General features: G+C 33.1%; 3 protein-coding genes across 3 annotated transcripts in view; all 3 read right to left on the bottom strand.

Moving 5' to 3' along the window:
• The window catches only part of LOC128157714 (prostaglandin reductase 1-like), a 7,961-nt gene extending 4,342 nt beyond the window's left edge, over nucleotides 1-3,619 (bottom strand). The window contains exons 1-4 of the mRNA XM_052820317.1: nucleotides 3,464-3,619; nucleotides 1,466-1,511; nucleotides 1,006-1,065; nucleotides 591-758 (exon numbers count right to left, since the gene is read on the bottom strand). Of these exons, the coding sequence (XP_052676277.1) occupies nucleotides 591-758; nucleotides 1,006-1,065; nucleotides 1,466-1,511; nucleotides 3,464-3,572 (383 nt within the window). The 5' untranslated portion in view covers nucleotides 3,573-3,619. The remainder of the gene's footprint in view (nucleotides 1-590; nucleotides 759-1,005; nucleotides 1,066-1,465; nucleotides 1,512-3,463) is intronic.
• A 3,089-nt stretch (nucleotides 3,620-6,708) lies between these two features.
• LOC128161028 (uncharacterized) lies at nucleotides 6,709-58,808 on the bottom strand. The gene is made up of 8 exons (XM_052824290.1): nucleotides 58,791-58,808; nucleotides 56,976-57,257; nucleotides 56,634-56,727; nucleotides 55,984-56,166; nucleotides 55,171-55,292; nucleotides 50,360-50,456; nucleotides 7,884-8,045; nucleotides 6,709-6,944 (listed from the first exon to the last, which is right to left on the bottom strand). Exons 1-8 carry the CDS (start codon nucleotides 58,806-58,808, stop codon nucleotides 6,709-6,711), a joined length of 1,194 nt encoding a protein of 397 aa, XP_052680250.1.
• Nucleotides 37,035-43,801, bottom strand: LOC128159906 (prostaglandin reductase 1-like). Its single transcript, XM_052823130.1, has 9 exons — nucleotides 43,640-43,801; nucleotides 42,769-42,814; nucleotides 42,344-42,403; nucleotides 41,900-42,067; nucleotides 41,429-41,546; nucleotides 40,979-41,137; nucleotides 39,609-39,714; nucleotides 39,103-39,221; nucleotides 37,035-37,239 (listed from the first exon to the last, which is right to left on the bottom strand). The coding sequence occupies exons 1-9, from the start codon at nucleotides 43,746-43,748 to the stop codon at nucleotides 37,129-37,131; spliced, it is 996 nt and encodes a 331-aa protein (XP_052679090.1). The 5' UTR covers nucleotides 43,749-43,801; the 3' UTR covers nucleotides 37,035-37,128.
• Nucleotides 58,809-72,089: the final 13,281 nt, after the last annotated feature.

The following is a 72,089-nucleotide window of genomic DNA, read 5'->3' on the forward strand; positions in this document are numbered from 1 at the left end:
TTTTTCAGGGAATTTTGTAAATGTTTTTATTTAAATCAGTTGCGGTTTCTCTTTTAATAAAATCTTTAGACGTCAAAGCTTGTTTTCTTTTAAGGTCAATTGCACAGAGACCGAAAGCAAGTCTTAAGGATCCATCTACCCTCACTACGCCAAGCAACCACAAAAACAAAGAAAATCACTCATAACAATCTGGTGGAGAATCCGGGTAGGATCCATCTACCCTCACTACGCCAAGCAACCACAAAAACAAGAAAATCACTCATAACATATGCACTGAATTTTATTTAAACACGTACATGTATCAATTCAACATATAAGAATGAAAATAATCCTAAATGTTTAAGCATCAATTTTGAGACGTACTTGCTTTCATATTTACTACAAAAATCGTATGCACCTTCAAAAAATTGAGATATCTAACAAACAAGTGTACCACGTCACTTGTATACTAAGATTTGTTTGGAAGGCTGGATTTGTCTTTGCTGCAAATTGCATTGATTATATGGCAAGACACGGTGAGAAGAAATCGATGTATTTTTAATGTTGTTATGATTATATCAATTGTAGAATTAAATAATTACTCTTTTTACCCAGGCATACCCATGGCTCCCAGCATGAGAGACAAGGGGAGGTCACCCATTTCTGCTGAGCGGGAGATCTCTTTCTCGGCGTCTTTTACCAAAGTGTGCGTGCGCCATCCTGCACGCATGCGTACGATCGAACCCACGGGGTATTTGGCGTTCTTGCTGACAATTACCCTACCAAAAAATGTCATAAGAGCTGAAAATCCCACACATCTATTTTACGATCAAATAGTTACTTGAAAGTTACTTTTATTTTCTTTCTTTTTTTTAAACTTTAACATACCATTGCCACTCTATGTAAAGCTTTTCTTATTTTTCTGATAGAAAGTAAGATTTAATTCAATGCATGGTTTTTCTGTGATATAACTACTTGCTTGTCTGATTTATTGCTAGAAGTATTTTGATCACACATTTTGCATACTTTGCGATTTGCTCTCCGAAAAGTGTATTGCCTACAGCATTTCCGGTCTCAGCTCCAACTCTGTAAAAAATTTAAGTAAATAAAATAAGTAAAAGAAACATATAGTTCCAGAAGATATTATGTTATTAGCAAACTATATTCAGTGTTCTACACAAGACAATAGTTTAATGTATTACTAAGAGATGCCGTGAAATCTAGTTATGAAAAAGTTTGAACTCTACTGAAACTGTAACATGACTGACTGTTTAAAGATTTTGATATTGCAAATAAATAATACTATACTAAAACTCCTGTGTAAAACCATAAAAAAAATCACTATAATGTGTTGTAAAAACAAAAAAACCCTAAATACATTTATATATTTTTACACATATTGGTTAATCTTTTGGCTTGATGACAACATATTAATATCAAATACACACCACGAGGAACGATGTCAGTTTAACGTTAAGAAAATCACCTCATGTATGGATCAACAGTCAAATAAACTGCTTCGCACAACAGCTCTGAAATAAAAGGTATAAATAATAATTAATTAAATCAGCCTGCACCTACTCTGTCTGTCTGTCTGTCTGTCTGTCACTGTCTCTCTCTCTCTCTCTTTGTGACTCCCTCTCACTGTTCCTGTCTGTCTGTATCTCTCTCTCAAGTTTAAGAGTCCAATAATTTTAAGAAACACAATATTATGCATTAATAGTACTACCTGATTTTGCGTTATCGTTAAAGCTTCTTCTAAATTGTTATTATTCTATTTATTTCAACTTTGAGCAATAAGCTCATCAGCAGTAAACACAAGTACATGTATTAACATATGCGAGACACGCAAAATGCAAAGCCAGTAGGCTTCAGAGTCTCTGCAGAGCGTGCACTCTCGCTATGGAGAACAACATACAACTTTTATATATGTTTACATCATATAAAATATTTTCTTTCATTTCTGGCAATGTTTTTATACCTTCCAGACTCAATTGCTAATGAATGAGATTCGAATCTATACTTTGTAATGCATCTTCTAAATTTCTTAGGTATAGGTTTGAGTATAAATAGGACTGCATGCAAAAATTATCTATCAAATGTGAAAAATATAACATTTTGGAGAGTTATTGATAACAGCATACAATTCCTGACAATAAACATCTATTATTCTTTTCTTTATAATTGGAAAATGTTTTTGGAACACAAGGTATTCTTGGTGTTCCCATAATTCACCAAGACCAATACTATACAATTCTGATCTACAAAATGCGGCCCAATTGGAGCATGACCTTTTGGCTTGACAGTCTATGGTAATGGTAGTCTAAGGCAATTCTGACTAGATTATGTTTAATAGATACACATAAACATATTAATTAAAGCAATAAAGGAAATCAAACCAACCGAAAAAAGAAAAAAAAGAAGAGAATAATGAGAGACTTGGTCGTTAACACGATATACATACTTAACGTCTTAAATGTTCGATTATATGTATTTGCAAATAAATTCTGTAAACGAACTATATATTTGTACTTTGTATTTTAAATCACAGGGGCCAAGCCCGTTTTAACATTAATTTCAATGTAACCATAAATAAAGAAAGGGGTCGAACTCTGACCCAGATAAAAAACTACCAGCTCGCTTCAAAAGCCTAATAAATCAATTATTTTTTACAACACTTGCAATATGCATGTATTTTCCAGAAAAATAATGTCTAAGATACACTCATGCCGAATTTCAAGTTGATGGGTCTTAAAATAGCGGAGATATACGTCATTATTCTCTCGAATTCGCCAGTTTATTTTTACTCGGACATTTACCGGTCCAGGGCTCACGATGGGATTTTGCCTCTGACAACAGCAGTATTGCAACAAGTCGAGAAACATTCGCACTAATCTTTTTAAATCTCACATCAAGCGCACGCTACTTACATCCTTAAATTCCGATAAAATTCCGTAAATACTCTCCAAACTGAACTTTTATTCTGCAGCCACATTGACTTAAATAGTTTTAACTGTTTTAAATAGCGCTTTTGGGGCAATCTGGCTTTCGCTTTATCAAAAACATCGCTAAATGCCATGCATATATGTATCAGAATAGTCAATTCCAGCAACACGCTAATATAAATCCCCGCCAATTAACTGGTTCAAAAACTAATTTCCGCCAAATATCATGCACGCAAATTACAATACGTTTACATTATACTACATGCTTTTTTATAACAGCTATATCAACAGAATACGAAAGGTATTCCCTTCTCAAAAACTGCACAATTATAATGAACAATCCATTGCGATTTTTACGATTCAAGTTTTTTTTTATGGTATCACCTTATGAATAGCGAGTGTGGGCACTTAGGTTGATTTAGGACAAGCGTTATCGTTTTGTTTGCTCAGCCCGATTGTCAACATTTAGAACATGCACGTGTCTGAAAATCGATAGATAATTGTTAACAAACTTGTCAATTCAGTGGAAATAAACCTACCTCCATCATTCAATTTTTCTGGAATATCTTCCTTAACAAGCTTGAAGTTATCAGGGGTGACTTTTCCGATGAATGGTTTCGCCAACGTCCACTTCTTGCATAGAACCATCTTTTTTCTGTTGTCGGTGGTATGTAAAGCAGATATACTTGGGCACGACGCACAGAAATCACAGCAAGATTAAGATAACCGCTATATCAAACCGACCACCTTTAAATAACAAACCTGCTCAGGTGACATTCCGTAGTGGCTTTAGATATCCTGGGGCATTTCTTAGGACAATGGAATATTACTGTTTACTGAAACTTTAGACGGAAATGCTAGGAGTTTTTGAGGATACTGGAAGATTTATGATGAGGACTGGGTCATTACATGTTTAATTGTAAAAATCTATTATTTGTAGAGGAGAAATAAGCCCAGACATCGTTAAAAGAATTAAAAATAATATATACTCATTTACATGAATATAGAGAAATTGTTTAAAATAACTCAAATTTAATGTAGGATAGATCATTATATAACACTCATTTAATAAGTTAGAATACAAAGCAATGGAAGGAAGAAAAGTTTGACTTGGTTGTATATTAACTACTAAACATATCATACTTTTACAAGAGTGAAATTTAAAAAAAATTCTGTCAAATAAAATTCCACGCACTTGCTGAAATGCCCAGTGAAAAAAATTCGATTCCTTCCGATCGAATTCATCAATTTTATAACAGCATTTCAAATTAAAATATGCAAAAAAAAAATAAAATAAAAAGAAGAGTGACGGAGGAGGCAGAAGGGATTGATTTGAGAAGAAAGGGGGAGGGGGCATGATTTGTTACCTTTTGACAGTGATCCTTTTTTGTTATTCTTATATAGGAACATCGTCATGTTTCGTTTTTTAGTGGTATTCTAAAACATTGACAATGAAAGTGGACATTCTTACAACCCTTCAACCTTCCTCATTGATTATTTCGGTTTCACAAATTTAAGGTTGGTTTAGTTTGTTTATATTGTTGCATCCTATCTTCCTGGTAGTTTGTTTATATTGTTGCATCCTATCTTCCTGCTCTGGACTTTCAAAAAAGTGATACATAATTGCTGAAATTTATCTTTTTTATAATATGTCATGATAATGTGTGAGGATTTTTCATTTTGAACCCCCCCCCCAAAAAAAAACAAGTTTAGTCAGATCTGAAAGTTTACTCGTCCCTTATCAGACTAATAGATTATATGTACAGGAGATAGCGGACTTCGGACTGTCGAACTGAAAAGCAGGAATGCGTATCGTGTATCCACCCGCGATGTCAACCTAGTATTTGTAGAGATGGAATTTGAAAAAAAAAATAAAACCGATATATAAATGGCTAAACATCATGTTTTAAAAAAATGTTCAACATTAACTTAATATTAATGTGCATATAAGACTATATGATAAAATAAATAGATTTACAGTAACAGACGAATAAATGAGAGATCGTAATCGTCTTTTCCTTCAGTTGAACTCAATTTAAAAAGATTTTTGGAAACAAATAAAAAAAATTATATAAAAATCGAAATAGATTTTTAGTAGGAACCATTTCAAAATTATGTTTGTAATACTTCTCTTCTTCAATTGAACATTATGGGGAAAACGTTTTTGTGAGTAAAAAATAATAAAAAAAAAATAATTATGCAATAGATTTTCTATATAATTTGATATATGATAATTTTTATGATCAAATACTTCAAATCTTAAGCACAGGAACGGTTCATCTCTATTTTCAATACGGGCATTGAATTAGATCAGAATGTAAATGATTTGTTCACTGGCTCAATCTTTGTTAACTAATTAGTATAAAGATGGTTATAAATACCTTAAGCTACACGTTATATGAAACTCACTACAGTACTGTGACATCACCCAAAAAAAATTCGCGCAATGCCATGTAAAATAATGTTGAAAAACGTATTTTGGCATATTTTAATTATAGCAAGGGTAGTCTTTACTTGCACTACATAAAGTGGGTATTGATGACGTACACAGAACAGCTACATATAGCGACATAAGCGATTTTCATTGAGTTTTAATGATTGTGACGTGATATTGAAAATTCGATGTTCATAGCAATCACTCATCGTAGGTTCCCAGTATATCTGTGAAGAGCGATCGAGTCCAAGTAGCGTAGTAGACAATGCACTCGCTTGTCACCGCTACGACCCGAGTTCGATCCTCGTGATCGACGGTGGTTGTATGTGATAGGGTATGGCGGTCACCCGCTTGACACGTGGGTTCTCTCCGGGTACTCCGGCTTCTTCCCACAACAATGACCCCCTCGCGCTAACATGCGAGGCCGTGCCAACGAGAGATATATTAATATAAGTTGTAGAGCTTGCTTATCAATCGTTGTAAAATAAATAAAGTTCAGTTAGAGCGAGCCTTAATGATAAAGAACTTAAGAACTACACTTTTAAAACAAGTCATGTACCGTACCGTAAAAAAATTGAATGAACTGTACCGTGTTCTCAAAACGAACCCTACTGTAATCCCCCCTCCAAATAAACCGTACCGTTTAAATAATGTATTGTTCAATTCAAAAACATACCGCGCTATGCAAAAAGCATGCAATGAGGAGCTGTGAAAGCATGACCCGTCAAATCTTCCGTACAATAGTAGAAATCCATAGTTGTGTCTTTCCCCCTTTTAATGAGTTTATGCCCAAATTATCTGCAGCCGTTCAGTATATCAAAAGTAGACGCCAAACAAAGAGAAACTTACTGGACAACTCAAATTTATTTATTGTACTGGTGCTGGAGAATCAGAAATCTACTGTACTTGATTTAACAAGATGACCTCTTCACGAACATGTTTAATATAAAATGACAAAACAAATACTAATAGCTTAATTGGCAACAAATTGACAAAATTCATTTTTTGCAACAAAAAAGAGTTAAACAAACAAATCTATACATTGTATGCATTACATGATTTTAAATAGCATGATTAATATAAAAGTACGAAAAATAAACAATTGCAAAAATTGTAACTGTATATACTATAGCATAGAGCGCCTACATGCACTGTACTATACAATTTACTTTCTACAATGTTATAGCTTTCCACACTATGTTTGATTTTAGATTTGAGAAACATACAAAAATACGGATTGAAAGAGTCGGAAAACAGAACGACGCAATCTCTGGTGACTATCTGACAATATAGTGCGTTCAAACAATTATAGTACAGCAAAACTTCAGATTAGTCACTAAGTCACTAAGCTTAGGGTTTCTGAACCATCAAAATTACATGCGATGGATATATCCACACTCCCTTGGACATCAACCAAGATAATCCTCTCGTCGATCGCTCACCATACATACCGTTAACGTTGGCTCGATGACATTCCCTGAACCACCATCCTCCATTATTTGTGAGTGCGCAGTTTACGGTCGCCTCATCATTGTCGTCATCCCATGCAGAAAACCTCATTCCATTAAAATAGCTCAAAGTTTCCGCTACAAAATAAAAACTACATGTATTTAAAGTTTTGTTATCAAAGAAGCAGGGTTATTTCAGATATATTAGGTTTTTATTTAAAAAAAAACAATCATTCATTATTATTTATCATTCATTCATTAAATGTTAAAACATTTCACCTGATTAAAAAAATTGACATTCATTGTACATGTTACATGTAACAGTCTATTAAATTAATTTTTTTTATCAAAAGGCATATTACTTCATATACAGATATGAACGATAATTCTATGGAAATAACGTTCTCAACAGTTTTTCCGACTATTTTATAATAAACATATTGCTTGGTTAAATATTTGGTTAATACTTTTTTCATGTAATAACCTGTTGAAATCCAAATATAATTTACCACGTGCAATTGTTCTATAAGTTTCCCCCACCCTGTCCGATGTGATGTTTAAATTCATACTTTTTTTTGTACCAATGACGTATTTGAAAATTTTACGAGGATTTGTTTTCTTTTAACATTTTAGCTTTTATGCAAAAAACAAAAACAAAAACAACCCCCCCCCCAAAAAAAAAAAACCCCAAAAATAAATAAATAAATAAAAACATAAAAAACTAACCCCAGACGTTACAAGTGTTTAGAATTATGTCCAAATATACTTTATTATAACCTTCTCATTAAAACAATTGTTACATATATATTCACAGATAGCAGATTAGTACAGTTACATATATCTAATTAATGTAACTTATAATTACCGAAAACAATTTCTTTGCTCTATGATAACTAGATACATTAGGTACACAACTTGAAAATATCATATTACATACATAACATTCCATAACATTACATTACACGTACATTACATATTCCTCCCCCGATACTCCGTCTTAGACGGATGATGAAATGACATGCTAGCATAGGCAGACAACAATGTGCATTCAACAAATAAACAGCATAGTTCACTTACAAATGTTGCCTGTGAAATTGTTGAACTGAACTTGGTAGCCATTCGCTTGAGAAGAAACGTCAAACCAAGAGTATTGTCCAAAATACCGTCTGTTATCAGCAACAAGTTCAACATGTAGAATGTGAAATCCTTCCAATGTTAGTCTATGGATAGCTTCATTGCCTGATTTGAAATACCATCGCATGATATTACACCGAGCAGACCATTTCAATGAATTGACTTTTGTTAGAATTATAAATTTGATTAGTTCTTTCGTGGAGTGAATTTTCTTATGATATGTACATGTATAACAAAAATGCCTTACATTAAAAAGTATTTGTATCATTAGTATAATAGATAATTCAAAGTTAATTCATTACATAAAGAAAGTTGAGATAAAAAACTAGATGTTAGCAGAAAAGCTAAAATCAATGATATTATTACCAATCCAGAACTCGGAGTCCAGAGAACCAAATCCAGTTTTGTACTCTTCCTTTGTTCTGTTGAAATTCACTGTTCCTGTACATCGTCGTTGAATTACCTGAAATGTGTACATTTTTAAACGATAATGCTCTTTCTTGATATCTTTAAATAGGGTAGGTTAAGGAAGCATATAGACAATTTAGCGTCATATTTTGACTGTAAAAACATAAAATCGCAAGAAAACGTTACTGTTTTGAATCAGACCCCCCAAAAAAAGAGTTGTCCCTGCATTAAAATCAGGTAGTACATTACTGCCACCTCGGTGCATTATCAGTGATAACTATAAATAGCTTACATTTATTCCTATCATATATATAAAATGAGATAGAACAACACTACCCCTCGATTTCCACAAAACAATACACATAGCAAGTAAAGGAAAAACATCTCAGTTGTATCAAAAATGCTGCTAGAATCCTTTATTTCCTTTAATAAATAGATACATGTATACGTCCATTTTTCTAAAAAAAACCTTTTATATAGTTTGCACGAGAAATGGCTTGCTGCATCAAAGTGACACATCACATGGGATTCCAGCAGCACTTTTGAAAGTTAAGCATTGTTCAAACTTTTGATACTTGTTAAATGTAAAACTTAAAACATACGGGGTAGAATTCATTAAGTCGGATGTTTATATTGTAAATAACGACAGAGGAAAGCCTGGTCGATAAATAACAGCATAATTACATACCTTTTAACGAATATTTGAAAAAAAAACCCAAATGTTCCAGTATACTCTTGCTCAATTCTCAACAAATCACATCAAAATTCTTTATTAGAACTCTTAGATTTCTTATATTTTGAATCTATTTACAATGCTTTCTGATCAAATTTACATGACATTATAACTTTCAGTCATGACGTCATCAATATGTTAATCTACGTAATACAGTTTAATTTCTGAAAAAAAATATTTCTGATATTCTTTTATTTGAATTTGGTCTATGTTTTGCTATTTTAATATTTGAACAGGTATTTAATAACTAATATTTGTTATTTCGCGTAATTACATTTATTTACTATTCCATGCCCCTCCTTAACATCCCTGTGGAATTACATTAGCAACTTTTTTTTTGGTTTTTCATGGGTTTAAAAAATAAAGAAACAAGAAATCATATTGATGCAAGCGTCCAATGGGCCGCAAAAATATAATTGTTGCATGAATCACCATTGGTTTTTTACATAAAAAACACACCAGAAAGAAAATAACGAGTTGGTTGTACTAATTTTAATTATAGATTTTAATTTTAATTACTACATTTTCAGCAACTCGTTTTGAATTTTAACATTTTACTATCATTATTAAGAATAGAGTTATAAATTTATTCCTAAATGGAATTATAAATCTTATCTACATTACAGTTTATGAAGATAATCATTGTTATTTTAAAATAATTAAAAATAAATCTGGTTAGCCACAATTTCCTGGTCCATAGAAATTTTCAGGTTTTTTTTTTCTTCATTTTTTTGCGTAAAAAATGATTTGGATGTCATTTCATGATAATTTTCTACCACAAAGCACATGGCAATAATAAATTCACAAACAAAGCCATTTCATTTGACGCAGCACATAGAAATTCAAATACATCATTTATATAAAAGTTTATGTCATTCAGGTCTTTAGTATGTCCCGTATACAGATCCCGATACAATGAAAAACTCCGAAATTTTTCGAATATATTATAGTCCCGATAAAAATGCGTCTAACACGACAGTCTATGACCAACTTTTCATTTACGAGCAAAACAAAAAATATGTAATATTTTGAAAAGGCATAAAACATATTTCTAAATGCATATTTACTTTAAATTGATAAAAATGAGCATAGCATAAATTAATTAAAAAAAACTATCCGGAAGAAACGCAGTTACAGTATTTAAATGTGTTTCAAATAACGGACCGCCTCCTGGCGGCCCGTAATAATTCACCATATTGTGCATTTTAATGTAAATAACTAATTTTATTATTTAACAGCAATGTATTCATTTGATTGTAACATAAAGAAATATTAAAGGAAAATAAGTTTCGTGTCAGAAATAAACAGATATGTTGAAAAGTTTACTGGGATATGAACTTGATTAGTCACGTGATCAAATCCTGTAAGACCAGAAAGGCTTCTCAAAAGATTTGGTCATGTACCTATCAACATTGCTATTTATTACTTACATTTACCTTTGAGAAAATCACATTATTCAGAATAATGAACTTCACTGTGTTTTCAATTTTGTAATAACGGAACATGGAAACCAATGAGCACTGTTCATTGTTAGGTGAAAAATATGACCCCGTGAATCGTTAACATTTACACATGGAAATGAACTTTTCTGTTCCTCTAGATCTTTAGGTTGATAAAAGAAAATGCCTTTGCAAGTTCAAATATTACAATTTGAAGAAAGCAATTATTCATCTGTATAAATTTTATTTCTTACCATCCATTTCCTTCCATCTTCCAGAACCACTGGTACTCGTACAAACTGGGTATCGAGTTTCACAGATTCTACAGACGATGATTGTTTTAGAAAGTCACACTGTGGTATTTGTCCATTGTTCCCTAAATGAAATCATTGCTAAAATATGAACGTTTTGAGTCCAAATAATCAACTATACAGATTATTGTTATTGATTTATGAAATGAACTGTATAATTTTGTTTGAAAAGAAAAAAAAAACTGATTAAAAACAGACATTTAGAAATATATGTCTGTTATATATACTCTCTTCTTATTATATCGTGGGTTCCTTTGTATTGCGGTATGTTCCAAAAAGTGACTTTGCTTTTATAAAGAATGATATTGTATTTTTAAAAAATAAAAACTGTCCGTTATAACTCAATCAGGCTTCCAGATTTCCAATGCTGCAATACAATGGAACTCTCTATTTTTGAAGGTGAATAAGACTTTGATTTAAAAATAGCATACAAAATAAACTACGTAAGTTTGGAAATTGATGTTCCTCAGAAAAGCTAGTCTAATACAAGCTTTTTGAACAGCACTAATGACACGTGAAAATGATAACTTGGTATATCTTTTTTTAGGGAAAAAATAAGTACCGTGATATTATGAGACACCAGTATATAAATGGTTAATATAATTTTTAAAAGCTGTACACTTTTCTTCTGAAAAATAAATAAAAGTAAAAATTTTGCACATACCAGATTGATAACCTATCCAATTTCCATCATCATGACAGGTCATTTGAAAGTCGTGTTCATTTGATGACGGCATGTATCCTTCCTTTAATTGATAGCTCTTTACCAAGCCTATTCCAAACACAGTTTGCGTGTTTGGTTCTATCACAAGGTCAGCGTTGAGGAAACTAGGCGGAGAGCTGCATTCTAAAACGGCAAAGATTTTCAACTTGCTGTATCGTTGAATTAAGGGCCAAATACAGGAAACAAATGAAAAATATTTGCAATTTTTTATATAGCATCATGAAAAAATAAAGAATTTAAGTAATTTGGAGGACTGTGGCTATTCTTTTAACCAGATTTATTTCTGAGAGGGAGAATTTTGTATGAAGGCGTAGAACAGTATTTAAATATCTAAAACTAAAACTTCAGAATATTTTCTCTACGAAATGATTGTTTTTGACAACAATGTCTAGTTCAATCAGTTAGGTAATTTAAAAACATTGTAGCATCTTTAATTATTTCTTTAGAATGTAAAGCGTGGTTTTATGAATAGAAAGTAAATTTTTATAAGAGATTATTGTGCACTTTGTGAAAAATAGCATCAATATTATTATACAATATGAATTAAAATAAATTTGAAGCACATTTTTGAATGGTTAGAAGAAACATAACCTGATATTTTACAGACGTATTTAGTTGTGCCTCTAACACCGACGCACAACTCATTTAGACCGCAGTTGTGATTAGCACAGCTTCCAACAATATCCTGAAAAGACTCCCATTAAAAATATATTATGAATACACTACACGCAGATTAAGTACATTTAGAGTTTTAAAATTTACTTACAAACAAAGCTCAGAACTATTTAAGTGACTTTCTGGAACATATAATTAATTGAGCAATAAGTCTTCTTCATATATGTTACATATACAAGCCAAACTGAGGTCTTGCTAATTATCTGGTAGTCATTCTAAATATGACGTTACGTAAACATTAAACATTTTTACCACATTCCACTGACTCATATGACTGTAGACATATTCGTTATCCTCTTCTATAAGGCCGTTGTTGTAGACTAAGTAAGTGCTTACGGTTCCGATATAAAATAACCAATCTGGATCTTCACAATTTAACTCGCAATGTAATCTAATTCTCGAGTAATTAATGGATAGGCATCTTTTTCTTCGAAGACACTGTTCTACACAGTCGATAAAATTCAAACCTTCTATCTTCAAAAAGACGCCATCTTTTCGTCTTGAGTTCCAGCGTATCTCATGGTACCCATTTATCTGGGTGCATAGAATATGATTTATTATTAACAACAAGCAAAAAAGCAAGACTCTAGTATTATCGATACCCATGTTACATGTAACAGTATTTTAAAAAAGCAAAATGATACAGGTGTCCTGTTCATATTGGTGACTATATACAAAGGGCGGTGGGAGGGATGCATGGATTTCTTTAAAATTGACCAATCAATATGTTTGATGGGTTTGAATTCGAACATTAGTTCTAATTGTAAGAGCCACTTCACATTTATTTTATAACACTTACTTTGTTAAAAATATTGGTTAATCTTGAACTTATTTGTTCGGTAGTTATATGATATTTAGCTTAATTTACACCCAAGTCATTTTCTTTGCTCATACTACTTAACACGAAAATGAAACAATGTACACAGTGCATTTTATTCAAGTATATTGCTTGTCACTAATGCAGTTCATGGATTGCCAAAGAAGTGCTTTCATCACCATGCAGCCTGTTTCCGGTTATAAAAGCATCTCTATTCGATGTATTGTTTTAAACTTTACTCAATATTTATGCAATTGCTTCTCAAAATTAAACCATGTATTTACACCTATATCATCACAAAGTTGAATGATAATACAGGTATGTGATACACATTATAAGGTGTTATGCTCTTTAATGGTACAGTAAAATCTTCCGCCATGTTCATATTCCATGGGTAGTTTCTAGATAAGAATGGAAAGGGTTACCTCTAGAACTAAGTCAATTATAAAAATAGAGAAATAACTTAATTTGCCGTTAGAAATAAAATACATGTCAGATATATCATTTGTTGGTACACGTTTTCTTCCTTTTGGTTGGATCATTACAAAATTGTTTTATATTCCTGATTTTGTGAATTTTGTGTTCTCCGCAGTAAAAATAAAGATATTTCAAATTGATTACAAAAGAGCAACCCCACTGCCTACATATATAAAGAATAAAAGATATAATAAAAGAGATTTAATTTAAAACATTTTTATTCTACATATGTTCAGCTTTTAAATTTATAATCCAAATTAATTATCTGAAGAAATGCTATTACATTGTAATATTTTAAAGTCTTATTTAATTTGCAGTATAATAACTTTTGATAAAGCGTTGTTGCGTTTCCATGCTTTAAAACTTACGAGAAAAGCAATACTACGTCTTTTAGATAATAGTAAAATGTTACGGTTTGGGAAATACGTGAAAATGACGTCTTTTGATCATGAAAAATGCCGTGCTTATTTTAAATCATGAGTGAGTGGCCAACATGATATATAAAAGGTTCAATAGTTCAAAACTAAATTACATGCACGTGTATAAATATCGCTTTTTTAAGATTAAGATTTGTATTATTATGAAAAATAATTGTGGTTACGGCTATTCACACTTATTTTACACCAATCATTTTTTGATGAAATGCAGACTATCTATCAATACAAAACCTTGTACCGATATAGAACAGCCCTTTTTTCATGTCAGTGCAAATTTATAAAACATTATTCAAAGGAATCACAATTTGAATTGTAGTTTTAACGTACACTTGAAATATTTATACATCTGAAATCTATCAATGCTTAAATATGTGTCAAGGCATAACCATTATTGATGATATATCAGAAAATCGAAAATAATGAAAAACACGACAGATTGGTATAAGGTGAATATTCAGCTCAACAGTTTCTAGCAATTGATCTAATGTAGAAGCAGAAATATTCGTTGAGGATTTAATTTTGTTATTTTCGTTGACAGTTTAAATCAACGAAATAAAATCCATGACGAGTAATAATAAGTAACTACAGCAGAGCTCGTGGCAAAGTCATGCCACGAGTAGGTCTTCCGTTGTTGCTGCGGGTTGGAAATATATGTGATATGGTTTCAAACGATTATAATGACTAAACTTTCAGTTCTGCTTTTGTTATAAAAACGTGTTGTGGTTGAAAGCCTGTACATAAAACATGTTTTGAAAAAGAAAGGAAGAAAATGGTTTAGGAAAACTATTTGTCGAACACAGTTTGTGTAATCGTATCAAAAATTCTTTAAAAAATGAGATGTTAAATGGCGAGTTAAATTTTCAAAGGGTAGCAAGCGTTGTTATAAACAGTATGTACTCATGATTCATGTCAGGAATTGAATATTTTTTAAACCGAACACACCTACAAAACACGAAACCTTTTGTCTAACAGGCACATAGCATCGTTTTTGAAAGTGGGGGGGCCAGACTCATCACAAAAAATCTTGACAAGCAAAAAAAAAAGAAAAAAAAAGAAGGGAAATTTAAAGTTTTCCAAAATCTTCAAAATCCTAATCCGTGGGGGGGGGGGGGGGGGGGGGGGGATTGGCGTTGTATATAACTTCAATTTCACTCCTCATTTCCTTATTTTTATATCAATTTTTTACATACTCCCAAAACAGTGGGGGGGGGGGGGGCCAACTCCATGATAATTCAATTTTTTATATGTAAATTTTAAAAAATTGGTTGCTGCGAGAAAAAGTGGGGGGGCCAGGCCCCCCCTGGCCCCCCCTGATGCTACGTGCCTGTCTAAGATAACTTCTTTATTCAAATCTTTCAAAATTTTCGAAGACTATGTGCAAGTTTGGAATTGTTACGTGCTTACAAAATTTAGTAATTAGTCAAAATTGATGCATATGGCATCTCTGAACTTTTCAATAGGGAAATGTGTGTCGTCTGATATTATTTAATGATACGAGTAGACTTGGACATTCAAAATAATATATCATCAGCTAAAAAAAAAAAGATCGGCGGGAGAATTTATGCAAAAGCGAGCATCTAAGTTTTACACCAGATGTGCTGTTTCATAGAGACACCGCTATGTGCAGTGTAACGTGAATTAAATAACCTTATTTACAGAAATGAATATTACCTCTCTCGACGATGTAATAATATGCAAAATCCATATTTTTATGTCAGTGGGTTGATTTATAAAATTGAAAAAAAAACTTCAATTGCGCTTGTGTTAATTGGAATTCTGGGAAGGAATTAGATAGTCCGTGTTAGAGAAATTCGAAGAAGTTATGAAACTGGTCAGTTTCTAGATCGAACTGCGCATTGATGTATTAAAAGACAATCATGTGTATCGTCTGTAGCCACGGTCCGGAATCCGTATGTGCAGTCATAAATTGTATGTATATCGATACACCTTTATCTCCTCACCTACAGCCATACAAATGAGGGTGCAACCTTCATATACACATGCATAGTATTATAGTTCTGGAAACGATTTATCTTGTATTTTAATATATTGAGTATTCATTGTTCACCTAAAATTAGTATTCCACTGGCTGTAGCTAACCTTGTAAGTAAATTAAGTTGCATTACAACCTCATAATACACAACTTCAATTAAAAGGTTTTTTTTTTTATCAATTATCATACAATTAGTAATAAATAAAATCCCCAATAACGCACTTAAGTGTAACTTTGAGAAGTGCATATATTTTTTGGAGGCAGATATGTCGCTATATTATAGTCTGTGAACTATTATGGTCTTTCAAAGAAATAAGAAATCTGTCGACACTTGCAGTACTTTGATGATTTCTATGGCGATCGACTGCATTGCATAATGTAGTCGTATTTCCCAAGAACAAAATTTCCTTTGACTTCCAACTTTCAATTATAATATATCATGAATTATTTTGTTCATAACTATAGAAGTTTAGCGTGTTCAACAGGTTAATTTATTAGCCACACTCTCAGGTTACGATTTCACATCTTTAATGTGAAGATGATTGACTTCGAATAATATTCTTATTATTAATAAGAGCACCTTTCAACTGTTACTCAATTACATATGTTCTGAGTTGTGTGCGCTAAAGCGACACAAGATTTTCGGTCGCACGTGGCGATTGAATTAACACAGACTGACCGAATAAACAAACGGGTGGGAAAGTGAAACACGTTGAGGAGAAAATGTTACACATAAGAAGAAGTCACCAAAAATAATTTTCGACAGATCTGGATATCTTTTCGCCAATTTAAAAAAAATCCAGCGCGAGCACTTGTCAGCGGGGCGGGAGGAGGGGGGGGGGACGCAGCAATGCGTTCGCTTCCACACTCACACGAACAACCATGTATTAGAAAAACTACAGAGTGATTAATATGTGACAGATAGAATCTAATTTGTTTAAAGTTGTTTTAAACTCATGTGAATATTCTTTCAAATAATCATCAAATGCCTCAATTCAGGAAAATTCAGGACATTCTTTTATCGTGCTAACACCTTCCACAAACATGTAACATGGAACTTTGATTATAATTTGAGATAGGTAAAGTTAGCTACTAGTAACTGGCTACTCGTAACTGGCTACGAGAAGTAAGAAAACCTAACTACTAGTAACTGGCTACGAGATAAAATCAAAGTTGGCTACTAGTAACTGGCTACTAGTAACTGGCTTCGAGAAGTAAGAAAAGGTAGCTACTAGTAAATGGCTACGAGATGAAAGAAAATTGGCTTCTAGTTACTTGTTACTGTCCATGTATGAACACATACCTAGGATTTCTATTTGTGTTCTTAAGATGTACATTGCACTATATTACTGTCAATTGTCAATATATCTCAAGTAGCTGTATATATAAATTGAAGATATATGCCAGTCTTGCTAATATCAACATTCCTTTAGGTCATCCACATAATATTACGACACAGGTACTCAGATATCTGTCTTTATGTAGTCAGCTACTTGTGCATTTTGTTACAATTATCTTTATCTTTTGGCGGTGTTGGCAATATATCTCAAGTAGCTGTATATATAAACTGAAGATATATGCCAGACATGCTAATTTCAACATTTTGTCAAGTCATCCGCATAATATTACGGCACAATTACTCAGATATCTCTCTTTATGTAGTCAGCTACTTGTGCATTTTGTTACAAATATCTTTATTTTTTGGCGGTTTTGTCAATATATCTCAAGTAGCTGAATATATAGATTGAAGATATATGCCAGAGCTGCTAATATCAACATTTTGTCAAGTAATCCACATAATATTACGAAAGAATTACTCAGATATCTCTCTTTATGTCGTCAGCTACTTGTGCATTTTCTTACAAATATCTTTTTTTGCGATTTTGTCAATATATCTCAAGTAGCTGAATATATGGATTGAAGATATATGCCAGACATGCTAATATCAACATTCCTTCAAGTCATCTGCATAATATTACGACACAATTACTCAGATATCTCTCTTTATGTAGTCAGCTACTTGTGCATTTTGTTACAAATACCTTTATCTTTTGGCGGTTTTGTCAATACATCTCAAGTATTGGAATATATAATTTGAAGATATAAGCCAGACATGCTAATATCAACATTCCTTCAAGTCATCCGCATAATATTACGACATAATTACTCAGATATCTCTCTTTATGTACTCAGCTACTTGTCCATTTGTTACAAATATCTTTATCTTTTGAAGGTTTTGTCAATATATCTCAAGTAGCTGAATATATGGATTGAAAATATATGCCAGACATGCTAATATCAACATTCCTTTAAGTCATCCACATAATATTACGACACAATTACTCAGATATCTCTCTTTATGTAGTCAGCTACTTGTGCATTTTCTTACAAATATCTTTTTTTTTGGCGGTTTTGTCAATATATCTCAAGTAGCTGAATATATGGATTGAAAATATATGCCAGACATGCTAATATCAACATTCCTTTAAGTCATCCACATAATATTACGACACAATTACTCAGATATCTCTCTTTATGTAGTCAGCTACTTGTGCATTTTCTTACAAATATCTTTTTTTTTGGCGGTTTTGTCAATCTCAAGTAGCTGTAAATATAAATTGAAGATATATGCCAGTCTTGCTAATATCAACATTCCTTTAGGTCATCCACTTAAAATTACGACACAATTACTCAGATATCTGTCTTTATGTAGTCAGCTACTTGTGCATTTTGTTACAAATATCTTTATTTTTCGGTTGTTTTGGAAAAACATCTCAAGTAGCTGTATCTATAAATTGAAGATATATGCCAGAGCTGCTAATATCAACTTCAAAAAATGTGAAGTGTCATTGATCAAAAATGTTAATAATGTAAATGAAGCAGTGCGTATGAATACAAAACAACAACAGCAACAATATTCAAAATGGATGCGCCTTCAGCTGATGCAGAGCTTTTGAGCTGAATTTAATGGATTAAACACAAATAGTGAGTTAAAATCTAAACCGGCTGAATTGAAAACGAAAGGAAAATACACGCAATAGCTTGTGATATTCACTGTGTAGAAAAATTCGTAATAATTCTAGTTTTCATGTGAGATCGCTGGAATATGCAACTGGACATAACCATCCAAGGAGAGGCGATCGTCGACGAAAATAGTTGATATGTCGACAAAGAATAGTATTTATAAGCGACTTTTGTAAACGTTGTGGTAACTAGATAGCCAGGAATGTACTTAAATGCTATATCTGCCGCTTGGAATGCGCCGAAGGAGTTGATGTATTACTCATAGCTTTGCTTTACGATGCTTATATTCTGACGACCGATCAGGTACGTGTGTAAATTTAGAAATCATCGTTACCAAATTTGAACAGCAGTGTTACCGTGGAAGTTTATATGCATTTATGTTCGCTATAATTATTCTGGAAAAGGAATTTTTAACAGCCAGCCTCGCAGTAATGTTGATTGATCTCAAGCAGACGAAATCGTGAGAAGACGCTTAATGTTCTATTTCGTGAATCAAATAATGTGTTTTTTTTTTTGAAGGTTAAACTTTCAAGTTTTACTGTTTATAAAGTCGTATTGTGTTTGCTGACAATAAAACAGACACAACTTTACTCTTTGATGACAGTGTTTATTTTGGAAATTCCCGTTCTATAATTAGTGCTAGATCAGAACAGTTTAGAAAAGTAGATCCGGCAAAATTTTATTGATGCAGGTATCAAAGAAATTTTTCGACCAATCAGAAGCGTCAATATCTCATCAAACGAATAAATATTAAATGATATTCGATTTACTTCAGAAACATTGTAATAACATATGTCAATACCAATACAGAAAGATTCAATCTTCAATGTGTTTACTGTTTGGCAGTTTATTGCATTATTTTTTGGTTAATCAATATTAAGCCACGAATCTAGTAACTTACCCGACACAACAATCACACATACAGTATAAAAGCATACTGTGAACAACTTTTATTCGCGTGTGAGAAATTTTCGCAAGGTTCGTGAGAACTTCATTGTTGCAAATATTTCTCGGTCGGACCATATCTCACTGCCATATAGTTGTTAATAAAAAAATGTGCGGAAGGGGCTTGATCGCGAAATATAATCGCCACGAACCGGTTCATCTCGAGTAAATCGCCAAATAGAATTGCGTCGGGAATAATAGTTTATTTACAGTACACTTAAGTGTGTTTACAAATGAGAAGGGGGGGGGGGGCATATAACAAAATATCGCTACTTGGTGGCAGCTCTGATTTGTATAAGTAGATGATGTGGCGTCGTGATTTTAGTTCGAGGAGTAATGTAAATATTTAGTCCCTAAACCACCCCCCCCCCCGAAAAAAAATTTTTAAAACAATTCTGGCAGATGTCGTTGATGGTAAAAAGTTTCTTTTTACTATTATTTTGTAAATCGGATAAAAGATGCTTAGATTTTTCAAGTTTTATTGTAATATGATGAGAGAGAGAGAGAGAGAGAGAGAGAGAGAGAGTCTTTTTATCTTCTCATATCACTATATATTTGATAACCAAGAAATATTATATCAATCTGCTTTAATTGATATTAAATGTATGAATAAAATATATTACACATATATGCAAACATCAAATATTCAGGTATCCAAAATGTTAGGGTTTGCTGTTTAAGTATACATGAAAATTTCATTAACACTTGAGTACAATTATAAGAAGGCTCTTTGTGTCAAAATGGAGTATTTTATTCATTTTCAATGATATGACTTCTTATATTATCATAGTTAGTTTAAAAAGTTAAGGTTGCGCAGCTCACATGAAATACATACAAAAATGATAATTGTATCATGTTTTGTATACTTGTTTTATTAGGTAGCAAGGGACAGTTTCGAATAAAGTACCCGTCAATATTTTTGTAAAATTGAGAGTTGCTGTACTTGAAGGCTTATGAGTGTTGCTAAAATTCATGAAATGATTTTTAATGATTATCATTAGTTAGAGGGGTGTCTCTTGTTGAAATTGATGTAACCGTTCTTGGACGAATAAAACAAAACACCAAGACGATTGTAGGGTTCTATATTATATATTCTGAGCGTAACGTCGCATTAATCGTTTCACCCTAAAACAATACATAAAACATATAAGCACACCACTATAACAACACAAACATTATAGACATCACAAACATGTATAACATACATTTACTTATAGGTCAATTATATCGCTTTACATTTAATCGCAATACACGATGAATCTGAATTTTATGTTAAATAACATTTCCAACTCTTAGAAACATCACTCTAATATGTAGATTATATGAAAACTATTTACAATAATGAATTTCAACAGATAGTTACCAATTTATGGAACTAGGTGCACGACACTGCATATACGTAGTTATCAATCAGCGGATCAGGCTCATTATATGACTTGACCTATTCATAATTTATACAATATATATATAAGATCTTGTCTACTATACAATTAAATTTATAAGACATATACTGCTCACTGATATTTACATTGCACTGTATTCAAAACGTTCACTCTACACACTCATACTTATATATTAACTTTATTTATTTATTTTAATCTTTAACCTATAGTTTTAAAAGAATAACTTACAGGTCTGAGTCTGTATGCTTTGTCTCAGTCTGAAACACACCTGTCTAGCTAGAAGTCTTGGTTGCAATTATAGAATTACAGAACCAGAATACAAAAGAATATCTCCCGCCAAACTCTATCAGTAGTGACCAATACTGACCAATCACAAACCGTAGATATAAAAATACCTATCTTCAAATGGAATAATCCAAACCTTCTTAAATAAATAACCTAAACGGACTATACCATTATTTATAATAGGAGTGTTTAAGTTTACACACACTTGTAAGTATTAGTGCAGCGCAAAGAGTGAAAGATGGAAAAAGTGAATGAATGAATAACTGAATAATTCTAAAAATAAAACTATGTCAAACTATTACAAACTCCCCCCCCCCCCCCCCAGTTGTGAAATGACGTCCTCGTCATTTCCAACTGAGTACTGAAATAGCTATGATCATAAAAAAAAACAATATATCTACAATTTGCTAATAATGTCTGAAATGCAACCTAATAAAATATTTCTTTCCTCTGACCGATTTGTGTTTTCTAAAATTTGCTTCAAAATACTCAACTCTTCTCTTCGCCTGTCGCAAATCTGATACAGCTGATAATCGGCAAATCTCTTTGGCGGTCGTCTAGTTCTTGCAGATCTCCTTAACCCTATCTCAGCACCAGGTTCAGAGCCATCACCCTCCTCATCTTGGGGTGCAGGGTCTTCTGCGGCTTCCCTTTCTGGCTGTGTAACCTCTTCTTCTACAACTCTAACTGGTTCCTTAAAAATCTCTATAGGAGGTCTTTGTACAGGTACCTTTACAACTTGGATCTCATATTCTGAGTCACTATCACTGATATCTAGATCTGCCCCATCATTTTGCTGCTTCAACTCTGTTTCTTCTTCATTCTGTGTTGTGTCCTTCTGTTTATTGGCTCTTGGTTTGGGAATTGGTTTCTCCTGAAACTCTGGGTCTATGCATCCTATTGGCTTCTTTCCGGTTCCATCCTCTCTCTGTACTACATAGACTGGTACTTCTTTGTTTGGCTGGCGCAATACGATGTATGCTTCCTCCTCCTACTTATCAGCTATCTTGTGTTTACCATCGAAAGCAACAACCTTGACAAGAACTCTATCTCCATCATGAAGATCTATACCTCTTACCTTTAAATCATAATACTTACCCTGTTTCACTCTTAACCTATCAGCTGATTTCCTCGCCAGATGGTACGCTGTCTTCATTCTTGTTCTGAGGTCTTCTATGTACTTGGTAAGTGGTTTTTTCTCTTGATTGTTGATTCCGAAAGCAACATCAACTGGCAAAAGTGGTTCACGGCCAAACATCAATCTGTACGGTGATTGTCCTGTACTCTCATGCCTGGTACTGTTGTATGCCTGCACCAGGGGAGAAAGGTACTTCTTCCAGTTGGTCTTTTGGGCTGGATGGAGAGTTCCAAGCATGTTGAGTAGCGTCCTGTTGAATCTCTCACACATCCCGTTGCCCATGGGATGATAGGTAGTGGTCCTTGATTTCTTCATCCCTGTAATCAGACATAGTTCCTTGATGATATTTCCATCAAAATTCGCATCCTGATCACTATGTATTCTGACTGGAATGCCATAATTGGTAATGAAATTGTTGTAGAAAGCCTCTGCTGTGGTTTTAGCTGTAAAGTTCTTCGTGGGCACAGCCACAGCAAACCTGGAAAAATAATCTGTAATGATCAGTATATGCTGGAAGCCTCCTTTAGATGGTTCAAGTGTCAGGAAATCCATGCACACCAATTCAAGGGGGTATGATGTCTAGATTGGCATGAGAGAGGCTCGCTGGTTAGTTGGAACCTTCCTACGTAGACACCTATGGCAATTCTTGATCCATCTATCAATATCACAATTCATACCGTTCCAGTAGAATCTGTCGCGGACCAGAGATGTTACACGGTCACGTCCTTGATGTCCAAAATCATTGTGTAGATTTTTCAACACCACTGGAATCATATCCCTTGGAACTACTATCTGTTTTATGCATGTATCATCTATGGTAACTTTCCTCTTTAAGATTCCTTCTTCCATAATTAATAGATGAAAATTCCTAATAAGTGCTAGAGAATGAGTAGAGGTTGGTAGATCACTCATTCGGGGTCTCTTACCTGATTTGACATAATGCATCCACTTCTGTAATACTGGGTCTTTGTGTTGAGCTTCTTTCCAGTCAACCTGTTGAAATTGGGAAATTTCAGAATTTAACTGATTAACTAATTCTGAATCTACAGATAAATTCTCTACAAAAGGAATCTCTAACTGAATAGATTGACATAATGCTTTCATACATTCATCTGAAATAGAAGACATGTCATTAGTTTGTTCAGTTAGTCTTGATAGTCCGTCTGCGTCCGAGTTCTTAAATCCAGGTCTGTATTGAATATCTAAATCAAAATTAGCTAAAGAAGCCAACCATCGATGACCTGCAGAGTCTAACTTGGCTGAGGTCAATATGTAAGTAAGTGGGTTATTATCCGTCAAGACTTTAGTCTTACTCCTTAGTAAATAATCCTTAAATTTGTCGCATACTGCCCACTTCAGTCCTAAAAATTCAAGTTTGTGGGCGGGGTAGTTTTGTTCTGGTTTAGTGAGGCTCCTACTGGCATAGCTGATGACTCTCTTCACATCTCTTTGTTTCTGATATAGAACTGCACCAAGAGCAATCTTACTTGCATCTATGTGCGGTTCAAATGGCAGGCTGTAATCAGCATAACCGAGTACAGGTGGAGTTGCTAATGCTTCCTTCAATCTGCCAAAAGCATTCTGTTCCTCACTTCCCCACTTCCAGACTTTTCCTCTCTTCTTGCTTGATCTCTTACTATCTGTTGGTATGAGCATCAACTCTGATAAAGGTCTTGCTATCTTGCTGAAGTGTCTGATGAATTTGCGGTAATAACCGACAAAACCTAAACATTTCCCAACTTCTTCTGGAGTTGTAGGTATGGGCCAATTAAGAACTTTGTTCGTTTTCTCTGGGTCTGTCAATACCTTGATTAGAAACTATATGACCTACATATCTGACTCTTTCCTGTAAGAAATTACATTTCTTAGGGGAAAGCTTCAACCCTGCTGCCCTTAACTTGTCAAATACTTGTTGAAGTCTATCTAGATGTTCTTTATATGTTCTTGAGAAGATGATAATGTCATCAAGAAAAATAAAACAGATGTTAAGGTTCAATTCTCCAAGACAGTCTTCCATAAGTCTTTGGTATGTAGCCGGGCTGTTCGAAAGGCCAAAGGGCATCCTATTATACTCAAAGAAGCCTAGGGGGCCAACAGTTTAGGCTGTGCGCTCTTTGTGGCTCTCCTCAATTTTTATTTGATGGTATCCAGATTTGGCATCTAGAACTGTGAAGTAGGAATTGCCTGATAAACTGTCTAGGATCTCCTCAATTCTTGGAAGGGCATAGGCATCTTTCTTGGTCTTGTTGTTCAACTGTCGGTAATCCACACACATCCTTAAATCTCCGTTTTTCTTCCTCACCAAGACAACGTTGCTGGAAAATGGCGACTTGGATTTCCGGATGATTCCTGCTGTCAGTAGTTGTTGTATGTGATCTCTGACTTCCTTAAACATGGATGGGGGTATTCGCCTGTGACGCTGTCTAAAAGGTGTATGATCCGTCATCTCTATCCTGTGTTTTACTGTGGTGACGTGGCCAATATCTGGCTCACCCCAGGAGAAAATGTCCCTATTTCTCGCTATCACCTCTTTAGCCATGGCAAATTCCTCCTTTGTCAGGTTGTCTTGGGCAATATTAAAGTCGACTGCCTGGGACGTGTTGTCTCCTGCAGGAAATTCTGGTATGTCCTCCACAGTGACTGGCTGAATTTCTGCAATAATCGCTCTATGTGGTACCCTGACAGTCCTTGTTGTCACATTGCTTACAGTCACCCACACTGTCTCTCTCTTCTGGGGATTATAGTCAACTAAGTTTGGGATGATGTCTAAATCTGCAGGAATTGCTGATTTCTCTGTTGTCGGAATAATTGCCATGGTCTGTTTATAAGGAAACATCTTGTCTGCATATCCTTCTATTGTCACTTCAGAATTTGGTTGGATAGTAATGGGATTTATTTCCGCAGACTTGATTACTGCCAGTCTGTATTTATTCTTCACTAACTCTCTTTCCCTTAATGCTAAACATCGAAATGTCCAATACCAGGGCTCATGCAGTCTTGATATCTGTAAGAATCTTTCTCCATGACATTCCTTTATTCCTCCCATAATGGAATTAAGAATGTTTGTCCCTAGTAATACTGGAACCTTCTGGTGATAATCTGTATCATTAACTACCAGGAATAAACATGTATACTGTCTGTCATCTCCTATTCCTTCCGATATGACATCTAGCTCTACCGCACCTTTATAAGGTAAATTACTGCCATCAGCACATTTCAACTCAAATAAATCTCCGATATCTTGAATTTCTACATCTTGCAAATTTTGTTCATAAAAAGATTCACAAATAGTGGAAACTGTTGATCCTGTATCTAACAATGCTGCTGTAGGTATTCCATTTATTCTTATCGTTACTTCTGTGTTATCTCTAATAATTCCTGGAAGTTGACGCTGTCTATCAGTACAACCTAGCGTCCGCGTCTCGAAGCAGGTCGCTGTGAGTTTAAATCTCTTTTGTGGTCCAAGCGTACACGACAGCCATATTGTATATGTCCAACTTGTCCACATCTATAACAAACAACTTCTCCCTCATTTCTTCTCTCTTGTGGGTAATCTTTTCCTCTGTTTCTATAATTTCCTTGATATTGTTGATCCTGAAAATATCCTCCTTGACCTTGAAATCTTGAATTATGTGGTTTTTCAGTTTGATATTTCTGACGTACAACATTAATATCCTCTTTCATCTGATTCACTTTAGTGTCCATCTTTTGAATCATTGCTTTCAATTCATCCATCTTTGAATCACTGGTAACAGTCTGATGGATAGTGGCTTTCTTACTGGCATCTTTATGTCTGATCTTATCTTGTTCTACCTTCCTAATCGCCTTTCTTAATTCATCAAAGTCAATGCACTCTTTAAATATATGGTCAGTTATGTCCTTTAGGTTTTCTGCAAGTCCATTCCAGAACATGTTTCGTAACATCTGATCTGTGATTGTTGGAACAATTTCGCCATTCTGTATCACCTTATTCAACAGATCCTCTAATCGACAGCTCCATTCTGAAACATCTTCATTTTCTTTTTGAGATGCACTGTAAAACTGGGACAAAAGATTCTCATTGTCATCAACAATTCCATAGACACTGTCAAATCTCTGCAAAATTTCATCAATGGATGCTTCTGTTCCGAGTCGCATCAGGACTCTTGCTGCATTTCCTGGAAGTGATCTTCTGATGCTCTGCAGAACTGCTGATGTCTTAACGCCATCTCTAATCAAACACTCAACTTCATAACGCCACAAATCATATGATGTTTCGCCTTTCTTATCTCCAGAAAAGAATGGCAGTTTCGGAGTGTTAGTGGTATATGATATTGTTTCTTTTGGACTACTTGATGCATCATTATCCTGAGGCATGTCCATCTGCAATGTCCTTGGTGCTGCCCAATTTGCATAACTTATCAACCAGGATTTAAGTTTTTCTCCAGATTTTAGTTTTGGTTTCACTCCAAGTTCCTTGAAAGATTTAGCTAACTTTTGCAGTTCCTCCTGTGTTAAGTCCTCTTCTGACATGATGATTAAACACCTTATATGACTGAACTAACAACTTAAATACGTTTCTATTCTAACTAAATTCTAAGCCGATAACCCTGAATAATCTGATAAATTAACTTAATTGGATAAATAAACTAAGTTTCTAAAAAAATACTCTGAAAAAGAAAAATATATATGTTAACTAACTAACTAACTGCTAAATAACTTAATTAGACCAATTAATAATTCTACACTAATTGATTTAAAGTTAAGAGCAATAAGTCAAATTCAATCAATAAGTTCTGAAAAAAATTAACTAAATTTAAGTAAGTTTTAACTAAATAACTAAGTTCTATATAAATAACTATGTTATCTCGGTACTGATTATTACTAATTACCAAATATAAATCCTTAATATGTAAAAAAAAAATACAAAAGCGGAATGAAATAGAAACGAAATAGAAGAAACCGACACGAGTTGATTAATATAAAGAAACCGACGCGTTTACTTAAATATTGGAGTCAAATAACCTGAATATCAAAACACAAAATATACCCAATAGATTTGTAAATATTTTACACCAATTGTATGTATACTTTACTCCTTACTCCATGATAGGCATAATTACCTTCGATGAAGTCGGACAGACAAACTCAATGAACTGTTATGGATAATGTCAAATAAACCGTTACTCTATAATACTCTAATAATCAATGATAAATGAGAGAGCTGAAATGAAGTGCAATGTTAGTAAACACTCTTCTCACACAGGGTATAGGGAGTAATACCAAGTTTAAGCTGCTGTAAAACAAGATATACTATTTATTGTGATATATTCAAATCAACCTGATTAATTCTTATCTGAAGAAGACGAACAGACCAGCCAGAACTTCAATACCAATGACTGGTTACCAAATAAACACCAGACTTGCACCATGAATTGTCAACTTTGTTTTCACCGGATGTTATTACAAAGTGTCAAGGTCGAATGTCAAAGTATAATATTTGTTAAAATTAAGATTTCGGATATTTCTGGATTTTAGTTCAAGCAAAGTTTTTATAACTTTTTTTGCTCTTTCGTACGTCTTTCTTGCTTTGTTTACAATTGATTATATATATAATGACTAAAAACAAAAAAATATATGGCCAAAGAAATTAAGAAAATATTACAAAAAATACACAAGTTTGGAATTGACCTACTAAAGTAGACAACAGCTGATCGCAATCACGTGATATATATCAACGTTTCAACATACAACTAGTTTGTGGTGCGCAATAGAAATTTCTTACCAATCAATGATTAAATTCCTTATGAACATGTACACAACATATACATTTCACAACACATTTACAAAGATTTCACAAAACACAAGGCACAACACACACGAGGACGAGAATAGTAACACATGTGGATCTCCTCGAATAAACACTTCCGGTAGATGACGTCACCAAAGTGCGGGAAACTCCACGGATTGTTTTGGCGGGTCTCCGTCGGCCTGTACATTCTCGTCTGGAATTCCGTCCTTGCACGGGAATGGGCGTGCGGGGAACGTCCACCAGATTGCCGTTGATCCTAAACCACGTTGGGCGCCATTTTTGTAACCGTTCTTGGACGAATAAAACAAAACACCAAGACGATTGTAGGGTTCTATATTATATATTCTGAGCGTTACGTCGCATTAATCGTTTCACCCTAAAACAATACATAAAACATATAAGCACACCACTATAACAACACAAACATTATAGACATCACAAACATGTATAACATGCATTTACCTATTGGTCAATTATATCGCTTTACATTTAATCGCAATACACGATGAATCTGAATTTTATGTTAAATAACATTTCCAACTCTTAGAAACATCACTCTAATATGTAGATTATATGAAAACTATTTACAATAATGAATTTCAACAGATAGTTACCCATTTATGGAACTAGGTGCACGACACTGCATATACGTAGTATCAACCAGCGGATCAGGCTCATTATATGACTTGACCTATTTATAATTTATACAATATATATATAAGATCTTGTCTACTATAAAATTAGATTTATAAGACATATACTGCTCACAGATATTTACATAGCGCTGTATTCAAAACGTTCACTCTATCTACACACTCATACTTATATATTAACTTTATTTATTCATTTTAATCTTTAACCTATAGTTTTAAAAGAATAACTTACAGGTCTGAGTCTGTATGCTTTGTCTCAGTCTGAAACACACCTGTCTAGCTAGAAGTCTTGGTTGCAATTAAAGAATTACAGAACCAGAATACAAAAGAATATCTCCCGCCAAACTCTATCAGTAGTGACCAATACTGACCAATCACAAACCGTAAATATAAAAATACCTATCTTCAAATGAAATAATCCTATACCATCCTACACCATTATTTATAATAGGAGTGTTTAAGTTTACACACACTTGTAAGTATTAGTGCAGCGCAAAGAGTGAAAGATGGAAAAAGTGAATGAATGAATAACTGAATAATTCTAAAAATAAAACTATGTCAAACTATCACATTGATATGCAATATGTAGGCCCCTTATGTTAGGTACATGAGAATCAGAAGTAAACTACGAAACCTGCGGCTATGACTGTTGTGCTGACTTTACACAGTGAAATTGCAAGTTAGATACGGGAGGTAAAATAACACAAAAAGTAGGTGGATGGGACATTGTAAACTATACACCCGTAGGTTTTTGACATGTGATAGTGCAACATGCACGCGGTACGGAAGGTCAACCCTCTGCAGGGAATTAGCGGGGGGAGGTCTAAAAAGCTGAACAATCATGAAAAATTAGCAAAATATGAAAGGGTCAAAATCTCATAAAAATCAGTATGTATAGAATTTTACAGGTTTTGATTAGTAATTTTCTTCAGAAATTGGTGATCGGCTTTATAAAGAGTGAATTAAAGGTATTTGTGCTGAATGGGAACTGAGGAAATTCTAGTTACAGAGTTCCGAAGACATGCATCCCTTGGCTACAATAAATTGTATCAAAAAACTGTCCCCTGCCACCTTAGCAAGTAGCATACAAAGCATGAAACCATATTAAACAAAATAATGCATTATTTTGTTGCCAGTTCTTTTAAAGGAACCTGGACAAGATTTCAGATGAAAATGTTATTTTTGATTTCTATGTATAAAAAGTAGTTTATTTATGTATTTTGAATGATTCTCACCAAAATTTGAATGTTAGAAGTCAAGTTACAAGCGAGATACAGATAAACGAAGTCATTGTTATGTAAACAAAGCTCGAGTCTTATGTTTTTTTTAAGTAAAGAAATTTTGTCATTTTTTATCAAAATAACTTGTGGAAACAAGACAAACTTATTCAATAAGATGATAAATTATTTCATCACATCAAACAGCAACATCAGATTGAAGCTAACACCAATACAACAAATATGTAAACATTAACAGGACTCGAGCTTTTTTTTAAAAAACAAAGAATTCTATCTATGTAACTCGCTTGTAACTCGATATTTGATTTTAAAATTTTGTCAAAGCATAGAAAACATCTATATTAACAATTTTAGACATAACAATTGAAAAAATGAATTTAGAAAATTTTGAGCTCAAATCGTGTTCAAGTCCCTTGAAAGGGGCATGGTCACGATTTTGATCAAATTCTATTTTTATGTTTTTAGTATTTACAATGCTTAAGAAATGCATATCTTATAATCAATTAAAATTTGAGAGTCATTCGTAGAGTTATTAGCAAGATACGGGGCTAACAGTTCTCTGTCATGTAAACAAGGCTCGGCCCTGTTTTTGTTTACATAGGTTCAATATACCAGGAAAAAAAATCTTTTTTTCAGCTTATTTGTCTATCTTTTAATAAATTTTTAGCTTAGATAAGCAATTCCTAACGTTTAACACATTCGTTTCAGTTTTTAAACTGGAATTTTTACTTCAACGTTCAAAATGTAAACAAACGCTTTGTTTACAATGCGAAGAACTTCAACCTCTGTAACTCTTTTATTACTCAACAAATGACACTCAAATTTCGGTAGCCTATTAAAAATGCCTCTCTGAAACATTGTAAATATTAAAACTAGTAAAATAATTATTGACCAAAATCGTGACCATGTCCCTTTAAATAATAGTATCAATTTTGTACAAATAATATCTAAGTTTCTATATTTTTTGTGTTGTTATAGTTAAATGTATTATTATTCAGAATCTAATGTCTATTTAATGTAAATAAAAGTGATTTACAGGTTTTGTGTATTATAATAATCATTTATAGATTTATAAAAATATCAAGCATCAAGCGATTTATACAAATATGTAGATATGTCTTATGATGATAAAAACTGTTATAAGGAAAAAAAAACCGATGATTCCTAATTATTCTAAATAGTTTTTTATTGTGAGTATAACTTCAACGTAGTAAGGGTGTAACTGGTTTTCATCGCGGTCTTTGATTAGAAAATGTTACATAATGAAAGTTATGAAATTTTTATAAGTTGAGCCAGTTGATACTTCCATACGTGCAGAATTTGCAGCAGTTGTGCGTATGTAAACATCTCTGTCACGTGTTGAAGGCTCATTTTCTTTCCAATTAAAAAAAGTGATATTTCTTCCAAAGTCGTCCAGGAATGGAAAAGATCCGTCTTTTCGTTTTCCTTGTAGGTACATAATTGTTCCATAAAGGTCTTTAAAAAACAATAGGACAAAAGTTTGTGTTATTTTGGTCTTTGATTATTATAATGTAACATGATTAATAAACACAAGAGATTTAGAAATCAAAACAACAAAAATATTTGCAATAAAATCTTTTTAATACCAATTATGTACTGCAAGAATTCAAGCGCGTTTTCTGAGTCGACAAGAAAAAGATGACTTCTTCGGTCTTCCATAAAGCATCGGTTAATGGCCCCACTGGCAATTCTCCACTTAGTAAGGTACTTGTAGTAGTATTCGTGTGCAGAATTCCATATATAACCAGTTGTTAAACAATTGTGCTCTGCAATGCATTAAAAGGAAAGTAAAGATTGAAGTCAAATATTTGAATTATTTGTTGAATATTATCAGGCAGCATTCGTTGAACTAAAATAAAAAGCTTGCGGGATTACTTAAACTTTATAAATAAAACAATTCAAAACACTACTTAAGAAACTTCTATTAACAGAACGTATTCCCGATTCTATGCCGTGCAAGAAATACAATAATTTTGTTATACATAATGAATTAAATCAAAGAATTGACCAATAGAAAACATGCGTTTATACATTATCAATTAAAGTCAAATGAAAATCATTTTTCCCGAAAAGCTCTCCTTTGTAGTAATAGGTTTCGCCTTCAGCACTGAGAAACCTTACTTCGTTTAGTAACGATGGGATAATTGATATCCTCTACAAGATCCTCTCTTTGCGACGAACATGGATAAACAGGGCAATAAGGTCACACAAAGAGACCTACATTGCAGCAAGGAAACATCCTCCTCAAACAGAGGATCCGTGTCAGGAATGATATTGTTCATGTTCGGGACCTGCGAAAAAAGCATTTTGTAAGATATTTTGTTCCGTAAGTGTAAAAATAATGAGACACGTACATGTAGAATAAATGATGATTCTAGTAAAGAAAGTCATGTTGAAATGAAGTCACAAATCGAAGGAAATTGTCTCAAGTCATATCTTTAAAAGCATTCGACTTGATTGATTCATCATTGATGCTGAAAGTTTAAGATCGATTTACTTATTTTATCCAGTCATAAAAACACAGTTTTGATCTGTTAGATAAAATGGATACCTAATAAGTCAAAAGGACTGTGCAGGAAGCACCTCTGAGGTATACTGTGAACGTATTATATTTGGTGTGTTCGATATATGCGGAAAATATTTTTTGAACAAGTTGGCGTGGATTTGAATTAGCGTATTTTTGAATGTGCCTATTCTTTTACATGTATGTATGTCATTTAGCGATGTACTTGGTTTAGCGGAAGCCGCATTCCGCCAAAAACGCTAGATAGAATGCACAGCCAAATGTAATACGTTTACAGTATTTTCATTTTCCGTATTGGTTGCATTAATATCAACATGAATTTTATTCCTGATTTTCAATTACATGTAGCTACAAATGCTTTAAGGAAAAAAAATATGATTTTATTTGTTATTTGCCATTTCCTGTCATTTCTGTGTATCATATTTATTCTGTTATACTGAATGTCTTAATTTTAAAGAAAACATCACTGCTTCTAGATAGGACTAACGTGAATTCTAAGGCGAACCGTACGCGCATGATTTTCGTGCATGTAACAATTCGTTACCCGTTGCTAAGTGCGTTGCTAACGCTGAGGGTAATAGAACAGATTATGAACTGCGTCTAAACCAATCAGATTTCAGAATTTAACAAGAAAGTATAACAATATCGTTTAGTACTTATTTAAGAGTAACAACGCTCTGTGTTTCCCATTTAGAATATTATTTGACTATTTTATTTAAATGAGACATTTTTTTGTGAAATCATATTCCTCCAAAATTTGAAAAAAAATCACACAAATTGATTAACGCGATAGATCATCTTTAATCTTATTTATTATTGCAAAAGTAGATAACATATTGAAATCTCTTTTAGTTTTCACAAGAACTGAATAGACGGCATTACTGTGACCATTGTGTATTGTACTTAAACTACTACCATTATCATGCAATCACATCTTGCACTGAAGAAAATCAAAGTAACAACCCCCCCCCCCCAAAAAAAAAAAACCAAACCTATATTAGGGCAATAAAAAGAAACGAGGTATTGTATTTCAATTTTGGCAATTTTATTCTCAATTTACATTCTTTAATTGTGATCTTTGTGTACAAATTTAATAATTATTCATATTTAAAGCTTGAATATTACGATTTTTTTAACACATTAAAGGACTAAAACCAGAAAGTCGTCTCTGTCTCTAAACTTAGTCTTGGTGTAATCAAAGGCCACAATAATTTATTTTTTAAAATTATTCATTTTTTCTCTATTTGTTTTATTTATACAATCTTCTAAAATATAGCATAGAACTGCGTGTTTTGAAATTGTGACGGCGCCGCATGACTTCAGAAGTTTTTCTTTTAAAGGAACAATAAGCATGTAATATCATTTGTCAGTCCTGTTTATGTAATGCGAATACATTACATACAACAGACATAAAAAAAATATATAGAATTGTTTTATTAATTTTCAAAATAGAAAGGCAGCAATAAGATTTACTTTCAGTAGGCGAAGTATACATCCTATTAGTATTCTTACGCATATGTAAAGAAAACGTGATTTAAATCATTATTTATATAACTGAGTGCATAAATGCTTTACTTTCAAGGTAAACACAAATAAGAGTAACGTTTAAGTAATCTACGTGTAAATAAGGTTTTAATTGAGGTTGTCATTGCATAGTAAAAAGTAGTGCAAGGCACAATTCGTGCGCATTTAAATAGTAAAATTTGCCGGATGCCTTATATGGATACAACTGTGAACGGCCGAAGCCGATCAGAAAATGTGACTTCCTGAAATCAAAGATTGCTCTAATGGACAATTACTTGATCATTCTGCCTCCTTAATCTCAGACTTATGGATTTACAGCGATATTGATACTGATTCTCTATACTCTATCAGATTACAATATTTCCATCGATTTAGAGTATCTATTATATAAAGTTACAACGATTTGAAATTGTTCAAAAAAAATTAATGCCGTAACATCACATCAAAGACAAATGGTAAGCAATTGCTTTTGATTTTTATTTGTTTTTGCCATTAAAAAAATTTAGCAAAGAAGAAAAACAGATTGATATTTCAAAGAAAAGTTTTTAAAAAAAAAATACTCCTAAAATGCAGACCTAAAGAATGCTTATGTGATTTCTTTCACAATTCCGAAATTCGCAATTCAGTAGTGACGTCTTAAAGTTTACTGTTTTTTCCACCCTAAAATCTGAAGGCTTATCTCCTACGCATTAGCAATCAAAGAGGCATTTGGATTAAAATACAAAAAGACCAACAGACTCTTTGCAAGCGTTTATTTATGAAAGTGAGGGTGCTTCTACAGTTGGATTGAAACTTAATTATTTTTAAGTAAAATCCTATGATATTCCTTTGATCTTTGAAATTGAAATATCTTTTTTCGAAATATAAACGCAATACTTTCTAGCCAAATTTGTACAAAATTTGTTTTTTTTATTAAAAAATGGCTGAACATGCTTTTCATCTTTTTACAGACAATAAGTAAATTAGAAGAAAAATTCAGATTTTATTTTTTGGTAATTTTGGTTTTTTGTATATCGTCATGCTTTCCATATGGAGATTCTAGCAGAAATACCATTGAAATTGTACTTTTTGACCATCTCATAATGTCATTTATGAATTTGAAATCTGTTAAGGGTGTTTTATTTATCATTGAAATAAACATACTATATATTTAGAAAAGTTTGATGTTTTGGCAATGAATAAGCATCAAAAAAATTACTTGAACACACTGTTGTTATATCACCAAGAAATTGATAGTTTGAAATAAGATGCTTCTATCTATTTCATCAGTTTTTTAAAATTTATTTACAGTTCGCAAAAATAGTTGAATTATTTAAAATATGGTTTTTGAATCATTGTATCACTCAGGCAACTAATTAATAGTTCTCTGTGCATTATGCATTTAGGTTTTTTTTTAAAGTAAAAAAAAAATTACTCGTCTCTTTTAATTGGTCTTATACTTTATGATTAAAGACAAGTTCAGTTTTCGTTTTCTTAAATCCATATGTTAGGCAAGAGGAATAAGACAGCACAATTCAAATATTTATAGTATGAAAAGCTCAAAAAGGAAACACAAGGTCGTGAAAACATTCATGCTATTAAGTAACCCTGAAGATTATTATAGGCATGACTTCATATCACAATCCATTGCTATTGAAGTCCAATTCCGTGTTAAGGTAAGACATATTTCCATCTCATTTACACTAACACCATTCAATCCAGACTGCTCTTTGTTACGTCTAAGCCCTTGATTTAGTCACTTTTTGGAAAAGAACGCAAAATACATACACTGTAAGAGATTGCTTTTAAAAAAAAAAAAATTAAAAAAAAAAGAATAAAATCTGAGTAAAAGTCTAGACTGATCTGACTTTTGTGCTATGTCAAGGTTACAGTAAATTCACATTAACTCTGGCATTTTGCAAATTCGACATAAAATAGAACATCTAAGAACTGAAAGTAATGGAAGCTAGGCCCCTCAGACAGGGCAATCCCGATGTTGTTTTTTTTTTTTACTTCTTTCTGCTGACAACCAGGTAACACTTGTGGAAGAAAAATAATTGTCAAAGATATTTACTTTAAAGGTAAACCCAATTGAATATCGATTCGTCGGCGAGGTTTTCTGGTTGATGTCTTGTTTGCATACAGCGATAAACTTGCGACATTCTCGTAAAGATGGATATTTCAAAATGAAGCGCTTATTATCCGTTCGACTCATAAAGGAAATTTATTAAATATCTTCATAAGGAATTAATTTCATGATCTTTGTTTACAACAGTTAGGTGTCGCTAGATTTTAGTCAATATGATATGATTGGTTTTAATGAATTTGTTGAATTTCGAATTTCGTTTTTTGAGTCTCGAATAAACTTTATTAAATATTGCTAGAACAAGATATATTTAAATACGCATTTGAATAGTTAGGGATTGAGTCCGATTTCGCATTGAATGCTAATTAAAAAATATCCAATAAATGAATAAAATTCAAAACAAAAACAAACAAATTAACAACCAAATAAAACTTTCCACATAGAAGAAGCATTAAATGGAGTGAACAACTGAACATTGAATATTTATTACGTCATTTACAGTGCATAATTAAAAAAAACAAACTATTGTACCCGTACAATATTATTTAAAAAAAAAAATCTCATCACATTTTTATAATAGCTTTTCCGGTGTTGCGTCCTTCAAATAAACCCATAAAAGCATCAGGCATCTTTTCAAATCCTTCCGTCACATGTTCTTTGTATTTAATTTTGCCCTGAAAGGAAATAAACAGGACACATGTATATTTCTTTCGATTTAATATCAAAATGTGAATAAATAGGGATGGCCGCGTTAGCTGGCTATATATATATATATATGTAAATTTTTCTTTTAACAAAGTAATTGATTGTAAAAAATATAAGTAAAATTTACTAAATTACTGTAAATGTATATCAGTGTGTTAGATAAAAGAAACAGTTGAATCGTCTCGTATGGTAATTTGAGTCTGACATCTTCATGATTATTTCGTGCAGTTCGTGATTTTTCTCAGGTTGCTTTATGTTTCGACCAATCGATAAACGTGGCGTGTAGATTTCAGTCCTGTTAGTTTCTACACCTGTTCTATAAAGCTGTGAATTAACCATAAGTTTTCGTAGGGAATAGAGGGAATCATTCTCGGTAGATGTAAATATAAAGATATTCAGTTTTTAAAGGTGAGATGTTCGGAGTTATTCTGTGATGAATAAAATGTACGTCTGTAAATCTTAAGGTCGATCTGATAGATAATTTTTGTTAAGTCTAAACTACAGTGCTCCATGAATGAAACATATACAGATTGAAATTATTATGATCTCATTTGTTCATTAAAAAAACTAATTATTAAGATTTTATGCTTAAGCTTTTTGATGTTTGCATTAATTTAAAAAGCCGTTTCATCTTTTCCAACACTAGCTCTGAAACTTTAAAACATTTTTTTAAAATCTTAGATTAAGACAAAAAAAACAAAAAAAACAAAGCAGCTTAATAAGTCTTAAGTTATATCAGCATTCAAATAGACCTGATTTCTTGAAAACCAGAACCCTTTTATTTTTTTCAAATTTTGCGCATCCATTTCTATCCTTAGAAGTTATTGAAAATGAAGGACATGTGTCCATAATGTATTTTAGTGTAATGCTATGTTTTTCAATCTAATGGCCTTTGAACATCGTGTTTGTGTATTTCCTAGATACATGCAAATGTGTCTATTCCCAAAACTCGGTACATTTCCTTTTTATGCAATCATTATGAACATCAATGTTTTCAGCTAGGTTATGGCTGTATTCACAAAAAGGTAAAATATTCGCATTTTTAATCACTTGCCATTATTTAACAGTTCACCTTAAACTACATTAGATATTCGCATTGCTTATCTATAGTCGTTTTACTACTTAAATATAACCTGTGACAAATACATGCTTGAAATTTTAAGTTAAGAATGATTTGTCAGATGTTCTTTTGATCTAATGAAGGGAAAAGTGTAATTTTTCAGTGTGTATACATGTAAATAGAACTAATTTCAGCCTGATATATTTTGCTACTCATTGAAAGCGATTATAATATTTTTTGAAAGAATCGGTAGTTTTCTTTTATTGCAGAAACTAAATTGTTACTAAATTACAAGAAAAATGCTTTATTTAAATGGTCAAACAAAGGCTTTGCTTTTATTAATCGCACAAAAGCGTTACAATTTCGAAATGGTTTTTTTGTAATATTACTAGCATACTCATAAAAGCATTTTATTAGTGAAGTGAAACCATTGATATGTGAAGGTTGAAGGTTGAATAACACGTCATTACATTCTATTTTATTAAAAGAATTTTATCGATAGCAACATCTACTACATGGCTGGGTGAATAAAGTGTCGGGCTTGTGGCCCGTACATCCCGAGTTCGAACCCTGCAGGGACTTTTGTTGTAACTTACTGCATTAATTTTTTTAGATATTCCTTTTTATTCTAAAATTGCAAATATTTCGCTTATTTGACATATGTACAGTTCGTTTATCATTACATGTATATCTTATTTATCTTTCATAATCAAATAATTTACTGTAAATTTGAATGACTTTTTTCCTGTTATTCCACCTTAAATAACCTCACCTCTTTAATCCATTGGAGCATGGCGGTTTCCCCTTCTTCCCACCTTGAATACCACCTTAACACCAGGAATCCCTCTACTCTTAGCTGGGATATCATTATGCTAAAGAAAGGCAGTGGTCCTATTCAAAGAGAAGAAACTATTAAAATATTAAATTAAAAATTTAAATTGATCATGCTCTGCAATGAATGCAGAAAACACAGCGTCTATATATCACGTGATCTGATCCTCTTTCAGCGCTCATTAGCATGAGCATTGAATATTAAATGAACACACATTTATTTAGTCAATTGTCTAATTAATTGATAGTCAAATAATCTCAGAGGAAATACATCAATACATCTTTCTATATATTTTAGCAAGTGTGTTTTACGGTTGAGAAAAGAGTACAAAAGGAAATTCAAACGATATTTTGTTGTTTGAAATATATTCAGTTAATGTAAATATTTATCAATATGCTCGGCGCATTTTAACAGAAGAGATATAACTCGTGCAGTGATACACTAACCTGTTGGTACACTGGTGTCGTTATAGTTGGAAATGGAGCCACAAATTGAAACTCTCCCAAATGTCTTCATATGGGTCAGGACCTTAACAGTAAACATACCACCGACCTGAAAAAAAGATAAATAAAACGTTCCGGTTAAATATTAATTCAATTAAAATTGTAATAAAGGATTAATTTATAGAAAAATCCAAGTTTAAGATTCTGACTTTAAATATATTGAGGTTTAAGTACAATCTGATTTATATTCAATCTTCGACCCCCTCCTTTTTTGTATTGTTGCTATACGAGGATCAGATAGAGGGTATGTATTTTTGAAATCTATCTTGAAAACACGGTGATAAAAATTCGTATAATGGACTTAGTTTTAATCAAAGCACTGAAGTACTTGATTTTATCGATTATTATTTATCTAATCAACGATATGTTATTTTGCTTGGCAAGTAGTTAATAATCCCTATTTGAATTACGCACATTTTTATAATATGGATTCTCGGACTTTTCTGACAAGAATTTCGAGAAAACCTCTTATGAATCATGTTGTGTTATATTAAAAAAAGAATTGATTTCATCAAACTATACATTGGTATTTGAAATATTTCGAAAAGTGTATGGATCCAACCAATAATGAACTCTAGTCTCGTTCAAACATATGCTCGGCTGTCTCCGTTAATCTCCGACAAGTAAGAGATACCAGGGCACGTGATAGCTTGATGATGCAACCTCTAAATATAGACTGACTATCTGCTTGTCGGAGATGTACGGAGACAGCCGATGGTTCAACAGACTATATTGAACTCTGGCGTAGGAATACATACAACTGCAAAAAACTTCTAAACTGTTCGTACTATTTAAAATATGACTATTTCTTAGGTATGTATAAATAAGTTCCTTTTAAAAAAAATGCTTCAGCGTACATTACATCAAATTTATCGATTATTTTCAAGAACTAACTCATGTCAGCGGTGATGATTTGTGCTTAGGTCCAAACACTGTTTCAGTTTCGGTTTGCCAGAGTAACTGCATAGAAGTGTTGATTAAAATCAGCTCCCAAAAATAATGAGGGAAGCCATACAAAAGTTTGATATGGAAATAAAACTGATTTATCGTATAGACCTGTAAGAGCAACTATAAAAATACTTATCAAGTAAATAAGACCAAGTTTTAATACTAAGTAATATTAAGAGCTTAGTTTTCTTTCAAGTAAACACGGAAATGCATTTACCGTTGAGTAATTTGATAAAACGTTTTGAATGAAAAAAACCCACCATTTTTACGGCTGCAAACTTAACGCGTTTAGAATTTACAGATTTGAAAAAATAAACAGTAACATACAAAGACAACGAGGACCCGAACAGTCCCATAAATCATACATTATCAAAGTAGCAGTCCACGCTGTTGTCAGGAGCAGCTTCCTTCAGAGCCGTGTCGACATCCGTTTTCTTGTAGTTGTAGGCAAAGTCAAAGCCCAGTTCTTCCTTGATCCACTTACACTTCTCCTCAGTTCCGGCGAATCCAATCACTTTGCATCCCTGAAGAAAACAAAGATAAGGGGGTTGCATTCATTTAAATAAATCAACGAGGGTCGGGATAAATATGATAAACAAGGCATATTGTAAATCATCTAAATTCGCGATGAACAATTTTCTTGAATGGTATTTTTGGTGTTTTCTTAATGGTGAAAGTGTTTGGAATCAATACTTTTTAGAATAAAAATTAATTAGTCTTTTTTATTCTGAATTTCATTTAGGGGTATCGGTTACATCATGAATTTCTCAAAAATTGAGCCGTCACGAGTTTTAATGATTTTGCTGACAGGTGACCTTGATTTTTGCGATCTGTCCCAACAAGCTCCCGACCGCCCCCGCGGCACCGCTAACCACCACCGTCTCACCTGCTTTCGGTTGGCAGAGTTCCAAAAAGCCAAAATAAGCCGCCATGCTGCAATGAAATAAATAACAATTATATGTACATTGTTACGCACTGACTTTTATTTAAACAGGTATTAATTAAACATATAAGAATGAAAATAATTCTAAACGTTTAGGCATCAATGTTTGAGACATACTTGCTTTTATATTTACTACAAAAATCGTATGCACTTTCAAAAAGTTGAGATATCTAACAAACACGTGTACCACGTCACTTGTATACTAAGATTTGTTTACAATACTCCATTCGCTTTCGCGACAAAAATTGTATTGATTCCTAAGGGAAGATATGGTGAGAAGACATCGATGTATTATTAATGTTATTTTGATTATGCCAATTATAGAATTAAATAATTATTTTACCCAGGCATACCCATGGCTCCCATCATGAGAGACAAGGGGAGGTCACCCATTTCTGCTGAGCGGGAGATCTCTTTCTTGGCGTCTTTTACCAAAGTGTGCGTGCGCCATCCTGCACGCAAGCGTACGATAGAACCCACGGGATATTTGGCGTTCTTGCTGACAATTACCCTACCAAAAAATGTCTTAAGAGCTGAAACCCCACACATCTAGTTTACGATCATGAAAGTTTCTTTTATTTTCTTTCTTTCTTTCTTTCTTTCTTTCTTTCTTTCTTTCTTTCTTTCTTTCTTTCTTTCTTTAACATACCAATACCACTCCATGTAAAGCTTTTCTTATTTTCCTGATAGAAAGTAGAGTTAATACAATACAGAATTTTTCTGTGACAAAACTACTTGTTTATCACACATATTATCACACGTATTTTGTATCACACATTTTGCATACTTTGCGATTTGCTCTCCGAAAAGTGTATTGCCTACTGCATTGCCGGTCTCAGCTTCAAATCTGTAGAAAATGTAAATAAATAGAATAAGTAAAACAAACATATGGTTCCAGAAGATATTATATATTAGCAAATTATACTTAATGTTCAACACATGACAACAACTTAATATACTACTAAGAATTGCCGTGAATTATAGCAATCAAACATATGAACTCTACTGAAACTGTAATATGACGGATTGTTTAAAGATTTTGATATTGAGAATAAATAACACTATACTATAACTCCTGTGTAAAACAACTAATCACTATAATGTAATTAAAAAATAACCAAAAAACAAAAACCCGAAATACATTTGTATATTTTTATTTTAAATACACACCACGAGAAATGATGTCAGTTTAACCTTATATAAAAAAGTTACCTCATGTATGGATCAACAGTCAAATAAACTGCTTCACACAACAGCTCTGAAATAAAAGGTATAAGTTGATCAAAACAGCCTGCACTCACACTGTCTGTCTGACTTTCTGTCTGTCTGTCTGTCTCTCTCTGAAGTTTAAGGGTCCAATCATTTAAGCAAATATGATTATACAATAATATACTTTACCACCTAATTTCACGTTATCGTTAATGTAAAAACTTCTGACTTCAGACTAGATTACATATTAAGGCCATTAAAGAAATCAAACCAACCAACCAAAAAAAAAAAAAAATGAGAGACTTGGTCATCAACATGAGAAACATGTTTAACGTCTACGTGTTCGATTATATTTATTTGCGATTAAATACTGTTAAGGAGCTATGTTTGGCTTTGTATTCTATATAGCGCTTTTGGGGGAATGCGGCTTTCGCTAAATCAAGTACAAGTACGCTAAATGCTATGCATACATGTATCAGAATAGTCACAACTCGCAACACGCTTATACAGATCCGCGCCAACTGGCTCAAAAACTACTTTCCGCCAAATATTGCACACGCAAAATATAATACGTTTACATTATACTACATGCTTTTTTTATAACAGCTATATAAATAGAATACGAAAGGTATTCCCTTCTTAAAAACTGCACTATGATAATAAACAATCAATTCCGTGTTTTACAGGTTAAGTTTTTTTAATGGTATCACCTTTTGAATAGCGGGTGGGGGGTGGGGGGGCACTTAGGTTGATTAAGGACACACGTTATCGTATTGTTTGCTCAGCCCGAATGTCAACATTTAGAACATGCACATGTCTAAAAATCGATAGAAAACTGTTAACAAACTTGTCAACTCAATGGAAATAAACCTACCTCCATCATTCAATTTTTCTGGAATATCTTCCTTAACAAGCTTGAAGTTATCAGGGGTGACTTTTCCGACGAATGGTTTCGCCAACGTCCACTTCTTGCAGAGAACCATCTTGTTTTCTGGAGTTGGTGGTACGCAGATATATATATACACGACGCACGAGAAATCACAACAAGATTAAGAAAACCGCGATATCAAACCAACCACCTTTATATTACAAACCTGCTAAAATCACATCCTGTGGCATTCTGAAGACAAAGGGATATTTCCGGTTACTGAAACTTTAGACGGAAATGCTAGGAGTTTATATAAGGATACTGGAAGATTTATGTTGAGGACCGGGGCATTATATGTATAAATGTAAAATTCTATTATTTGTAGAGGAGAAATAAGCCCAGACATTGTTAATAAAATTAAAAAACAATATATACCCATTTACATGAATATAGAGAAATTGTTTAATATAATTAAAATAACCCAAGTATAATGTAGGATAGATCGTTATGGAAAAAATCATTTATTTAGTTAGAATACAAAACAATGGAAGGAAGAAAAGTTTGACTTGGTTGTATATTAACTACTATACATATACTTCTACAAGAGCGATGATTAAAAAAATTCCACGCAGTTGCTGAAATGTTTAGAGAAGAAAATGCGATCCCCCCCGAACTCACCAATTTTATAACAGCATTTCAAATTAAAATATGCCCAAAAAAAAAAGTGACAGAAGCGGCTGAATGGATTGATTTGCAAAGAAAGGGAAAGAGGGCATGATTCGTTACCTTTTGACAGTGATCCATTTTTTGTCATTCTTAAATAGGTACATTATCATGTTTCGTTTTTTAGTGGTATTCTAAAAACAATAACAATGAAAGTGGACATTCTTACACCCCTTCAACCTTCCTCATTGATTATATAAGGAATAAGGAATCATTCTTTGAGTGTTATGAGGTGATAATTTTGGTCGGGGCTTGATCAAATTCAATAAAGCCCGAAGGGCTTTATGATAGATTTGATCACCCCCCGACCGAAATTTTCAACTCATAATATTCAACGAATGACTCCTTATTACTTATATAATTTTAAACCATCGTACGATTTAATATTTAAATATAAATAAGGAAACCCCGCTGGTGCCTCAATTTAGCGTCATTTGTATTATGGGTTATATAGTACAAAATTGATACGTAGTGTTATCGCAGGCAAAGACAATGGAAAATGTAAATAATTCGGTTTCACAAATTTAAGGCTGCTTTAGTTTGTTGATATTGTTGCATCCTATCTCCCTGCTCTGCACTTTCAAAAAAAGTGATACAAAATTCCTAAAATTTATCTTTTTTGATAATACATATACGTCGTGATAATGTGTAAAGATTTTTATTTTGAATAAAAAAACCCAAAACAAGTTAAGTCAGATCTGAAAGTTTATTCGTCCCTTATCAGACTAATAGATTATATGTACAGGGGATAGCGGACTTCGAACTGTCGAGCTGAAAAGCAGGAATGCATACCGTGTATCCACCCGCGATGTTAACCTAGTATTTGTAGAGATGGAATTGGAAAAAAAACCAAAACCGATATACAAATGACTAAACATCACGTAAATAATGTTCAACATTAACTTAATATTAATGTGCATATAATACTAAATGATAAAATCAATAGATGTACGGTAACAGACGAATAAAGGAGAGATAGTAATCGTCCTTTCCTTCAGTTGAACTCAATTTACAAAGATTTTTCAAAACAGATAAAACAAGTATTCCTTTTAAAGGAATGATCGGCAATAATGATATATTGATAGGTATAGAAGCAATCAACATGATCAGTTTGATTTAAAATATTTAAAAAAAGTACTGTATTTTTACAAAATATAGATTTTTTTAATCTGTACACAATAATTTCATCATTATAAACCGTCAACAAATTTAATTTTGAAATAAATTTGGGGAAAGCCGTTCGTGAACTCATTGTCTAGTTTTATATTTTTTAATGTAATTTTTAAATGTTTATGTATCTTCTTCAGAATACTGAGTAGGGTTCTTCAAAGAGCATTAACTCGTATACAAAGAAAGAGTTATATTAAAATAATTTAATGCGACAGAAAAAAACATCGAATGTCATCATAACTTGCTATTGAGTTCGCATTATAACGAAACCTTGTTTATAAATCAAGCCGTCTTCCTAGCTACTATTATGCAACATAAATAGATCGAGTTCAGTTCATGGAGCATTTTCTCATGATTGAGGTCAGTTCATCGAGGTCAACTGCACTACTGAATGAATCCTTACGCTTGAGACAAAATGTGCATTCTTGAGTTGACAGGTCGAACTGTATTTTATGTATGTTTGCATCTCTTAAGGTAAATGAATTGAACACAAACTGAGTAAAATGTTATTTAAATACTAAACCAAGTTTTATAAGAACTACTTATGCAAGCAAAATGTGTGCGCACGTGGAAGCATTTGCCGGATGCTTCATATGGACACAACAGTGATCGGCCGAAGCCGATCACAAAAATTATATAAAAATCGAAATAGATTTTTAGTAGGAACTATTTAATTTCAAAATTATGTTTGTAATACTTCTCTTTTTCAATTTAACATAATGGGAAAAAGCGTTCTTGTTAAGGTAAAAAATATTTAAATAAATATGCAATAGATTTTCTATCCAATTTGATATATATTATAAAATACTTAAAGTAGTCCGAGTATCGCACTACGTCATAATACGGATTTTACAATATCGGTTCGACTTTTACAAAGCGTTTTAGATACCCGGTATTGATTTTGCTCTACATCGTTGTTGTAAACAATGACAATAATAAGCAATTAGAACGGTAATATATGTATTCTATAAGAGATAGAAATGATTAATGTTGAGAAACTCGATTCTGTTAAAGTAAAATAAAAACCGAAGTTTCTGATTAACCAGGATCTCAGGTATGCTTAAATCTTCTTTGTTTTGACCCTCCCACCCGAATTTTTCTTTTACTAAAACCGGTTTAAATTTAGAGACAGAAGCTATTTCGAATTTAATCAATCGTCATTTAATTATGTTTAAATGATATCTAACATTGTTGACAGATCTAAGCAGAAAACTGTAGCAAAATGTGATTTTTACGGATTTTTTCGTCAGGGTCTACTTGGTTAAGAGCTTATAGCGTGAAAAGTAATCCGTCAACATATAATTTATTTTACCAAATCTTTTTTCTAAGATGTCAATCTATCGAATAAACACCATAAATTTAAGTTTGAGTCCATAAAATGGTAAAAAAAATACCAAACGCGATACTAGCATTGTATTTTTTGTATTCTATTTTTGATACATCAGGTCCATAAAGCGTACTTACTTACAAAAATTTGCGCAAAATTATTGATGAGATATGGCTTAAATAAATATTTATACTCTATTTTGTATGTTCAGTTCTAATTTTCCCAAAATTGGTAATTATTTTTAGGAAAAACGGACGTCTGGCAAATTACATAATTGTCAATAATTGTTGCAAGGGGGTACACCCGTCTGAGAGGTGATAACAAACAAACTAGCATGTAAACATACATATTTTCTTTTGTATATGTATTGCTAGAATGTATATCTATCATTTAAAGCTAAGCTTTCAATGATTGAGCCCATTTAGTGCCGAGTATAGAACTACCTTAAAATCTAAAGCACAGGAACGGTTTAACTCTATTTTAAATACGGGCATTAAATCAGATCGGAATTAATATAAATGGTTTGTTGACTGGCTCAAACTTTGTTAACTAATCTATGAAGAGGGTTTTAGATAACTTTAGCTACACGTTATATCAAACTCACTACAGTACTTTGACATCAGCTGAAGAAATTCACGCATGTGAAATGATGTTAAAAAACGTATTATAGTATATTTTGATTATAGCAAGGTCAATGATTACTTGCACTTCATAAAGTGGGTATTGATGACGTACAAAGAATAGATACATATAGCGACATAAGCGATTTTCATTGCGTTTTAATGATTGTGACGTAATATTGAAAATTCGATGTTCGTAGCAATCACTCCTCGCATGTTTCCAGTATATCTGCGCAGAGCGTAGTGGACAATGCACTCGCTTGTCACCGCTGCGACCTGAGTTCGATCCTCGTTATCGACAGTGGTTGTATATGATAGGGTATGGCGGTCGCCCGCTTGACACGTGGGTTCTCTCCGGGTACTCCGGCTTCTTCCCACACCAATGACCCCCTCGCGCTAACACCCGAGGCCGTGCCAACAAGAGATATATTAATATAAATTGTAGAACTTGGTTATCAATCGTTGTAAAATAAATAAAGTTCAGTTACAGCGAGCCTTAATGATAAGGAACTAGAGAACTACACTTTTCAAACAAGCCATGTACCGTACCGTGAAAAAAAATGAATGAACTGTACACAGTTCACAAAACAAACCGTACTGTTACCCCCCCCCCCCCGTACAGTTTTAATAACGTATTATTCCGTTGAAAAACATACCACGCTGTGCAAAAAGCATGCAATGAGCAGTTGTGAAAAGCATGACCCGCCAAATCTACCGTAGAAATCCATAGTTGTGTCCTTCTCCTTCCTACTGAGTTTATGACCAAATTATCTGCAGCCGTTCAGTATATCACAAGTAGACGCCAAACAAAGAGAAACTTACTGGACAACAAACATTTATTTATTGTACTGGGTGCAGGACAATCAGAAATTTACTGGACTTGATTTAACAAGATGACTTCTTCACGAACATGTTTAATATAAAATGACAAAACAAATACCAACAGCTAAATTGGCAACAAATTGACGAAATTCACGTTTTGCAATAAAAAAGTAATAAACAAACAAATCTATACATTGTATGCATTACATGATTTTAAACAGCATAATTAATTTAACAGTACGAAAAATAAACAATTGCAAAAATTGTAACTGTATATACTATAAATATAGCATAGAGCGCCTACATGCACTGTACTATACAATTTACTTTCTACAATGTTATAGCTTTCCACACTATGTTTTTTAGATTTGAGAAACATACAAAAAATACGGATTGAAAGAGTCGAAAAACAGAACGACTCAATCTCTGGTGACTATCTGACACTAAAGAACGTTCAAACATTATAGTACAGCAAAATTTAAGATTAGTTCACGCAGTCACTAAGCTTAGAGTTTCTGAACCATCATAATTACATGTGATGGATATATCCAGACTCCCTCGGACATCAACCAAGATAATCCCCTCGTCGATCGCACTCCATACAGACCGTTAACGTTTGCCTGATGGCAATTCCTGAACCACCATCCTCCATTGTTGGTAAGAGCACAGCTTCCGGTTGTGTTATCATTGTCGTCATCCCATGCAGAAAACCTCATTCCATTAAAATAGCTTAAAGTTTCAGCTACAAAACATAAACTATTAAAAGTTTTGTTATTAATTATTATTATTGTTAAAAAGTTACATGTATTACATGGATATATGTTTTTATTTTGGAAAAAAATTCATAAATCGTTATTTATCATTCATTCATTGAGTGTTTAAAACACTTCGGCTGATTATTTAAAAAAATTGACAGCCAATGTACATGTTACATGTAACAGTCTATTAAAATATTTTTTTTTTATCAAATGGCATATAACTTCATATACAGATATGAACGATAATTCTATGGAAATAACGTTCTCAACAGTTTTTCCGACTATTTTATGATAAACATTCTGCTTGGTTAAATTTTTGTTTAAAACATTTTTCATGCGATAACCTGTTAAAATCCAAATATAATTCACCACGTGCACCTGTACTATAAGTTTCCCCTACCCTGTCCGATGTGATGTTTAAATACATAATTTTTTTGTATATATAACAACATTATTTGAAAATTCTATTAGGATTTATTTTCTTTAAAACTTTTGCCTTTCATGCAAAAAAAAAAAAAAATAAAAAAAAAATCACCAAAGACGTTACAAGCGTTCAGAATCTATATGCAAATGTAATTTGTTAACCTTCTCATTAGAACAATTGTTACATATAAATCAAAGATAACAGTTAAGTACAGTTACATAAAACTACTTAGTTTATTGTAACTTATAATTATCGAAAACAAATTATTTGCTCTATGATAACTAGATACATTAGGCACACAACTTGAAAATATCATATTACATACATAACATTTCATAACATTATATTACATGACATATTCCTCCCCCGATACTCCATCTTAGACGGATGATGAAATGACATACTGCCATAGGCAGACAACAATGTGCATTAAACAAATAAGCAGCATTGTTCACTTACAAATGTTGCCTGTAAAATTGTTGAACTGAACTTGGAAGCCATTTGCTTCAGAAGCAACGTCAAACCAAGAGTATTGTCCAAAATACCGTATGTCATCAGCAAGAAGTTCAACATGCAGAATGTGAAATCCTTCCAATGTTAGTCTATGGATAGCTTCATTCCCTGATTTGAAATTCCATTGCATGATATTACACCGAGCAGTCCATTTCAATGAATTTACTTTTGTTAGAATTATAAGTTTGATTAGTTCTTTCTTGGAGTGAATTTTATTATGATATGTACATGTATAACAAAAATGCCTTACATTAAAAAGTATTTGTATCATTAGTATAATAGATAATTCAAAGTTAATTCATTACATAAAGAAAGTTGAGATAAAAAACTAGATGTTAGCAGAAAAGCTAAAATCAATGATATTATTACCAATCCAAAACTCGGAGTCCAGAGAACCAAATCCAGTTTTGTACTCTTCCTTTGTTCTGTTGAAATTCACTGTTCCTGTACATCGTCGTTGAATTACCTGAAATGTGTACATTTTTAAACGAGAATGTTCTTTCTTGATATCTTTAAATAGGGTAGGTTAAGGAAGCATATAGACAATTTAGCGTCATATTTTGACTGTAAAAACATAAAATCGCAAGAAAACGTTACTGTTTTGAATCAGACCCCCAAAAAAGAGTTGTCCCTGCATTAAAATCAGGTAGTACATTACTGCCACCTCGGTGCATTATCAGTGATAACTATAAATAGCTTACATTTATTCCTATCATATATATAAAATGAGATAGAACAACACTACCCCTCGATTTCCACAAAACAATACACATATCAAGTAAAGGAAAAACATCTCAGTTGTATAAAAAATGCTGCTAGAATCCTTTATTTCCTTTAATAAATAGATACATGTATACGTCCAGTTTTCTAAAAAAAAAAAACCTTTTATATAGTTCACAGGACGAAAAACCATCTTTAAGCAAGTTCTTAAAGGTGGCTTAAAGGTGACTTAAAGGAGCTTAAAGGCTATACAACCTTTAAGCCGCCTTTAAGTCACCTTTTAGCAAGTGCTTATAGGTCCTTAATGTCCAAACTTCTTTAAGCCACCTTTAAGCCACCTTTAAGCCAACTTTAAGCATCTTTAAGTGGCATTTACGCTCTCTTTACACTGCCTTTACACTGTCTTTAAGTGGCCTTTAAGTCAATATTGATCAAGCTGAACAATAAAAACATATATTAAATGCAAAAGCTCTTTTATAGAGATGGGAGGGGGTCATCCGAGTGATAATATAATTTCCAAGGAAGGGGGGGGTGTTCCAGGCGGTTTTAATCGTCGCTCCATTAAACACAGATTGCTGTCATTAGCACCGCTCCGATGGACACAGATTGCCGTTATAAAATTCTTTATAATTTTTTGGGGATTTCAAAATTATTGTAGGGATGAGCGCAGTCTCTGTATCTTAATATGTGCATAAAACTAATTAAAGTATGTTTGTTTCCTATTATAAATCAATCGGTGAAATCTCTCTCTCTCTCTCTCTCTCTCTCTCTCTCTCTCAGTTCATCCGGTTATTAAACAAAATAAAGATTAAATGAACCAAAAATGCATGATTTAATTTGTTAATCGGTTTAAGGTTTGAATTTTTATTAATTTTCATTATTTCTAACTCTAGATCTGCTAGATACATGTTAAAGATTAAAAGACTCTCAACTGCCTTTGTTATATCGGGCAGGATATTACTGCTTTGTTTGTCTAGACATAGTTTTGTTCGTTTGTGTATATCTAATTAGAGTCTATTGTTTGTCCAACTTAAGAAAACCCCTGGAACTAACACAGAATATACAAGATATACACAACAGTTGTGTCGTGTGCCCAGGTGCATGTTTGTGTATATCTAATTAAAGTCTATTGTTTGTCCAACTTAAGAAAACCCCTGGAACTAACACAGAATATACAAGATATACACAGCAGGTGTGTCGTGTGCCCAGGTGCACGTCAGGGTTTCTAAAGGCGTTGAATCTTAGTATGTACGAGTATACGATAAGTCTAATGAATAAAAGTTAATTTACATTTGTAATTTATTTTCAAAGTATTATTTGCTAGCTCTGGGTTTCAAAGATGTTACGTCTACAAATTAACGATACATGTATGTAAGAGTAAAATCTTGAGGCTAATTAATTAATGTACCGGTGATCATAAATAGGGGTTGATTATTTAAATATATGTATAAGGGTAAATAAGTCAAATATACCCGGCCTGGCACATCATACAATTGTATGTACAAGTCATTTGCAATTGCCACATGCAGTAAATACGTGACCGGTAATTGGTAATTTTGTTTGTTATAGAATTGATAGTTTATAAATCATGTACATACAATTACATGTAAATATTTAAACATATTGGAACGGCGCCGCGATCATGAAAACCGGGAAATTGCGGGAAATTGAACAGATACCCTAATAGTATCAATGCATTTAATAAAAGAAATGATTTCATTTTCTTTTTTACATTTTTATAGCTATAAATAAGATGAACGTATATCTAATCGGTTTAAATTTATTAACTACATGTAAGAAAGCCTACTATAATGAACCTTACGGTTTCCATTTAGGTATAATATATTTTTGTTCACTGAAGACCAAGTTCCGTATTTCATTCTTAATAAATGCATGCATGTAATTTATAAATTAGATATAATTGATTGTTACAAACTGAATGGTTTGTCAAAATCTTTTCAAGTAAACACATTCAATACAGTGATTCAATATCCACTGATATATAGGATATAAAAACGCTAATATATGTGTAAATTGCCGTGGCGCAGAGGATGTGTGGTGATGCTAGTAAACTAAAGGTCCCGGGTTCAATTCTCGCCGTGGCCGGTTTTTTTTAATATTTTTTTTTTCATTTTTCTTTCTAGAACAAAAACCGTTTTAATACCTTTTCTTTCATAAAGTTAATACATTTTGTTGGAAATTAAGCACAATATTGAATTAAATTTTTTTAATGGCTTAAAGGTGGCTTAAAGGTAGCTTAAAGGTGGCTTAAAGGTGGCTTAAAGAAGTTTGGACATTAAAGACCTATAAGTTGTCCTTAAAGGTGGCTTAAAGGTGGCTTAAAGATAGTCTTTAAGCTGCCTTTAAGCCATCTTTACGCTTTCTTTAAGCCACCTTTAAGCAATACATATAGCTTAAAGGTAGCTTAAAGGTGGCTTAAAGATCGTCTTTAAGCTACCTTTAAACACCTATAAGCTATCTTTAAGGAGGACTTAAAGATGGTCATTCATCCTGTGGTTTGCACGAGAAATGGCTTGCTGCATCAAAGTGACACATCACATGGGATTCCAGCAGCACTTTTCAAGTTAAGCATTGTTCAAACTTTTGATACTTGTAAAATGTAAAACTCAAAACATACGGGGTAGAATTCATCAAGTCGGATGTTTATATTGTAAATAACGACAGAGGAAAGCCCGGTCGATAAATAACAGCATAATTACATACCTTTTAACGAATATTTGAAAAGAAACCCCCAAATGTTCCAGTATACTCTTGCTCAATTCTCAACAAATCACATCAAAATTCTTTATTAGAACTCTTAGATTTCTTATATTTTGAATCTATTTACAATGCTTTCTGATCAAATTTACATGACATTATACTTTCAGTCATTACGTCATCAATATGTTAATCTACGTAATACAGTTTAATTTCTGAAAAAAAATATTTCTGATATTCTTTTATTTGAATTTGGTCTATGTTTTGCTGTTTTAATATTTGAACAGGTATTTAATAACTAATATTTGTTATTTCGCGAAATTACATTTATTTACTATTCCATACCCTTCCTTAACACCTGTGGAATTACATTATGCAACTTTTTTGGTTTTTCATGGGTTTAACAAATAAAGAAACAAGAAATTATATTGATGCAAGCGTCCAATGGGCCGCAAAAATATAATTGTTGCATGAATCATCATTGGTTGTTTACATAAAAAACACACCACAGAGAAAATAACGAGTTGGTTGTACTAATTTTAATTATAGATTTTAATTTTAATAACTACATTTTCAGCAACTCGTTTTGAATTTTAACATTTTACTATCATTATTAAGAATAGAGTTATAAATTTATTCCTAAATGGAAGTATAAATCTTATCTACATTACAGTTTATGAAGATAATCATTGTTATTTTAAAAGAATTAAAAATAAATCTGGTTAGCCCAAATTTCCTGGTCCATAGAAATTTTCAGGTTTTTTTTTTCTTCATTTTTTTGCGTAAAAAATGATTTGGATGTCATTTCATGATAATTTTCTACCACAAAGCACATGGCAATACAATAAATTCACACACAAAGCCATTTCATTTGATGCAGCACATAGAAATTCAAATACATCATTTATATAAAAGTTTATGTCATTCAGGTCTTTAGTATGTCCCGTATACAGATCCCGATACAATGAAAAACTCCGAAATTTTTCGAATATATTATAGTCCCGATAAAAATGCGTCTAACACGACAGTCTATGAACAACTTTTCATTTACGAGCAAAACAAAAAATATTTAATATTTTGAAAAGGCATAAAACATATTTCTAAATGCATATTTACTTTAAATTGATAAAAATGAGCATAGCATAAATTATTTAAAAAAAACTATCCCGAAGAAACGCAGTTACAGTATTTAAATGTGTTTCAAATAACGGACCGCCTCCTGGCGGCCCGTAATAATTCACCATATTGTGCATTTTAATGTAAATAACTAATTTTATTATTTAACAGCAATGTATTCATTTGATTGTAACATAAAGAAATATTAAAGGAAAATAAGTTTCGTGTCAGAAATAAACAGATATGTTGAAAAGTTTACTGGGATATGAACTTGATTAGTCACGTGATCAAATCCTGTAAGACCAGAAAAACTTCTCAAAAGATTTGGTCATGTACCTATCAACATTGCTATTTATTACTTACATTTACCTTTGAGAAAATCACATTATTCAGAATAATGAACTTCACTGTGTTTTCAATTTTGTAATAACGGAACATGGAAACCAATGAGCACTGTTCATTGTTAGGTGAAAATAATGACCCCGTGAATCGTTAACATTTACACATGGAAATGAACTTTTCTGTTCCTCTAGATCTTTAGGTTGATAAAAGAAAATGCATTTGCAAGTTCAAATATTACAATTTGAAGAAAGCAAGTATTCATCTGTATAAGTTTTATTTCTTACCATCCATTTCCTTCCATCTTCCAGAACCACTGGTACTCGTACAAACTGGGTATCGAGTTTCACAGATTCTACAGACGATGATTGTTTTAGAAAGTCACACTGTGGTATTTGTCCATTGTTTCCTAAATGAAATCATTGCTAAAATATGAACGTTTTGAGTCCAAATAATCAACTACATGTATACAGATTATTGTTATTGATTTATGAAAAACTGATTAATTTTGTTTGAAAAGAAAAAAAAACTGAATAAAAACGGACATTTAGAAATTACGAAATGGTATACTTCCACAAGAGTATTTTGAATGAAAATTATAAGGTCATTTTGCATTTGGTTGATAAATTTGCAAGTTTGCATCTATAAAAAAACTATATATACTCTCTTCTTATTATATCGTGGGTTCCGTTGTATTGCGGTATGTTCCAAAAAGTGACTTTGCTTTCATAAAGAATGATATTTTATTTTTAAAAAATAAAGACTGTCCGTTATAACTCAAACAGGCTTCCAGATTTCCAATGCAGCAATACAATGGAACTCTCTATTTTTGAAGGTGAATAAGACTTTGATTTAAAAATAGCATACAAAATAAACTACGTAAGTTGGGAAATTGATGTTCCTCAGGAAAGCTAGTCTAATACAAGCTTTTTGAACAGCACTAATGACATGTAAAAATGATTACTTGGTATATCTTTTTTTAGGGAAAAAATAAGTACCGCGATATTATGAGACACCAGTATATAAATGGTTAATATAATTTTAAAAAGCTGTACACTTTTCTTCTGAAAAATAAATAAAATTTAAAATTTTGCACATACCAGATTGATAACCTATCCAATTTCCATCATCATGACAGGTCATTTGAAAGTCGTGTTCATTTGATGACGGCATGTATCCTTCCTTTAATTGATAGCTCTTTACCAAGCCTATTCCAAACACAGTTTGCGTGTTTGGTTCTATCACAAGGTCAGCGTTGAGGAAACTAGGCGGAGAGCTGCATTCTAAAACGGCAAAAATTTTCAACTTGCTGTATCGTTGAATTAAGGGCCAAATATAGGAAACAAATGAAAAATATTTGCAATTTTCTATATAGCAGCATGAAAAAATAAAGAAATTAAGTAATTTGGAGGACTGTGGCTATTCTTTTAACCAGATTTATTTCTGAGAGGGAGAATTTTGTATGAAGGCGTAGAACAATATTTAAATATCTAAAACTAAAACTTCAGAATATTTTTCTACGAAATGATTGTTTTTGACAACAATGTCTAGTTCAATCAGTTAGGTAATTTAAAAACATTGTAGCATCTTTAATTATTTCTTTAGAATGTAAAGCGTGGTTTTATGAATAGAAAGTAAATTTCTATAAGAGATTATTGTACACTTTGTGAAAAATAGCATCAATATTATTATACAATATGAATTAAAATAAATTTGAAGCACATTTTTGAATGGTTAGAAGAAACATAACCTGATATTTTACAGACGTATTTAGTTGTGCCTCTAACACCGACGCACAACTCATTTAGACCGCAGTTGTGATTAGCACAGCTTCCAACAATATCCTGAAAAGAATCCCATCAAAAATATATTATGAATACACTACACGCAGATTAAGTACATTTAGAGTTTTAAAATTTACTTACAAACAAAGCTCAGAACTATTTAAGTGACTTTCTGGAACATATATTAATTAATTGAGCAATAATTAGTCCTCTTCATATTTGTTACCTATACAAGCCAAACGGATGTCTTGCTAATTATCTAGTAGTCATTCTAAATATAACGTTACGTATATATTAAACATTTTTACCACATTCCACTGACTCATATGACTGTAGACATATTCGTTATCCTCTTCTATAAGGCCGTTGTTGTAGACTAAGTAAGTGCTTACGGTTCCGATATAAAATAACCAATCTGGATCTTCACAATTTAACTCGCAATGTAATCTAATTCTCGAGTAATTAATGGATAGGCATCTTTTTCTTCGAAGACACTGTTCTACACAGTCGATAAAATTCAAACCTTCTATCTTCAAAAAGACGCCATCTTTTCGTCTTGAGTTCCAGCGTATCTCATGGTACCCATTTATCTGGGTGCATAGAATATGATTTATTATTAACAAAAAGCAAAAAAGCAAGACTCTAGTATTATCGATACCCATGTTACATGTAACAGTATTTTAAAAAAGCAAAATGATACAGGTGTCCTGTTCATATTGGTGACTATATACAAAGGGCGGTGGGAGGGATGCATGGATTTCTTTAAAATTGACCAATCAATATGTTTGATGGGTTTGAATTCGAACATTAGTTCTAATTGTAAGAGCTACTTCACATTTATTTTATAACACTTACTTTGTTAAAAATATTGGTTAATCTTGAACTTATTTGTTCGGTAGTTATATGATATTTAGCTTAATTTACACCCAAGTCATTTTCTTTGCTCATACTACTTAACACGAAAATGAAACAATGTACACAGTGCATTTTATTCAAGTATATTGCTTGTCACTAATGCAGTTCATGGATTGCCAAAGAAGTGCTTTCATCACCATGCATCCTGTTTCCGGTTATAAAAGCATCTCTAATCGATGTATTGTTTTAAACTTTACTCAATATTTATGCAATTGCTTCTCAAAATTAAACCATGTATTTACACCTATATCACCACAAAGTTGAATGATAATACAGGTATGTGATACACATTATAAGGTGTTATGCTCTTTACGCAGCATTGTTAAGGCGTCCCGATGCTAAAATACGGCTGGAAAACGATATTATTTGAATCATGGCAAAAATAATTTTACCGGGAGTATTTCTTTAAATCTATGTTACATTTATTGACATCGATGTTAAACATTATATTTGATACATTTTTGTGACGTCACATGTACTTCGTAATCACGTGACAGGCGAATCCTAATATTGCAAATGATCTAATTAAAACGCATCGGCGCAGGTGATTAATGACATTAAATCATACATATTTTTAAGTAAAATCCTTTGTTAAGTCATAAACTTTGAAGTTCTTGCTTGGGAAAGAAATAGATATTTCGTTTATAGAAGATATGTTGAAACATTCCACAAAATCATCAAAATAATGCACATTTTTACTAATCAAAAGCGATTTACAAAGAATTGGGGTAAATCCGTAGGTTTCCGCAGCACGATTCACATTGGTACTTATATTCTCTACCAATTTTACGTAAAATATTCTAAAATTGTGTTGATCTTTCACCTGCGCCAAACTGGTTTTACATGCATTAAAATTTCTTCATTCAGTTGTTTACACGTAGCAGGGAGAGTTTCCAAACCACTAGTTTATAAATAGTCTTTTACTTAAAACAAAGCTTTAAAACTTCCGATTATTTGATACTGGCTTTTAATATGAATGAATTCTGTACGTCTAGAATTAACTGCAGCATCTATATAAAGGAAACATGCGGTATTATACTGGTTTGATATAATTCACTTTTAACGTTAAGATACATTCCCTGAGAACTATCGACAGGAATGCAGATCGTGACGTCAAAGTTAATTATGACGTCATATCGTATGAAGTACAGGCAAGTGACTTTCTACATATCGCATCGGGAAGCCTTAACATGCCCGCGTAATGGTACAGTAAAATCTTCCGCCATGTTCATATTCCATGGGTAGTTTCTAGATAAGAATGTAAAGGGTTACCTCTAGAACTAAGTCAATTATAAAAATAGAGAAATAACTTAATTTGCCGTTAGAAATAAAATACATGTCAGATATATCATTTGTTGGTACACGTTTTCTTCCTTTTGGTTGGATCATTACAAAATTGTTTTATATTCCTGATTTTGTGAATTTGTGTTCTCCGCAGTAAAAATAAAGATATTTCAAATTGATTACAAAAGAGCAACCCCACTGCCTACATATATAAAGAATAAAAGATATAATAAAAGAGATTTAATTTAAAACATTTTTATTCTACATATGTTCAGCTTTTAAATTTATAATCCAAATTAATTATCTGAAGAAATGCTATTACATTGTAATATTTTAAAGTCTTATTTAATTTGCAGTATAATAACTTTTGATAAAACATTGTTGCGTTTTCATGCTTTAAAACTTATGAGAAAAGCAATACTACGTCTTTTAGATAATAGTAAAATGTTACGGTTTGGGAATAACGTGAAAATGACGTCTTTTGATCATGAAAAATGCCGTGCTTATTTTAAATCATGAGTGAGTGGCCAACATGATATATAAAAGGTTCAATAGTTCAAAACTAAATTACATGCACGTGTATAAATATCGCTTTTTTAAGATTAAGATTTGTATTATTATGAAAAATAATTGTGGTGACAGCTATTCACACTTATTTTACACCAATCATTTTTTGATGAAATGCAGACTATCTATCAATACAAAACCTTGTACCGATATAGAACAGCCCTTTTTTCATGTCAGTGCAAATTTATAAAACATTATTCAAAGGAATCACAATTTGAATTGTAGTTTTAACGTACACTTGAAATATTTATACATCTGAAATCTATCAATGCTTAAATATGTGTCAAGGCATAACCATTATTGATGATATATCAGAAAATCGAAAATAATGAAAAACACGACGGATTGGTATAAGGTGAATATTCAGCTCAACAGTTTCTAGCAATTGATCTAATGTAGAAGCAGAAATATTCGTTGAGGATTTAATTTTGTTATTTTCGTTGACAGTTTAAATCAACGAAATAAAATCCATGACGAGTAATAATAAGTAACTACAGCAGAACTCGTGGCAAAGTCATGCCACGAGTAGGTCTTCCGTTGTTGCTGCGGGTTGGAAATATATGTGATATGGTTTCAAACGATTATAATGACTAAACTTTCAGTTCTGCTTTTGTTATAAAAACGTGTTGTGATTGAAAGCCTGTATATAAAACATGTTTTGAAAAAGAAAGGAAGAAAATGGTTTAGGAAAACTATTTGTCGAACACAGTTTGTGTAATCGTATCAAAAATTCTTTAAAAAATGAGATGTTTAATGGCGAGTTAAATTTTCAAAGGGTAGCAAGCGTTGTTATAAACAGTATGTACTCATGATTCATGTCAGGAATTGAATATTTTTTAAACCGAACACACCTACAAAACACGAAACCTTTTGTCTAAGATAACTTCTTTATTCAAATCTTTCAAAATTTTCGAAGACTATGTGCAAGTTTGGAATTGTTACGTGCTTACAAAATTTAGTAATTAGTCAAAATTGATGCATATGGCATCTTTGAACTTTTCAATAGGGAAATGTGTGTCGTCTGATATTATTTAATGATACGAGTAGACTTGGACATTCAAAATAATATATCGTCAGCTGAAAAAAAAGATCGGCGGGAGAATTTATGCAAAAGCGAGCATCTAAGTTTTACACCAGATGTGCTGTTTCATAGAGACACCGCTATGTGCAGTGTAACGTGAATTAAATAACCTTATTTACAGAAATGAATATTACCTCTCTCGACGATGTAATGATATGCAAAATCCATATTTTTATGTCAGTGGGTTGATTTATAAAATTGAAAAAAAACTTCAATTGCGCTTGTGTTAATTGGAATTCTGGGAAGGAATTAGATAGTCCGTGTTAGAGAAATTCGAAGAAGTTATGAAACTGGTCAGTTTCTAGATCGAACTGCGCATTGATGTATTAAAAGACAATCATGTGTATCGTCTGTAGCCACGGTCCGGAATCCGTATGTGCAGTCATAAATTGTATGTATATCGATATACCTTTATCTCCTCACCTACAGCCATACAAATGAGGGTGCAACCTTCATATACACATGCATAGTATTATAGTTCTGGAAACGAAACTATTTATCTTGTATTTTAATATATTGAGTATTCATTGTTCACCTAAAATTAGTATTCCACTGGCTGTAGCTAACCTTGTAAGTAAATTAAGTTGCATTACAACCTCATAATACACAACTTCAATTCAAAGGTTTTTTTTTATCAATTATCATACAATTAGCAATAAATAAAATCCCCAATAACGCACTTAAGTGTAACTTTGAGAAGTGCATATATTTTTTGGAGGCAGATATGTCGCTATATTATAGTCTGCAAGTCAAGTGAACTATTATGGTCTTTCAAAGAAATAAGAAATCTGTCGACACTTGCAGTACTTTGATGATTTCTATGGCGATCGACTGCATTGCATAATGTAGTCGTATTTCCCAAGAACAAAATTTCCTTTGACTTCCAACTTTCAATTATAATATATCATGAATTATTTTGTTCATAACTATAGAAGTTTAGCGTGTTCAACAGGTTAATTTATTAGCCACACTCTCAGGTTACGATTTCACATCTTTAATGTGAAGATGATTGACTTCGAATAATATTCTTATTGTTAATAAGAGCACCTTTCAACTGTTACTCAATTACATATGTTCTGAGTTGTGTGCGCTAAAGCGACACAAGATTTTCGGTCGCACGTGGCGATTGAATTAACACAGACTGACCGAATAAACAAACGGGTGGGAAAGTGAAACACGTTGAGGAGAAAATGTTACACATAAGAAGAAGTCACCAAAAATAATTTTCGACAGATCTGGATATCTTTTCGCCAATTTTAAAAAAATCCAGCGCGAGCACTTGTCAGCGGGGCGGAAGGAGGGGGGACGCAGCAATGCGTTCGCTTCCACACTCACACGAACAACCATGTATTAGAAAAACTACAGAGTGATTAATATGTGACAGATAGAATCTAATTTGTTTAAAGTTGTTTAAAACTCATGTGAATATTCTTTCAAAGAATCATCAAATGCCTCAATTCAGGAAAATTCAGGACATTCTTTTATCGTGCTAACACCTTCCACAAACATGTAACATGGAACTTTGATTATAATTTGAGATAGGTAAAGTTAGCTACTAGTAACTGGCTACTAGTAACTGGCTACGAGAAGTAAGAAAACCTAGCTACTAGTAACTGGCTACGAGATAAAATCAAAGTTGGCTACTAGTAACTGGCTACTAGTAACTGGCTTCGAGAAGTAAGAAAAGGTAGCTACTAGTAAATGGCTACAGATGAAAGAAAATTGGCTTCTAGTTACTTGTTACTGTCCATGTATGAACACATACCTAGGATTTCTATTTGTGTTCTTAAGATGTACATTGCACTATATTACTGTCAATTGTCAATATATCTCAAGTAGCTGTATATATAAATTGAAGATATATGCCAGTCTTGCTAATATCAACATTCCTTTAGGTCATCCACATAATATTAAGACACAGGTACTCAGATATCTGTCTTTATGTAGTCAGCTACTTGTGCATTTTGTTACAAATATCTTTATCTTTTGGCGGTGTTGGCAATATATCTCAAGTAGCTGTATATATAAACTGAAGATATATGCCAGACATGCTAATTTCAACATTTTGTCAAGTCATCCGCATAATATTACGGCACAATTACTCAGATATCTCTCTTTATGTAGTCAGCTACTTGTGCATTTTGTTACAAATATCTTTATTTTTTGGCGGTTTTGTCAATATATCTCAAGTAGCTGAATATATAGATTGAAGATATATGCCACCTGCTAATATCAACATTTTGTCAAGTAATCCACATAATATTACGACACAGGTACTCAGATATCTGTCTTTATGTAGTCAGCTACTTGTGCATTTTGTTACAAATATCTTTTTTTTGCGATTTTGTTAATATATCTCAAGTAGCTGAATATATGGATTGAAGATATATGCCAGACATGCTAATATCAACATTCCTTCAAGTCATCTGCATAATATTACGACACAATTACTCAGATATCTCTCTTTATGTAGTCAGCTACTTGTGCATTTTGTTACAAATACCTTTATCTTTTGGCGGTTTTGTCAATACATCTCAAGTATTGGAATATATAATTTGAAGATATATGCCAGTCTTGCTAATATCAACATTCCTTTAGGTCATCCACATAATATTACGACACAGGTACTCAGATATCTCTCTTAATGTAGTCAGCTACTTGTGCATTTGTTACAAATATCTTTATCTTTTGAAGGTTTTGTCAATATATCTCAAGTAGCTGTATATATGGATTGAAAATATATGCCAGACATGCTAATATCAACATTCCTTTAAGTCATCCACATAATATTACGACACAATTACTCAGATATCTCTCTTTATGTAGTCAGCTACTTGTGCATTTTCTTACAAATATCTTTTTTTTGGCGGTTTCGTCAACCTCAAGTAGCTGTAAATATAAATTGAAGATATATGCCAGTCTTGCTAATATCAACATTCCTTTAGGTCATCCACTTAAAATTACGACACAATTACTCAGATATCTGTCTTTATGTAGTCAGCTACTTGTGCATTTTCTTACAAATATCTTTATTTTTCGGTGGTTTTGGAAAAACATCTCAAGTAGCTGTATCTATAAATTGAAGATATATGCCAGAGCTGCTAATATCAACTTCAAAAAATGTGAAGTGTCATTGATCAAAAATGTTAATAATGTAAATGAAGCAGCGCGTATGAATACAAAACAACAACAGCAACAATATTCAAAATGGATGCGCCTTCAGCTGATGCAGAGCTTTGAGCTGAATTTAATGGATTAAACACAAATAGTGAGTTAAAATCTAAACCGGCTGAATTGAAAACGAAAGGAAAATACACGCAATAGCTTGTGATATTCACTGTGCAGAAAAATTCGTAATAATTCTAGTTTTCATGTGAGATCGCTGGAATATGCAACTGGACATAACCATCCAAGGAGAGGCGATCGTCGACGAAAATAGTTGATATGTCGACAAAGAATAGTATTTATAAGCGACTTTTGTAAACGTTGTGGTAACTAGATAGCCAGGAATGTACTTAAATGCTATATCTGCCGCTTGGAATGCGCCGAAGGAGTTGATGTATTACTCATAGCTTTGCTTTACGATGCTTATATTCTGATGACCGATCAGGTACGTGTGTAAATTTAGAAATCATCGTTACCAAATTTGAACAGCAGTGTTACCGGGAAAGTTTATATGCATTTATGTTCGCTATAATTATTCTGGAAAAGGAATTTTTAACAGCCAGCCTCGGAGTAATGTTGATTGATCTCAAGCAGACGAAATCGTGAGAAGACGCTTAATGTTCTATTTCGTGAATCAAATAATGTGTTTTGTTTTTTTTTTAAGGTTAAACTTTCAAGTTTTACTTTTTATAAAGTCGTATTGTGTTTGCTGACAATAAAACAGACACAACTTTACTCTTTGATGACAGTGTTTATTTTGGAAATTCCCGTTCTATAATTAGTGTTAGATCAGAACAGTTTAGAAAAGTAGATCCGGCAAAATTTTATTGATGCAGGTATCAAAGAAATTTTTCGACCAATCAGAAGCGTCAATATCTCATCAAACGAATAAATATTAAATGATATTTGATTTACTTCAGAAACATTGTAATAACATTTGTCAATACCAATACAGAAAGATTCAATCTTCAATGTGTTTGCTGTTTGGCAGTTTATTGCATTATTTTTTGGTTAATCAATATTAAGCCACGAATCTAGTAACTTACCCGACACAACAATCACACATACAGTATAAAAGCATACTGTGAACAACTTTTATTCGCGTGTGAGAAATTTTCGCAAGGTTCGTGAGAACTTCATTGTTGCAAATATTTCTCGGTCGGACCATATCTCACTACCATATAGTTGTTAATAAAAAAATGTGCGGAAGGGGCTTGATCGCGAAATATAATCGCCACGAACCGGTTCATTTCGAGTAAATCGCCAAATAGAATTGCGTCGGGAATAATAGTTTATTTACAGTACACTTAAGTGTGTTTACAAATGAGAAGGGGGAGGGCATATAACAAAATATCGCTACTTGGTGGCAGCTCTGATTTGTATAAGTAGATGATGTGGCGTCGTGATTTTAGTTCGAGGAGTAATGTAAATATTTAGTCCCTAAACCACCCCCCCCCCAAAAAAAAATGTTAAAACAATTCTGGCAGATGTCGTTGATGGTAAAAAGTTTCTTTTTACTATTATTTTGTAAATCGGATAAAAGATGCTTAGATTTTTCAAGTTTTATTGTAATATGATGAGAGAGAGAGAGAGAGAGAGAGAGAGAGAGAGAGAGAGAGAGTCTTTTTATCTTCTCATATCACTATATATTTGATAACCAAGAAATATTATATCAATCTGTGTAACGGGATGAGCGGAGGCTACTCCAAACAACAACAAGACATCTTAAATTTAACAAAATTTAATAACAAAAAAAATAAGAGAAAGAAAGAAAAGATAGAAATATAAACACTAAACCACACAAACACTCACACAACTTTCACTCAACAAGAAAAAATATGATGTTTATACAAATGACCAAAAATAAATTAGGAGAGTGTCCGAATCTCCGGGGCTGTAGTCCTGGACCAACTACGGACAACCACAACTAGAGTAGTTTCGTCACCACAATCATCATCATCTCCATCGCCATCATAATCATCGACATTATCGTCAACACCATCGCCTACAACACCATAATCACAAAAGACATCATCGTCATCACCATAACGTCATCATCGTCATCAACATGAACATCGCATCGTCATCGACTTCACCATGAACGACATCATCTACACCATCATCATCGACATGACCATCATCATCATCGTAGTCATCGACATCATAACATCATCTTCATCGACATGACCATCATCATCGTCGTCGTCATCAACATGAACATCGCATCGTCATCGACTTCACCATAACATCATCATCTTCTCAACATCAACAATATGACACTACAATAAGTGTACAAGTGACACCATAACACCATAATAAAAACAATATTGTATAATACATCATATAAGTATCTCACTGATAGTATCAAACTATGATAATGTATAAATAGTATTATATTAAAGGCAACATCTCAAAATATTGTAAGTATATGGTAACTAAGTTATTTGTTTACAGTAAACAATATGGCGTCTGAGACTTCCGGTGACGCACTTCCGCCCAAGTAGTTAAGTGGAAAAAGTGACAATAAATTGTAAAATAAAATAACGCATAGAAAATAGCCCTTTAAATCACCGTTTCTTTATACAGCAATAGCAAAAACTGTACTATAGAAAAAGACGAATTCCATTTAAACACTCTCGCTAAAGTCACACATCAGTGAACACACAGGTAACTCTACAGTGAACAATGGTCAAGGTGACTTTATAGGACGACTGCGTAATACTAATAAAAAGGCAAAAATTTACAAATAAACTACACCAAACTAAATAAATACTTACCACGGTCAGCTATCCGTGTCCGCGTCAAATGCTGAACTTGTGAAACTAAAACATGCCACACAGGCTTCTAACACGATACCCCCTTCACACACTAAGCACGTCTGTATTGCTGGACAGCTCGGCCGGGTATAACTTAGCGCCTATTGTTAGCGTCGGCCAAGCACGTTGCAAAGAATTATGGGAAAAATAAAATCGGGTGTGTTCGATATGAAAAGTGATTGTCACAATCTGCTTTAATTGATATTAAATGTATGAATTAAATATATTACACATATATGCAAACATCAAATATTCAGGTATCCAAAATGTTAGGTTTTGCTGTTTAAGTATACATGAAAATTTCATTAACACTTGAGTACAATCATAAGAAGGCTCTTTGTGTCAAAATGGAGTATTTTATTCATTTTCAATGATACGACTTCTTATATTATCATAGTTAGTTTAAAAAGTTAAGGTTGCGCAGCTCACATGAAATACATACAAAAATGATAATTGTTATCATGTTTTGTATACTTGTTTTATTAGGTAGCAAGGGACAGTTTCGAATAAAGTACCCGTCAATATTTTTGTAAAATTGAGAGTTGCTGTACTTGAAGGCTTATGAGTGTTGCTAAAATTCATGAAATGATTTTTAATGATTATCATTAGTTAGAGGGGTGTCTCTTGTTGAAATTGATGTAACCGTTCTTGGACGAATAAAGCAAAACACCAAGACGATTGTAGGGTTCTATATTATATATTCTGAGCGTTACGTCGCATTAATCGTTTCACCCTAAAACAATACATAAAACATATAAGCACACCACTATAACAACACAAACATTATAGACATCACAAACATGTATAACATACATTTACTTATAGGTCAATTATATCGCTTTACATTTAATCGCAATACACGATAAATCTGAATTTTATGTTAAATAACATTTCCAACTCTTAGAAACATCACTCTTATATGTAGATTATATGAAAACTATTAACAATAATGAATTTCAACAGATAGTTACCAATTTATGGAACTAGGTGCACGACACTGCATATACGTAGTTATCAATCAGCGGATCAGGCTCATTATATGACTTGACCTATTCATAATTTATACAATATATATATAAGATCTTGTCTACTATACAATTAAATATATAAGACATATACTGCTCACTGATATTTACATTGCACTGTATTCAAAACGTTCACTCTACACACTCATACTTATATATTAACTTTATTTATTTATTTTAATCTTTAACCTATTGTTTTAAAAGAATAACTTACAGGTCTGAGTCTGTATGCTTTGTCTCAGTCTGAAACACCTGTCTAGCTAGAAGTCTTGGTTGCAATTAAAGAATTACAGAACCAGAATACAAAAGAATATCTCCCGCCAAACTCTATCAGTAGTGACCAATACTGACCAATCACAAACCGTAGATATAAAAATACCTATCTTCAAATGGAATAATCCAAACCTTCTTAAATAAATAACCTAAACGGACTATACCATTATTTATAATAGGAGTGTTTAAGTTTACACACACTTGTAAGTATTAGTGCAGCGCAAAGAGTGAAAGATGGAAAAAGTGAATGAATGAATAACTGAATAATTCTAAAAATAAAACTATGTAAAACTATCACAAACTCCCCCCCCCCAGTTGTGAAATGACGTCCTCGTCATTTCCAACTGAGTACTGAAATAGCTATGATCATAAAAAAAACAATATATCTACAATTTGCTAATAATGTCTGAAATGCAACCTAATAAAATATTTCTTTCCTCTGACCGATTTGTGTTTTCTAAAATTTGCTTCAAAATAATCAACTCTTCTCTTCGCCTGTCGCAAATCTGATACAGCTGATAATCGGCAAATCTCTTTGGCGGTCGTCTAGTTCTTGCAGATCTCCTTAACCCTATCTCAGCACCAGGTTCAGAGCCATCACCCTCCTCATCTTGGGGTGCAGGGTCTTCTGCGGCTTCCCTTTCTGGCTGTGTAACCTCTTCTTCTACAACTCTAACTGGTTCCTTAGAAATCTCTATAGGAGGTCTTTGTACAGGTACCTTTACAACTTGGATCTCATATTCTGAGTCACTATCACTGATATCTAGATCTGCCACATCATTTTGCTGCTTCAACTCTGTTTCTTCTTCATTCTGTGTTGTGTCCTTCTGTTTATTGGCTCTTGGTTTGGGAATTGGTTTCTCCTGAAACTCTGGGTCTATGCATCCTATTGGCTTCTTTCCGGTTCCATCCTCTCTCTGTACTACATAGACTGGTACTTCTTTGTTTGGCTGGCGCAATACGATGTATGCTTCCTCCTCCCACTTATCAGCTATCTTGTGTTTACCATCGAAAGCAACAACCTTGACAAGAACTCTATCTCCATCATGAAGATCTATACCTCTTACCTTTAAATCATAATACTTACCCTGTTTCACTCTTAACCTATCAGCTGATTTCCTCGCCAGATGGTACGCTGTCTTCATTCTTGTTCTGAGGTCTTCTATGTACTTGGTAAGTGGTTTTTTCTCTTGATTGTTGATTCCGAAAGCAACATCAACTGGCAAAAGTGGTTCACGGCCAAACATCAATCTGTACGGTGATTGTCCTGTACTCTCATGCCTGGTACTGTTGTATGCCTGCACCAGGGGAGAAAGGTACTTCTTCCAGTTGGTCTTTTGGGCTGGATGGAGAGTTCCAAGCATGTTGTGTAGCGTCCTGTTGAATCTCTCACACATCCCGTTGCCCATGGGATGATAGGGAGTGGTCCTTGATTTCTTCATCCCTGTAATCAGACATAGTTCCTTGATGATATTTCCATCAAAATTCGCATCCTGATCACTATGTATTCTGACTGGAATGCCATAATTGGTAATGAAATTGTTGTAGAAAGCCTCTGCTGTGGTTTTAGCTGTAAAGTTCTTCGTGGGCACAGCCACAGCAAACCTGGAAAAATGATCTGTAATGATCAGTATAAGCTGGAAGCCTCCTTTAGATGGTTCAAGTGTCAGGAAATCCATGCACACCAATTCAAGGGGGTATGATGTCTAGATTGGCATGAGAGAGGCTCGCTGGTTAGTTGGAACCTTCCTACGTAGACACCAATGGCAATTCTTGATCCATCTATCAATATCACAATTCATACCGTTCCAGTAGAATCTGTCGCGGACCAGGGATGTTACACGGTCACGTCCTTGATGTCCAAAATCATTGTGTAGATTTTTCAACACCACTGGAATCATATCCCTTGGAACTACTATCTGTTTTATGCATGTATCATCTATGGTAACTTTCCTCTTTAAGATTCCTTCTTCCATGATTAATAGATGAAAATTCCTAATAAGTGCTAGAGAATGAGTAGAGGTTGGTAGATCACTCATTCGGGGTCTCTTACCTGATTTGACATAATGCATCCACTTCTGTAATACTGGGTCTTTGTGTTGAGCTTCTTTCCAGTCAACCTGTTGAAATTGGGAAATTTCAGAATTTAACTGATTAACTAATTCTGAATCTACAGATAAATTCTCTACAAAGGGAATCTCTAACTGAATAGATTGACATAATGCTTTCATACATTCATCTGAAATAGAAGACATGTCATTAGTTTGTTCAGTTAGTCTTGATAGTCCGTCTGCGTCCGAGTTCTTAAATCCAGGTCTGTATTGAATATCTAAATCAAAATTAGCTAAAGAAGCCAACCATCGATGACCTGCAGAGTCTAACTTGGCTGAGGTCAATATGTAAGTAAGTGGGTTATTATCCGTCAAGACTTTAGTCTTACTCCCTAGTAAATAATCCTTAAATTTGTCGCATACTGCCCACTTCAGTCCTAAAAATTCAAGTTTGTGGGCGGGGTAGTTTTGTTCTGGTTTAGTGAGGCTCCTACTGGCATAGCTGATGACTCTCTTCACATCTCTTTGTTTCTGATATAGAACTGCACCAAGAGCAATCTTACTTGCATCTATGTGCGGTTCAAATGGCAGGCTGTAATCAGCATAACCGAGTATAGGTGGAGTTGCTAATGCTTCCTTCAATCTGTCAAAAGCATTCTGTTCCTCACTTCCCCACTTCCAGACTTTTCCTCTCTTTTTGCTTGATCTCTTACTATCTGTTGGTATGAGCATCAACTCTGATAAAGGTCTTGCTATCTTGCTGAAGTGTCTGATGAATTTGCGGTAATAACCGACAAAACCTAAACATTTCCCAACTTCTTCTGGAGTTGTAGGTATGGGCCAATTAAGAACTTTGTTCGTTTTCTCTGGGTCTGTCTTAATACCTTGATTAGAAACTACATGATCTACATATCTGACTCTTTCCTGTAAGAAATTACATTTCTTAGGGGAAAGCTTCAACCCTGCTGCCCTTAACTTGTCAAATACTTGTTGAAGTCTATCTAGATGTTCTTTATATGTTCTTGAGAAGATGATAATGTCATCAAGAAAAATAAAACAGATGTTAAGGTTCAATTCTCCAAGACAGTCTTCCATAAGTCTTTGGTATGTAGCTGGGCTGTTCGAAAGGCCAAAGGGCATCCTATTATACTCAAAGAAGCCTAGGGGGCCAACAGTTTAGGCTGTGCGCTCTTTGTGGCTCTCCTCAATTTTTATTTGATGGTATCCAGATTTGGCATCTAGAACTGTGAAGTAGGAATTGCCTGATAAACTGTCTAGGATCTCCTCAATTCTTGGAAGGGCATAGGCATCTTTCTTGGTCTTGTTGTTCAACTGTCGGTAATCCACACACATCCTTAAATCTCCGTTTTTCTTCCTCACCAAGACAACGTTGCTGGAAAATGGCGACTTGGATTTCCGGATGATTCCTGCTGTCAGTAGTTGTTGTATGTGATCTCTGACTTCCTTAAACATGGATGGGGGTATTCGCCTGTGACGCTGTCTAAAAGGTGTATGATCCGTCATCTCTATCCTGTGTTTGACTCTGGTGACGTGGCCAATATCTGTCTCACCCCAGGAGAAAATGTCCCTATTTCTCGCTATCACCTCTTTAGCCATGGCAAATTCCTCCTTTGTCAGGTTGTCTTGGGCAATATTAAAGTCGACTGCCTGGGACGTGTTGTCTCCTGCAGGAAATTCTGGTATGTCCTCCACAGTGACTGGCTGAATTTCTGCAATAATCGCTCTATGTGGTACCCTGACAGTCCTTGTTGTCACATTGCTTACAGTCACCCACACTGTCTCTCTCTTCTGGGGATTATAGTCAACTAAGTTTGGGATGATGTCTAAATCTGCAGGAATTGCTGATTTCTCTGTTGTCTGAATAATTGCCATGGTCTGTTTATAAGGAAACATCTTGTCTGCATATCCTTCTATTGTCACTTCAGAATTTGGTTGGATAGTAATGGGATTTATTTCCGCAGACTTGATTACTGCCAGTCTGTATTTATTCTTCACTAACTCTCTTTCCCTTAATGCTAAACATCGAAATGTCCAATACCAGGGCTCATGCAGTCTTGATATCTGTAAGAATCTTTCTCCATGACATTCCTTTATTCCTCCCATTATGGAATTAAGAATGTTTGTCCCTAGTAATACTGGAACCTTCTGGTGATAATCTGTATCATTAACTACCAGGAATAAACATGTATACTGTCTGTCATCTCCTAATCCTTCCGATATGACA

Source organism: Crassostrea angulata, chromosome 8 (assembly GCF_025612915.1).
Source record: "Crassostrea angulata isolate pt1a10 chromosome 8, ASM2561291v2, whole genome shotgun sequence".
Taxonomy (NCBI): Eukaryota; Metazoa; Mollusca; class Bivalvia; order Ostreida; family Ostreidae; genus Magallana; species Magallana angulata.

Excerpts from the sequence above, each read along its gene's own strand:
- LOC128159906 (XM_052823130.1), bottom strand. The coding sequence starts at position 43,748 with ATGGTTCTCTGCAAGAAGTGGACGTTGGCGAAACCATTCGTCGGAAAA. Across the intron at positions 42,068-42,343 it reads TTCGGAGAGCAAATCGCAAA|GGTAATTGTCAGCAAGAACG; the intron begins GTATGCAAAATG and ends ATTTTTTGGTAG. Across the intron at positions 41,547-41,899 it reads GGAGCCATGGGTATGCCTGG|CATGGCGGCTTATTTTGGCT; the intron begins GTAAAATAATTA and ends ATTTCATTGCAG.
- LOC128161028 (XM_052824290.1), bottom strand. Across the intron at positions 55,293-55,983 it reads TTGGATAGGTTATCAATCTG|GAAACAATGGACAAATACCA; the intron begins GTATGTGCAAAA and ends GATTTCATTTAG. Across the intron at positions 50,457-55,170 it reads AAGATGGAAGGAAATGGATG|GTAATTCAACGACGATGTAC; the intron begins GTAAGAAATAAA and ends TACACATTTCAG.